This window comes from Ambystoma mexicanum, chromosome 13 (assembly GCF_040938575.1).
Source record: "Ambystoma mexicanum isolate Mex_15411 chromosome 13, UKY_AmexF1_1, whole genome shotgun sequence".
NCBI lineage: Eukaryota > Metazoa > Chordata > Amphibia > Caudata > Ambystomatidae > Ambystoma > Ambystoma mexicanum.
In genome coordinates, this window is record NC_090938.1 from 529,029,557 (window position 1) to 529,101,645 (window position 72,089).

Genomic DNA, 72,089 nt, shown 5'->3' on the forward strand with positions numbered 1-72,089 from the left:
TAGTTTCTTGGAGCAGGGTAACCTCTGGACAAGCCAGACCAATCAAGGTAGCTATGGCAGGCGGTCATGACTAGGTCTCAGGAGGGGTGAGGGTGACTGAAGGACCTCAATGAGCACACAGAGCAAGTACACATACAAATGACTCCCAGGCAGCTGTTATATCAAAAATATAGACACATTTATTACAAGACCTTTGTAACTCAGACCATAGCAAAGAATCACAGCAATACTAAGTAAACCAATACAAGACTATCAATACAATGAATATACAAGCCCAATGGGGTCCAACTGCACGAAATATGTCTACAACCTAGATGGGGAGAAAACAGGCAGTGCAGATAGTCTTTAGGCCCCTTCAACATCGACAACACACCTAAGAGGCAGTCCAAGCCCTAAGAAGAAAGGAGCGTTGTGCTCAATAGTACATACAATGTAAGCGTACGCGGTTGTTCCAATTGGGCAAAACGGGGTCTCTTCAGGGGTCTCTAGCAGCTCTGGAAGGTGGATGAGGCAATGAAGAATAAGTTCCCACTATTCAGGGAGGACCTCCACTTGAAAGCAGAGCCAGTTCCAGAGTGCGGGATGGAGTCGCTAGTTTGTACTAGCAGTGGAAAGGAGAGTGACTCTCAGTGGCCACTTGTGCATAAAAAGGGACCCTGGCGCATGGGGTCAATGGTTAGTGTTGAAAGTACTCACCAGTCCGAGGTGCACTCAGACCAAAACTTCGCCAGTTCAGTCCACTTCGCTTGCAGGTTCGGGACACTACAAAAAAAGGACGTGTTTCCGGCTTTCAGTTCCAAAGATACAGTGATGATTCCCAAACAGGACAGTGGCGATTTCTCCGCTCCTGGTGGATGAATCAACACAGTTTCACTGCAGCAGGCTTTACGGGCAAGAGGGTCAGAATGCAGCGCACCTGCAAAGGTCGTTGCTGTGGCAGGGCAACACGGTAACCGCGTATGCTCCTGTCCTGGCGCACTCGTCTCACTTCAGACCTGGGAACGCCAAGTGTACGAACTTCGGTGTGAGGGTGCCGTGGACACAGAGCTAGCAGGATACAAAGTTTTGAGGGCCTCCTCGAAACGGCAGTGGTGACAGTGCAAAGGGCCTGGGCAAGCTGGTCAGTCCATTGGTTGGCCCAGGGACACTTCTGAGAAAGCTTACTTGCAGGTTTTGATGAAGGTGACGAGAATAGTTGGTCCCACTATTCTAATGGGTCGAAGTGTCTTTGCAGACCTTCTAGGACGACCGGATGCATAGGGGTCCCACAGTGATGACAGCGGGCTCAGGGTGCCAAACCTTCCAGCGGGCATGGTATGGGTGTTTTTGGCCTCCTCTTATCCAAAGTTCCCTTTGCGCCAAAACATAGAGGACCCAATGGGAGATCTGCTCACAAACACACACTCCATGCGTGGACCAATCACGGACCACGGTGGTCCCAGTCATTCATGGCACTCCAGACTCTCTGGCACCCAGGATGTGTATTGGACTCAGACGTTCCAGCCCACATCCTGGAGGCACACACACAAGGCATGCAGAATCCCGCAAAAGCATTGTGTTTCACGGGAAAATGCATGACCAAATGAGGACTGACCCGGGTCGACTCGACCTGGGGAAGGTGAAGGGGCAAGATGGCCAAAGGACAGGAAAAGAACCTCGTGGCATGGCCATTTTGGAGCCAGGCCACCTATTTGTGCCAAACGCGGTTAACATGGCACGAAAGGGTTAAAAATAATGTGAAAAGATAGCTGCCACCAGCCCTGTCTATGACACATCTGCATATCTCACATAAAGTCCATCGGGAGTATCTGGGGCCTTTGGAAAATGACTACAGACCCAAGTACACTGTTTTTTAAGGTACATTGTGCACTTGTTACATGTTGCAGAAAAGTTGCAACAGTGGAGAAGGACTAAGGGAAACAAATGATCCCAGTACAGACTGTTTTAAGGGTATGTCAGTTTCCCCATTAAAAATGAGTGAAAGCCCAGAGGAGTGCAGCTGGAGGGTGTGCTTCACTGGCAAAGACAGTCTATGGTGTCTAAACAGCAGCAAAACCTTTGGGGGTGTACACATGGAGGGAAAATGACATACAATTATGAAATCTTTCCTAACACTCGCCCCTCCCAGACTAACAACAGGGGAAACTAATCCACCCCTGGATGAGTTTCTTGCTCAGGTCGGTTAAACATTCTGGACAACCCATCAGCATTGCTATGTTGGACACCTGGCCTATGCTCAACAGTGAAGTCAAAGCCTTGCAGACTTATGGACCACCTAAGCAACTTTGGATTCTCTCCCTTCATGTTCATTAGCCACTTTAAGGGCTTATGGTCAGTTTGCACAGTGAAGTGGGTCCCATAGAGGTAGGGCCTCAGCTTCCTTAGGGCCCACACAGCAGAGAAACACTCTTTCTCTACTGTGGACCATCTGAGTTTGCTTTGGTTGCCAAGTCTGGCAAGACACCTGCCCAGTATCTTAAAAGGTTCAGGGATTATAAGAGAGAGTATATGTCCTGGGTTGATTGTGTGAGTACTGCACATATGAGTATGATGGGATGGATTCTTGGTTACAAAGTGAAGTCTTTTGTTGAACTGTCACACCTTTGAACATTTTTCTGAGGCTTGTTCACCAGAGCAGTGTCAGTACATTGCTGACCAGAATATTTTGGATTCTATTTAAGTTGGCCAAGTTGGCGGATAAGTGGGTATTCCACAGGGTGTCCCCTTAGGATCCCAGTGGGAAGGGCAAGGACAAAGAGGATGAGACCCCTGAGAAGGTTGTGGAGTCCAAGAAGCAGCCACATCCAAATAAACCTAAACATTATCCCTCTAAGGTCCACATGTCTAGTGGGGATAAGTCTTATGGGGGTGGGAGTGAGAGTAGTGGTGCTCCTGCTGCAGAGCAGGCTCCAAGTGGATCGAGTTCAGTCTCCACATTCCTGGCACCTCTTGGGACTGGGGCCTTGGATCACAGAAAGGGTGACCCCAAGTGTAAAGGTAAAGCACTTAGTGTGCAGGCTGTCAGCCTGACATACCCTTACTTCATGCCTGAGGTGGAGGCCACTGTCATCCCCTCCTCACCAGTAATCACCTTTTGTGCCCCTGTAGAGATTTCATTGGTGCCCCCTGGGGCCTGGGACCAGTACTTAAAAATACTAGCTACTATCCCACAGAACACTAGAAGATTTTTGAGAAGTGTCCTCATAAATGGTCAGCCTTCCACTGGTTTGAGAGACACTATGGCTAGCATGACAGTGGTGGACAGGCCCCTGCTCAGGTCAGAAGACTATGCAAAGTGCTCCTCTGAGAACCACCAGGTCTGCTTGTGGGCCTCCCAAATTATCTCCTCTAGCCCTAGTCACCATCAAGATTGATGACAGGACAGCAATGCTTCCTGTCCTGGTTCAGGGTAATGTGACTGCCAACAGTTTGTTGGGGAATGACTTGGTCGAGATAGGGTTCACCTCGGATGGGTTACGCCTGACTGCTGCTGCAGTCACTAGATCACAGATACCAAGGGTCTGACTGATAGTCAGTTACCCAAGCCGAAGGGGAAACCCAAGGCTAAGAGGAAAAGTAAGAAGTCCACCTCTGTGAAGGGGGCTACTTCTCTTCCTGCTGTTTCTACAGCACCCACTGTGGCCTCAGCACCCCGAAGGACTAGGCTCGGTGGTGACCCATGACTCAACTCCAGAGGAAGAAGAGCCAGAGACCCCTTGTTAGGGAGACATACTCACCCTAGAGGCTCTCCCAGACCTCCAGTGCATGTTAGCTGAAGATGGGCTCTCCAGGTAGGATTTTTGTAAGGGTCAAAGAGAGAGGGTCTAATAAAATTGTCCCAAGCCCAGGCACAAGGAGAAGTGCCACGGACTTTAAGATTTATTGTGAGGGTGAGCTCCTTTACAGTGAGCCCATTCAGCCTGACCCTGGTGCAGTCAAGAGGTTGGTTGTACCCCAGGTATACAGGGCCTTCCTGTTACAGTTGGCACGTGAGGTGCCCTTAGCTGGTCATCTTGGCACCAATAAGACTAAGCAGAGACTCTCAGCCCACTTCTATTGGCCCAGAATGGGAGTAGAAGTGGAAGGTCACTGCAAGACCTATCCCACTTGTCAACTGTCTGGCAAGACTGGAGGCAGTGCAATTTCCCCACTGCAGCCTTTGCCAGTGGTTGGCACACCATTTGAGAGGGTGGGCATTGACATTGTTGGTCTCGTTGACCCTCCTACATTACGTGGACAAAGGTTCATCCTCGTATTGGTAGATCATGCCACCAGGTACGCTGAGGCTATACCCCTTTGCACCAGAACAGCCAAGGTGGTTGCCAGGGCTCTCCTGGGCATTGTAAGGAACTCATGGTGGCAACAGTAAAGACAGACACAAGTGATCACATTTCAAGGGTGTTTATTGAACTATAAATACAGGGTGGAAAAACACCTAGCCTAAACCTAAATCTAATATGGGAGCAAGCATCAACCATCAAATAAAAAATAAGGCAGTCCTAGTGGCGTTGTGTCAAAATAAAAGGGCCTATACTAAGAAAAACCTATTGCCAATTCCTTACAACTAATTATAGAAAGAGTGCGGGATAGGGTTTCAATACAGAAAAGAAGTGTTCCAAATAATAAGTTCAGATGTGATGCAAGGGGTCTCCCTTCCCCACGTTTGCAGCACAGGACAAGGTGAGACATTGTAGCACAGCACACGCTCGTGCTTTCTCAGCACGAGCTGGCAGTTCCATTCCAGCTATCAGGTTCTTCAATGGTAAAGTCTCTTTAGATTAAAAAGTCCCTTGCCTTCGAGGAATGATGTATCCAACAGACAAACACAAAAAAAGTTATTTTCCACAGTTCACATTGGGTGATGGCTTCACTCCTGGGTCCCCCTCTTCCGGGCTCCAACCCCTCACGTACCATATTCAACCAATCAATTGAACAGTTCCTTTCTCAATGAATTTTGGGTGATGACTTTTCACCCCTGGATCTCCCTCGATCGGGCTGAGACCCACTTGACAAGAGGGAAAATTCACTTCCCCCTGGTCTTCCAATACCTCTTACTTTCACAAGTCATAATGTCTTTTTACACAGTACTTCAGGCTTTGTCTTTGACTGTCGGCTTCCCTCGTCCGGGTTCACTTTCTACCAACTTCTACAAACACACTATTCATGCTCTCATTTCACCAAGCGGCATTCATTTCCCTTAGCTTCGCAATCATCTGTCGGTCAAAGACTTTAGACAGTACAGAGGATTTTACAAGACCCCTGTATGACCACTTTGACCTCTTTGTTATAGGTCTAGAAACCATCGCACGACCCCAGGATTGGAGTCTTTGTGTTGGCTAATCCAAACTAGGGATGAGTGGTCAGTAACGAGTGTGAACCTTCGTCCCAATAGGTAGTACCTAAAATGGATAATGGCCCACTTGATGGCCAGTTCCTCCAGTTCTGACACAGAGTTATTTTTCTCACGTGGGAACAGCTTTCGGCTGGTGAATAATATGGGACGTTCCAATCCATCGCAAACATGGGACAGGACGGCTCCTATCCCTGTAAGGGAGGCATCTGTCTGTAAGACAAACTCCTTAGAGAAGTCGACTACCTTTAGGATTGGGTTCTGACACAGCAGCTGCTTCAAGGTGTTATAACATATCTCATCCTCGTCATTCCACTGAAGTTTCTGGGGTTCGGCATTCTTACGTTTATCCATCAGCCGGGCTCTTTTGTCCGAAAGGTTGGGGATACACCTTCAGTAGTTTCCTATTAAGGAAGTGGAGGCAAGTGGTGTTTGCTGGTGTGCTCCCTGACATAGTGCACCTTTAATTCTCTATCCAGCATTCCATGCAAGCAGGAAGAGGAAGGAGATGAAGCCTGCCCTCTTCGCGAAGCGGAGCGAAATGGAGGCAAGTGGTGTTTTCTGGTGTTCGCGGGTGAACATGGAAATCCCTCGACCGGCAGCGCCCCCAATGGATCCACCGTCGGTAGAATGTGGCGCATAACAAAAGTCTGTCTGGAACCAGAACCCGGCAGCAGGTAAAACGGCATGTCCTCCCCCGCCCCCGATCAAGGTGTTAATCCAGCCCTTATGAATAACAGAGTTAAAAAGGGGGCCGGCCTACGATGCCTGAGTGAATCCACCAGTGATAATCTGAAAAACTCTGAGGAGCAGTCACTGCTGTTGTGTGAAAGGGGGGACCCAGCTAGCTTCCTCGCAGGTGGAAGTGAGAGCCTGGAAACCCATGAGCAGGACGGACCCGAACCCTGAAAAAACAAAAGACCAGGCAAACATGGAATTTCATCCCGGGGCAGTAGAGGGTGAAAGTGACTCTGCCCTGGTGTCATGCTACCCGGAAACACCCCCAACAGTGGCACTGGTTGAAACAAGAGTGAATCCCAACATGAGCCAAGGGAGTTTGGCCCCCAAAGAAGTGGGGGGGTTGAATGGCCCAGGATTGTGCTGATTGAAGGCACACAAGTGAAAGTAGTAATGCCAACTGGCAGGCAACAGTGTGAGCCGGAGTCCTCTAATCAGACTAATGATCAAGCTGCCCGCCTCAAAGGCAAAAACTAAAAAATTCAGATTTAGCGGCGCAGCTAGCAAAGGCCCTCATAAACCTAACACAAAAAATCACCCTGCAAAAACAAAAGAGTTTATCCACTATTAAGGACCAGCTGGCGGCACTAAATTATGAATGACCAAATGCAGACAAGAGCCTTGTAATATTCTGCACTCAGTCTCGGCAGAAACTTCGTCAAGATCAATGACCAGGGCGCCCATAAGGCTGGTGCCAATCCGTAATGAAACTAGCCCATTGGAATTGTCAGCAAACTCAAGCACAATGAGAGAAAAGAGAACAGCGATTGAAGATGATCACAGAGGCATGAATGAGGGAAATATACCAAATAACAGCAGAAATGATAGGTCAACACTATCGGAAGGGGATGATTCCATATTTGAAAACAGATCACTGGGCAGCAGTAGCTCTTCATCCTCCGTGAGGAGCCTTCAAAACTTGGCCAGCTTTGAAAGGGAGCACTGGAATAGGGAAGGGATTCCACCAAGAGAAGATTTGAGCCATATCCATCTCGCTGACCCCTTTTACTAAACTATATGAATCAATCAACAACTCACTACAAGACAAGGCCGCTTTAATTGCGAAGGCCCATGCAAAAATGACAGGCCTGGAAAGCTTTGTAAATAAAGTCGAAGAAAGATTGAATAAAGAAGTAGAAGTCTCAATTCAATGGCAGAACCGTCTATGTGATCTGGCAAGACAAGAATCCACAGACAAAGCTCTATTAATGGAAGCAATCTTGGAAGACTACAAATGGATGAGGAATCAATGGAAACAAGATCAGGCGATGAGCAGAGACAGAAATATACCGAAGTCACCAAAATCAACATCAACAACATCTCCTGAACCAAGCGCTGACATGGAAATAGAGGAGGAGCTGGGAATTGGAAGAACAAGGTCTCATGGGCCAACTAACGAAGAGGACATCGTCTTGATATTCCAGCCAGTTAAAACTCGAGAGTGTCCAGAGGGGAATGTCCTAAAGAGAAAAACCCCAAAAATATAAAAACAGGGCGAAAGAGAAAATCAAATAGTTCCTAGGCTTTTTTAAGAAATACAAGAGCACAGACACTCCCTGACATGAGTCAAACATCAAAACACCCCAGAAGAAAACTGGCGATGCTCCAGGAGGATCCATCAATGAAGATCTCTGAAACAGCACCCTCTTGCCCGAGAACATCAAGGGAAAAAGAGGAGACAGACACCCCTACAGAGACCTGCTTAAGTGACTTGACAGAAATAAAAGACAGGGAGGAAGAAGATGAGGACTGGAACAACCTAAGCAGATTCGATAGGATAGAGATTGAAAGACAAGTAAATCAAATAACTCTGAATCTGCCCATTGGACCGACTGGTAAATATACTGAGAAAGAAAAACAGAGCCTTCCTGCAAAAAAATACCAACTATTTAAAACACTGGAAGAAAAAAGATTATCCCTGGGAAAGGCGCAATGGGGCGAGCTGTAACGCTCACCTGATTCCCGTAGAGGCGCCGGTCTTGACTGGGCGTATACCGTATCTTCAAAGGTGATGTGTAACACACGGCTGGCTCTTTGGGCTGGACCTCTGTGCACTGTATGTTTGACTCGAAGGGTAAGATGTCTGCAGATAGAAAATATGGGATTAATGAACTGGGTTATTGAATGTCTCTCTCTTCTTCCCTTTCTCTTCTCCTGTAGAACCCCGAAGGTCAACGCTCTCACCTTAGGTAAGAGAACGCCGTGCTCTCCATCTGCCTCGGGGCAGGGTGCTGTAACCAGTTTCTTCACTGGATAAGGGGAGCAGGCCTCTTGACCTCAGAGGACTGCTGTCCGTCGTTTACTGCACGAACGGTAAGTTTCGAGTAATTCTAATGTCTTTAAAGTCTTTAGTAATGATGTCTCTTGTTTTGCAGGGTTCCGGCGATGGTGGATGACGAGCTGAAGTGAGTTGAAGATGGAGCCTGTGTGATGAATAGAAGCGCCTGGAAGCACGTAAGTTAGCGCTTGTTGCCTGCTTCACAATGCGCTCTAACTGTCTTTTTATTTTGCAGGTACAAGTTCGGAGTGGCTGCAGGGTGCCGGAATACCCACTGGGTTAGATGTGGAAAGGAGTAATGGCACGTGAGTATTAAAGTTCCCCAATGTCTTTAAACGCACCTTGTTTTGTCTTTCAGATGCGGGATGCAGCGCCGAAGGCCTCCGGAGCGTGCGAAGAGTTGGTAAGCTTTTGTCTTTCAGATGCCGGAATGCAGTGTGAAGACCTCCGGAGCGCACGAAGAGTAGGTAAGCCTTGGTCTTTCAGAATGCAGCGCGAGGCGTTGGTGACAGCCGATGGCCCAGGTAAGTGAAGAGCTGTCACTGAAGACCGTAATGCTAACCTGTTCTTTCTTGTCTTTATAGGTGTTGCTGAAGACTGGATTCAGGATGGTAAGCCTTTTTCCTTAGGCCCAGGATCAGATGCAGAAGACACGATGAGCGTTCTGCTGCAGAGGATGCAGAATAACGCAAAGCAAGATTCATCCATCGGGTGTGGTTTAAATAGCCTCCTGTAGTGCTTAGATGTCTCCTTCCACAGCCACGCCTAGGTAAGAAAAGAGTTCCTGCTTTCCAGAAGAGTTCCAGTGTTCTGAACCTAGGGAGTGGCTCCTGCCCCACCCAACAGGAAAAGTAGTTCCAAACAGAAGAGGATCAGAGGCTCAACTGGCAGGCAAGTAAGCAGCATGGTCTGCTGCAGGTAAGTCCACCCAAGCATTATGAGCCCGGCGCTTCCAGCGCTGGGACTGGGCATATTTATGAGCCTGGTGCCACTGGCGCCAGGACTGGGTCCAAAAGGTCCCAATTGGGACTGGTTGGCACTCGGAACCTGGGTTATGAATCTGCTTCCAAGGGAGTTGGGAAAACCCTGACCTTTTGGAAGCAGAGATCATGACAGTACCCCCCCTCAAGGCCCCTCCCAAACCGGGCTTCTCCGGGGGTTTTGGCTTGTCAGGAAATGTTCGGTGAAATCTTTTGATTAGGCGAGGAGCGTGGACATATTCAGCAGGTTCCCAGGATCTCTCTTGGGGGCCGTAGCCTTTCCAGTCAATTAGGTAAATAGTTTAGATTTGGAGATCTTGGAGTCCAGAATGCTTTTGACTTCAAACTCGAGTTCCCCATCAACTAGGATAGGTTTTGGAGATTTAGTTAGTCGGGTTTGAGGTTGCATGGGTTTTAATAGAGAGACGTGGAAGACCGGATGTATCTTCATGTGCGGGGGCAAGTCCAACTTGACCGCTACTGGGTTTACTATGGTAGTGATGGAATAGGGACCAAGGTATCTTGGGTTGAATGTGCGTGGCCCTTTTAGAGGTAGATATTTGGTGGATAACCAGACTTGATCCCCTACTCGATATTGAGGGGCTTCCTTCCGATGTTGATCTGCTCCTTTCTTGTATTGTTCTTTAGCCCTTTGAAGGTGAGAAACAGCTTCCTTAAAGGCTTGGGTGATTGTAGAATGCAGGTAGTCTACTGCTGGTGTTTCAAGATCTTGGAGGGGATCCAACTCCGAGGTTCGAGGGTGACTGCCGTACAAAAGAAAAAACGGGGTTTTCCCAGTTCCCGAATGGACAGAGTTATTGTAGGCATATTCGGCTATCCAAAGGATGTCTTTCCAAGTTTTTTCAGTTTGTTGCAGCATGCAGCGTAAATACTGTTCCAGAGTTTGATTGGTCCTCTCGGTTTGTCCGTCGGTCTGAGGGTGGTGACTGGTCGATAGTCTCACATCAATTTGAGCCGACCGACAGCAACTTCGCCAAAAATGAAAAATAAATTGACTACCTCGATCCGAAATTAGAACCGAAGGAAAACCGTGCAGTCGGACGATGTTTTCGAGAAATTCTCGGGCCAGAGTTGCTGCTGTTGGCAAGCCTTTGAGCGGAATGAAATGCGCCATCTTGGAGAATAAGTCCACGATTACTAGAATCGTATTGTATCTGGAGCATGGAGGTAGTTCGGTGATGAAGTCCATAGAAAGCATATGCCAAGGGCGAGGTGGGATGTCAATAGGGCGTAAGAGGCCTGCTGGTCTTTCCTTTTGACTCTTGTTTTGGGCGCATACTCCACAGGACATTATAAAGTCTCTGATATCTTTTTTCCAAGACGGCCACCAGAAGTAGCGCTTGATCTTTTCTGAGGTCTTGGCTATACCGGGATGTCCTTCCATTAAAGAATCGTGATAACAAGAGATTACTTCTTTCTGTAAATCTGTGCTGGGTAGGTATAATCGTTCTTGGAAATACAATAAGTTGTCCTTTACTGCAAAGTCCTTTCCTTGCAGATGCCAATTCTGTATGTCTGCTGGAGTTACAAGTTGCCTGGCTTTATCCTTAACTTCCTCTATGGATTGTGTGGCGATTACACCCAGAATTCTTTGTTCGGGAATGATTGGTACAGGTTTAGGGTTGATCAAGTGTTCTTCCACTCCCATCCGAGAAAGGGCATCAGCTTTACCATTTTTTGTACCAGGTCGATAGGTAATTATGAAGTCAAACTCGGCAAAGAATAATGCCCAACGGAGTTGTCTAGAGGATTGGGCTTTTGCGGTTTTCAAATATTGCAGGTTTCGGTGATCCGTAATCACAGTAACGGTGTGTCGGGCCCCCAGCAGATAATGCCGCCAAGCCTTAAAGGCAGACTTGATAGCCAGAAGTTCCTTGTCAGTAATAGTGTAATTGATTTCAGGAGGCGAGAATTTGCGGGACCAAAATGCCACGGGATGCAACTGATTGGTGACCGGGTCCTTTTGTGATAGAACTGCCCCCATGGCAAGGCTTGAAGCATCAGTTTCCACGATGTAGGGGAGTTCGGGGCGAGGGTGTTTTAAGATTGGTGCAGAGATAAATTTAGTCTTCAAATCCTGGAAAGCTTGTTCCGCCTCGGTAGACCATTCAAAACGTTTGTTTTTCTTTAACAAGGCAGTGATCGGCTGGACTATTCGAGAGAATTCAGGGATAAACCTGCGGTAAAAGTTAGCGAAGCCTAACATGCTTTGCACACCTTTTACGGAGGATGGTGATGGCCATTTGAGAACTGCATCGACCTTCTTTGAATCCATACGCACTCCGCCAGGTGATAATATGAATCCCAAGAATTCAACTTCAGTCACGTTGAAAACACATTTTTCCAACTTAGCGAAAAGTTTGTGTTGACGCAATCTTTCGAGGACCATTTTCACGTGTTTCCGATGTTCAGATTCCGATGAAGAATAAACGAGGATGTCGTCAATGTAAACAACAACACACACATCTATGAGCTCTCTGAGGACATCGTTCATAAAATATTGAAAGGCGGCCGGGGCATTGCAAAGTCCGAAGGGCATGACCTGATATTCAAAGAGCCCATACTTGGTGCGGAAGGCCGTCTTCCATTCATCGCCCTCTTTTACTCGTACCAAGTGGTAAGCTCCTCTAAGATCCAGCTTTGTATATATGCATGCTTTTCTGACTTGGTCCAGGAGTTCAGGGATCAAAGGTAACGGATATCTATTCTTAACAGTGATCTGGTTCAGGGAGCGATAATCTATACAAGTTCTAAGGTCTCCTTCCTTTTTTGGAACGAAGAACAAAGCTGAAGAAGCAGGGGACTTGGAAGGACGAATAAACCCATTTGCCAGGTATTGATCCAGGTATTGTCGAAGGTGAAGGTTCTCAGGCTCGGTGAGGGCATAAATTCTACTACAAGGAGGAGTAGATCCAGGTATCAGGTCTATCTGGCAGTCATAAGACCTATGAGGAGGTAGAGAGTTAGCCTGATCCTTCCGGAAAACATCTTGGTATTCTAGGTATTCGGGAGGTAACTGGGGAGTCTCTGAAGAAATTGCTGCCAGTGCAACACCAGGTGGAGGGTGACAAGTAGAGACACATTCTGGAAACTGGACCGTTCTTGCTCGCCAATCGATCAGAGGATTGTGTTTCTCTAACCAAGGTATTCCTAGAATAATCTGAAACTGAGGGGCCTTGATCACATCGAACACGATCTTCTCATGGTGTCCATCTTGACTTATTAGCGTCACTTCTTGAGTGGTATGCGTTACTGGCCCGGAGGCTATCTCCGTACCATCCACCGTAGTAATGACGTCCTTTACAGCCTTGTGACAAAGAGTTAGATTCATCCTCAAAACCATTTCATGATCCACATAATTGCCGATGGCACCGCTGTCGACGTAAGCTTCAATTGCATGTAATCGATCCGGATTATCAGGGCTAATGAGGACCATAGGTATCACGAAATGCGAGGTCACGGAACTGGTTTTCACGCTCGGCAAGAGGACCTCTATTCTTGTCGGGCGAGGTTGTTTCCCTGCTCAGAGTTTGTAACTTTGGTAACTGCAGCTCCTACTGCCTTCTTAGCAGGTTTCACCGGACAGTCTCGAAGAAAGTGCCCTGAGTTTCCGCAATAGAGGCATAATTGCAACTGTTTTCTCCTTTCCCGCTCCTTTTGTGTTAGAGGACCTTTCAGACCCCCTATTTGCATGGGTCCCCCGGAGTCTACTCCTTTGGAAGGAGTTGGCGGTTTGGAAAATACTCGAGCATCAAACTTGGAATGATCGGCCTTCCTGTTCTGCAGTCTGTGATCTATTTGAACGACTAAGTCTATATAGTCCGAACAATCTTGTGGGGGATTCACTACTTGGGCTAACACATCTTTGAGCTCTCCACGTAGACCTCTATAAAACAGCGTAATCCTTTTGTCCTCAGGCCATTGAGTTTCCACTATCAGTCTGTTGAAAGACGCAATATAAGCCAAAAGGTCTTGATTACCTTGTCGCAACGAAAGAAGCTCATTGTCCAAGGCCTGCCCCTGTGAATGTCTTGCGAACAGTTTTTCCATACTGAGCTGAAAAGCTTGAAAATCATGGAGGACCGGATCATCTTGATTTACTAGAGGGATCGACCAGTCTGCCGCATTGCCACTAAGGTACGAAAGCACGAAAGCTACTTTAGCTTGATCAGTTGGAAAGGCTGCTGGCCGGCATAAGAAATGCAACCGGCACTGATTGATAAATACTGCAAACCTCTTTGGGTCACCAGAAAATCATTCGGGCGGAGCCAGAGGTACATTCCCAGGTAGGTTGATCTGCACTGGATTCATAGAGGATGTAGAAGGAAGATTTCCCCCAGATGCGGGTAACGGGGTCTGTCCGGCTTGTGACTGTAGCAATTGTCTAGCGAGATCATCTGTTCGCTCCTTGGAAATAATCAGTTCCCTTCTTAGAGCGTTCGTTTCCTGACGGGCTGCATGCACTTCTGCCCTTAGTTCCCCAAGTAACTGGGCTAATTGGTCGGTATCCGAGGTTTCCATAGCGCCTGGACCGGAGTTTTGTGGTAGGCTTTGCGTTCTGTAACGCTCACCTGATTCCCGTAGAGGCGCCGGTCTTGACTGGGCGTATACCGTATCTTCAAAGGTGATGTGTAACACACGGCTGGCTCTTTGGGCTGGACCTCTGTGCACTGTATGTTTGACTCGAAGGGTAAGATGTCTGCAGATAGAAAATATGGGATTAATGAACTGGGTTATTGAATGTCTCTCTCTTCTTCCCTTTCTCTTCTCCTGTAGAACCCCGAAGGTTAACGCTCTCACCTTAGGTAAGAGAACGCCGTGCTCTCCATCTGCCTCGGGGCAGGGTGCTGTAACCAGTTTCTTCACTGGATAAGGGGAGCAGGCCTCTTGACCTCAGAGGACTGCTGTCCGTCGTTTACTGCACGAACGGTAAGTTTCGAGTAATTCTAATGTCTTTAAAGTCTTTAGTAATGATGTCTCTTGTTTTGCAGGGTTCCGGCGATGGTGGATGACGGGCTGAAGTGAGTTGAAGATGGAGCCCGTGTGATGAATAGAAGCGCCTGGAAGCACGTAAGTAAGCGCTTGTTGCCTGCTTCACGATGCGCTCTGTTTTTTTATTTTGCAGGTACAAGTTCGGAGCGGCTGCAGGGTGCCGGAATACCCACTGGGTTAGATGTGGAAAGGAGTAATGGCACGTGAGTATTAAAGTTCCCCAATGTCTTTAAACGCACCTTGTTTTGTCTTTCAGATGCGGGATGCAGCGCCGAAGGCCTCCGGAGTGTGCGAAGAGTTGGTAAGCTTTTGTCTTTCAGATGCCGGAATGCAGTGTGAAGACCTCCGGAGCGCACGAAGAGTAGGTAAGCCTTGGTCTTTCAGAATGCAGCGCGAGGCGTTGGTGACAGCCGATGGCCCAGGTAAGTGAAGAGCTGTCACTGAAGACCGTAATGCTAACCTGTTCTTTCTTGTCTTTATAGGTGTTGCTGAAGACTGGATTCAGGATGGTAAGCCTTTTTCCTTAGGCCCAGGATCAGATGCAGAAGACACGATGAGCGTTCTGCTGCAGAGGATGCAGAATAACGCAAAGCAAGATTCATCCATCGGGTGTGGTTTAAATAGCCTCCTGTAGTGCTTAGGTGTCTCCTTCCACAGCCACGCCTAGGTAAGAAAAGAGTTCCTGCTTTCCAGAAGAGTTCCAGTGTTCTGAACCTAGGGAGTAGCTCCTGCCCCACCCAACAGGAAAAGTAGTTCCAAACAGAAGAGGATCAGAGGCTCAACTGGCAGGCAAGTAAGCAGCATGGTCTGCTGCAGGTAAGTCCACCCAAGCATTATGAGCCCGGCGCTTCCAGCGCTGGGACTGGGCATATTTATGAGCCTGGTGCCACTGGCGCCAGGACTGGGTCCAAAAGGTCCCAATTGGGACTGGTTGGCACTCGGAACCTGGGTTATGAATCTGCTTCCAAGGGAGTTGGGAAAACCCTGAGCTTTTGGAAGCAGAGATCATGACACGAGCCCCACCAGAGAGTTGGAGAAAAAAGGAAAGAAAAGAACTTCACGTCTAGTACCCAAAGTATGCGTTTTAGAAATATGGACCAAACAAGAAGGGAACCCCAATTCAGAAATAAAGACTGCAAAGTATGCTTGGTGAGAATAATATTGGGACCGGATGCTCATATCCTTAATCGTAGAAATGTAATGAAGCTCTTGCAACACATCCAAGCATTGAGATACATATCAACAGAGAATATCAGGGTGGTGGAGTTTGTGAACAAAAAGAGAATGGATTGGGTTGTCCTCCATATCGACTCCCAACTAATCAAGGACGCTCTACTGGAATACAGTGACAAACTCCTACCCTTGGTCTTTGAACTAAACAATGATCAGGAGATCGGCAAATCAAGAAATAAGAAGATGGCAGTAAGAAGATTGATCGAGTCTCACTCTAAGAATAATCCAGTGAGTGTAAATGAGAAAGCTGATGAATACAAACCACCAAATGAAAAGCAGCTGCTATTCTCACAGAAAAACCTTCCACCTCTAAAATTCTCCATTGACAATCAAGTTCTAAATAAGAGGAGTTGGACAGTACATCAAACTCAACAACAACAAGACGACAAGCCCAAAAACTGGGACTGGCTGGCTGAGGCTCTGGGAAAGTCCAAGCAACAATAGATCTATGAGAATCAGGAAGATAAAAGACTCCTCATCGGCTCTTGGAATACAAGGGGATTCAAATCCCTATTTGCCAAAATATCTTGGATGCTGGGCCGCTATGATATTCTGTGTGTCCAGGAGACCTGGATGAGGACAAATCCCTCATGTGAAGGGTAGGAGTCCCACCTGAATCCAGCCGGTAAAGGCGCCTTGGGTCGACCCTTCTCAGGACTCTTAACGATGATCAAGGTGGACAAAGGGCTAATGGTAAACAGCATGGCCAACCCAAACCCATACGTTCAAATACTAAAATTGAGTAGGGCCCCCCCCCCACTGGAAACCAAACTCCTGCTAATAAACGTGTACTGGCGTGTCAACATGTGTCGACAGGAGGACTTCATTAAGTCAATAATGAGTTATGTGGATAAGACCCTGATCGAAATGGAAGACCCGCGTAATATGCGGTGACCTGAACATTCGATTATTGAACGAGGAAAGCTGGCCATTAAAAGAGTCACAACTTGAGGAAAGAGCACGAAGATGGGTTATCGAGACAACCACTCGAGAACTGTCAATGCTAAATGCACAAACTGAAGGCGACAGGCCAGGCACCTGTACATGGGGAAGAGGAGCTCACAGAACATGCTTGGACGACTGTTTTGTTTCAGGAAATATTGGTGGAGAAATTTGAAATAGTAAAACAATCCCTAAGTGATCATGATCTCTTAGCCATCACTTTAGGTGATATTGGCCATATACAGGGTAGGAAGAAAATGATTCCAGTAGGGGTAACTTGGGGAAAAAATAGACTAAGGATTAAAAAGGACGAGGTTGTGAGAATCTCCGCACAATATGAGCACTCCATAGTGGATAATCCATACAAGGTAGAATATGCCTGGATCCTGAAACAGTTCAGAGAAGTTACAAATAAAGGAGGTAAAACAAGTATGCTACCCAAACACGCCTACGACCATATTTTAGTGATGGCAAGAAGATCCCTCAGAGCAGACGTTAAAAGGCTACAGAGGGAGAGAGGGCCTCTGATGAAGGAAAAGATAAGGATACAAAAACAGAAAAACTGAAATCGGATACAGCCGTCCAAGGCAATATGGATGGCGAACATTTTTTGAAAGTCATCTGCACCAAAAACACAAGAAATCTGTGGGAACTCATTAATAATGGGGATATCTTTAGACCAGCGCACATGATGGGACAAATGTCTGGAGAAAGATGGGTAGATCATTACTCCACAATATTCGCCAGAAGAGAGGAAACAAATAAAATGGGAGGTTTGAGAGGGGCGATGAGATTGTCCTTTGAATTGGACGAGGAAGATGCAAGGCACATTAGCAAACTAAGCTCATCTATGGCAGCAGGCCCAGGTGGCGCTCAACCCACATCCTAAAGGGGAACATATTTATCGGGGGGGGGGGCTTAGTAGTAAATCTGTTTAATCAGATTATGCTGACCAAGCAGGTCCCATCCTCCTGGCAAGAAGCCAGGGTAGTCCCCATCTTCAAGAAGGGCAACCGAGGCGATCTGAAGAACTACTGCTAGATTGCCTTTCTGGATTCTTGGTGGAAACTATTTGCATCAGTTTTTTTGAGAGCCTTAAATGAATGGGCAATAAAAACAGGTAGATTAGATTCCAGACTGACAGGATTTATCAAGGGAATAGGGACCTCATTGAACTTGTTCATCCTCAATATTTTAAAGCAGAGAGCATTGGAGTCACAGATCTGTGTCTACATGGCCTTTATGGACTTGGAACAGGCATTCTATGGGCTAAATAGGCAACGCCTATGGTCCAAGCTCATTAAATGGAAATGCCCGGTAGACTTAATAGAGGCAATGAAGGCCCTATACACCAATACATTGATCCAAGTAAGATTATCCGCAGAGGGATGTCTGTCAAGAAAAATACACACCTATTGTGGGCCAAAGCATGGATGCACCATGGCGCTCTTAATTTTCAGTCTCTACATGTCAGACCTTAAGGAATCGCAGAAAGCGATCCAAGCATTTCCACGGAAGATAAACTCCATCAAAGTCCCTTGGATACTGTATGCTGACGACGTGGTCTTTGTGCAACAAAGCCCCATTGGTCTACAAAGAAGGATTGAGGCATTTAGCAACTACCAAAAAGAGAACGGTATGAGGATTAACGTGGGGAAATCTAAAGTCCTGTGCATGTCGTCGGCGCATAGGAAACAAAAGGAAACTTTTTTATGGAGGGTTGAAAATCCAAAATTGGAGGTAGTGGATTCTATGGCCTACCTGGGCATGGTGATAAACAAAAACATAGATGACAAAGGCCAGTACACACCACTGAGGAATACACTGAAAGAGCTCACAATGCAGGGTGTGACACTGCACAAAAGATATGGCAGCTACTCACTCCAGCCTCTTATTACATTCTACAAACAGAAGGTAGTACAGATTTTGACGTATGGTGCTGAATCTTTAATAAATCTATCATGGAAAGTATGGGGGATATTGGAGGTTTTTTTTGGCGGAAGATTCTGAAGCTGCCTAATTCACTGCCAATGGCCACCATAAGATACCAGCTGTGGCTCCAATCCCTGGCATCAATAGCGTTGTGGAAAACAATAGTACTATACAGGAAATGTATGACTGTGGATAGTTCAGACCCTTTCTCGATCCTAAAGGCACAAGAGATTGAGCAAGACAAGGGTCCGATATGGTGGAAGTTTAAAGTCGATGCGTTCCTGGTAAGTCAGAACAATGAAATGGATGTACTAGAATCCAACTCCACTAAAGTGAAAACAAAGATTCAAACACTGGATTGGATAGAAACTATTGAGTACAGGGGAAAGGATAAGCTGAGACCGATCCTGAGTAGCTAGCTGTAAGAGGATTCAATTCAACACTACAGCTAAGTCAACGCCTAGTCTAGAATACTGAATGAAAACCCTTATTGATATATCCTTATGTCCAGTTCATGCGTTCTGGATGACTACCCCTATATAACACCCCCTCTTGGAATCCCCCTGACCCCGCTGAGCCAAGAAGTAGTTCTGTTTTGCACGTTTAAAAGGTTTATTTGATCATTTAAACAATAGATATATATATCACACTTTATAATAAATTAATAATTGAATATCACACTTAATCTGAGCAGTAATCAATAATGGATAGTCCGGCACTAGCACACTTCTTTATAATCAATGATGAGTGGTTATAGGATGGATAAAATAGCAACAATACTTTGATGGTTTCAAATGGATGCAATGTGGAATGAAATGCAGTACAGAAAATAACTTGATAGGATTTCAGCAAAAGACAATGTAATCACTTTCTTGGACAATTCACCCCCCCATTTATGCAATGCAAGGAAATGGAAGGAAAGCACACAGTTCTCAGCAATGCAATCAAATGTAATTCAGTTCACCCCAGCAAGCTTAGACTGCAGAAGTTTGAAACACAGGCCCAAAATGCTTTTATATGTGCTGGCAATGAAGTGAAAAATATGCTAAAATGCTTTTAATTACCTCTAGAGGTTCAGGGTGAGTGGTATCAAGTTAATATTAGTCCAGGCTCACTCTAGCAATGATTCAGGGATGGTTCTTAAGAGGCAAACGAATTTTTAGCAAGGAAAGCAAGGAAGCTGCTGTTTTCCCACGTGGAGAAATTTGCAAATTGCGGCAAATTCGCGAGTGCGTTTTTCGCGATTGCGGCAGAAGTGTATGGAATAGGAATGCGGTTCTAGATCCGTTGAAAAGCCAAGATTCCCAGATTTCAGAGGAAAGTTACTGCAAGTCTCTAAGACAAACGGTCACAGAGATATGAGCGATATGGTAAAGGTCGTTTTTCAGCTAGTGACAGCTAGCAGCTAGAAATGACAGGTGACAGCTTTACAAAATGACAGGTGACAGTTAGGAGACAGTTCTGGTTAGATTAAAATAGATTGAATTATATTATTTTAACTAAGAGATTGGTTCTGCACAGTTCTGCTAGGTACTCACAATATATTTAGAAATAGAATGGGCCTCGCCACGGATCTGGTCAGGTTTTCTTCACTCGCCACGGACGGTCTCTGCGCACAGCGTCTGGGTCAGCTCTACTCTGCTGGTCTGGTCTGGGTCTCTGGTTCTGATCAGGTCTGTGGGTCCGGATACAGCGGTCTCCGGTTCAGCTGGTCTCTCTCTGGATCCAACACTGCTCTCTGGCAAATGGCAAGAGTTCTTGCAAAGAATTCAAACAGCTCGCCTGGCTGTGATAATGGCAATGATTTGAGGCCTGCTAAAGAGGGATTTAGCTTGTAGTTGACCTCTCTGCTACAAATTCTGAAGTAAAGTCTTGGTCTCTGAAGGTGGATAGATTGAAGTCTCTATGTTGGCTCTCTGGAGGTTGATGGAGGTAAAGTATGGATTTTCCCGGCAGAGCGTCCCGCAGCAGATGGAATAGAATCCCCCTATCTGTCCTGACTGTCTGCTTTTATGTGTTTTGAAAATGGGTGGAGAGGCTAGCTTCCTAGGCCCTACCCCTCTCCCCTTGTCATTGGCCACTTCCTCCTCTTCCCCTTGATTGGGGGAATGAAATGAAGTGTCATCATGATGAGGTCTGTTTATGATACAGAGAACCCACCCCTGTCAACTTACACACAATCTATATTTGATCAAAAAGACATATTTCATAGCTACACAGTGGTTTGAAATTACATGCACCCATCATGCATATCACATGAGATATACCCTGTTCAAATCTGCTCTTCCTGAGAGCTTGCATTGGGAAATGTCAACATATTTCACTTTTTGGTCAGGTTACCAATATCAGATTCTTACTCAAATTTACCCAAATGTGTGCAAGGCATGCAGGCATTAATTGATGAAGTATCAGACTTTTCACATGCAGACATTTTAAGTAATACCCTCTTAACTGCTAGTTTGCCCCCAGATCATGCCACCGGTTCTAAAAATCTCTTAAAATGTGGGCAGAAAAATCACAAGAATTATGGTATCATTTAAATAATTATGACAAGTCCGTACTATGAGTTATTCATCTTTTTCTAAAACCATATTCTGGCTACAGGGGTGTGGTTTCCCAAGTCACATGGTACAGAAACCAGTCTTTCCACTTTCTTCAAGCTCAGCCTCTGTCTCCAGTTTCTCCCCCTCCCAGTTTCTGCCAAGAGGAAGCCATTTTTATGACCCCTGCAATAAACCATCTGCCTGGGCCCTGGAAGGCCCATTGTTCAAGAGGAAGCCATTTATGGCCACTTCAATAAACCCTCTGCCTGGGTCCTATGTTTAGTCTCTAGCAGTCCCTTGGTAATTCAATCAGAGTAGTGTCATATCCCTTTTGGTGGGAACAGCAAAAGGCAGCTAGGCCTGGGAACACAGCAGTTGTGCAAGTCTCAACTCCTGTCGGGGGTAGCTGGTGGCCAGAATTCAGTTCCTTAAACCAGGCCCCAGCTAATGTCACTTTTAGTTACCTAGTTTTCTGCATTCAAATAAAACTAACAATTTTTACATATGCAGCTAGAATGCTGATTCTAAGTTTAAAACTATGACATTTAAACAATTGCAACCTATGTGACACTCAAAGTAGGTCACTCATTTCTTTTAAACATTTAGATTTTTAGTGCCTTTCAGTCCAAATTTTCTTAAACTGCTGAAATCCACAGCTCAGCCAGTCTTGTTATAAACCTTCAAGTCACTTCAGAATATAACTTTACATTGTATCCACCTCTCAGTAAGTCTTTCTTTGGCCTGCTTTGGGTTCCTCTATTCAGTTTTACACAAATGTCTGGTGTTGTTTTAAACCGCCGGCTTTCTGATAGTGGTGAGTACTGGTAATGCACCCATTTTTGGGATTTAAGAAAATGAATTCCCCACAATTCTAGGTTGCTTTTGGCAATCAGCATTGCCATTCCCAATGGTTTCAGACTACTGTGTGGGTAGTCCAATGGTGGTTTTAGGCAGTGCCCTTCTGTGCCCATAACATCGGCAAAAATGAGTGGCAGCCTATTCTTCATGCATTTCCTTGTGCATTTTCTGGGAAGCTCTGGCCATCATGATGTTTTCCAGGTCAGTACTGCACAGTTTTGAGGTAGGGCTCGGATGCATGGATAAAAACATCCCACAAGCCCCCCTCTTGCGATGGCCATTCTGTTTCCCTGATGGAACTCGCAAGATCTGGGATGTTTCCTCATCTTCTTCCAATAGATGGCACAGTTCAGCATCTTTTCCTCCATCTGGTACTGATCGTTCGGTTCTCCTCGCCGGTCCTGATGGGAATATTGGGCGGTACACTGGGCCCCTTGCGTCTCTGCTCCCGGTCTCCGGATCGTCCTCCTTGGCCAGTCTCGAGGTTTTCTTTCTCCTAGGACGACAAAGGAAGAGCGGCAATACCTATTCATAGACATTTTTCCCCCACCATTGATATAGTGGGGTGGCATATGAATTTTAGAACTCAACAGATATGCACATGCACATTTTTTTAAATTAAGAGACAGGAACGCACAAACTTGAGAAACACAGAATTTGAGAGGCTATATGTAGGATCTTTTAAGTTAGAACTGAATTAATCTGAGACAGTACCCTCTAGGATTCCAGAGGATTCCTCCAGTTGTTGCAGAGTGTGCCTGGGATGGCAACACTTCAACTGGTTAATGTGCACCCACTTGTCTTCCCCCTCTGCCAAACCGCCTTTGGGGATGCGGATCTTGTAGGCCACAGGGGAGATTTTGTCTTTAATCTCATAGGGTCCCTTCCACGTAGGCAAAAATTTTCACTGTTTGGCCTGGTTCCTTTGGAAATTGTATAGATAGACCCGGTCCCCCACCTGATATTCCTTCCTGGAAGTCTTCAGGTCATAGTGGGTCTTCATGCTATCAGCTGATCTTTCTAGATTCCGCTGAGCATAAGCAAAAGCATGTTGAAGGTGTTTCCTTAAATTCTCCACATACTCATGAGTTGTGGAGGCATTTATCAGTGTCTGCTCTTGGGTCCTGTAGAGCAGATGCTGAGGAAGCACCATCTTGCACCCAGTCATCAACTCGAATGGTGACATTTTGGTTGCAGATGAAGGGGTAGATCTGATGGCCATTAGGACCAGAGGTAATCGGATATCCCAACTTGGCCCAGAATCTGCCACAAACTTCTTTAATATGCTCACAATGGTTCGGTTATATCTCTCTACTGCCCCAGAAGAAGCTGGCCGGTAAGCAATATGCAACTTCCTTTTGACCCCCAGTATCTCCCACATCTTTGTCATTACTTCACTAGTGAAGTGGCTACCCCTGTCTGACTCAATCCTTTGAGGTAGACCGAAACGGGAAAAGATGTGGTTAATCATCAGGGCAGCTGCAGTTTCTGCCTTGCAATTTGGGGCTGGGAGACATTCCACCCACTTGGTAAACAAGCATGTCACAGTCAACATGTACTTATTCCCCCTAGCAGAGCGAATCACGGGGCCTACAAAGTCGATTTGCAAATCTGACCATGGCAGTGGCATCCCCCTCTTTTGGAGGGGTGCACGGTGCGTGAGGGATGATGGCTGAAATTGTGCACACACAAGACACCCCTTCAAGTATTGGTCAAGGTCCTGCCCCCCCATGTGTGGCCAGTATGCAACCTCTCTTAAGATTTCCAGTGTTGTGTGAAACCCCCTATGACCAGCGGTGGCCGCATCATGGGCGTGACTTAACATCAGGCTTCGGAATGAGGTAGGAACCACCCACTGATCGTGGCCAGCTTTGGATTTCCTTACCAGCAAACCGTCTTGGATCCGGAACATTTTTGGACATTTCATCAACACCCTTAGGTCCTCTTTCCCAATGTAATCGGTATCTGTCAGGGGAAAGCTCTCAGGGTCCTCAAGGTGTTGGTAAAACTTACCAATTATTGGATCCCCCTTCTGAGCTGTAATCAAATCAGCATCAGGGGTCTCCTTGCTCCATTGGGCAGTTGAAAGATCATTGTGAGCATTTGTCTGGGACCTAGTGATAGCAGTGACCTGGATTTCCCCCAACAGGGACTCAATCTCAATTAGATCCCCTTGGATGGCCCCGGTTTTGGCCAGCTGATCAGCTAAGTCATTTCCAGTTTTGTCTGGTCCCTCTATTTTGGAATGACCCTTGATCTTTTTCCAATAGATGGTCATCTCATTCGAGGTGACCAGATCATAATGTTTTGGATCAACTTCCCATGTTTCAAGGGTTTGTTGTTAGCACATAACATGCCTCTGGTTTTCCAATTAACCAGGTGCTCCACGAACCCGTTCCGTACATAATCCGAATCTGTGATTATGACCAGTTTGCGGAGTTGATGCTGGACAGCAGTGAGGATGGCCTGATGCACAGCCATCAATTCTGCCACCTGACTACTTCGGGGACCAATTTTGTATCCAGCGGAGGGTTCTGGGGACTCATTCACCCATGCATTCCCTACGCCGGCCACCAGTTCTTTCACCCCGTCGTTGTCAACATGGTAAGAGCATCCATCCACATATACAGTGGGCATTCCCTCACACTTGTCTTCTTCAAAGACTTTGTGGGGGGAATTAAGGTATGCCTCCATGTTGTCCTTTATTTTTAGACTTTCGTCCTCGAGACAGTTTTCTCTGGCACAATCATGCAAGTCAGCCAGACCTTGCGCAAGGGGACTCTTCTTGTTTTGGCCATATCTGACCTCCACAGGAAAGCCTTGCATTGACAGAATCCAGGAAGTAATTCGGGAATTACTCACATTTCCGGCCCGGATTCTATCACTTTGGAGATATTGCAGGGGCTGGTGTGGAGTCTCCACTATGATGTGTTCCCCCTGGATAAACGGGCGGTAATTCTTCAATGCCCACACCGTTGCCAGGAGTGCCTTCTCACAATCGTTGAATTTTTCCTCCACAGAGGATAAAGTTTTGCTCGCATAGGAGATTACTTTATTGACCTTGTCATGCTTTTGGTATAATACTGCCGTCAAGCACGTATTAGAGAACCCCGTCTCCAGGAAGAACTCCTTGTTTCTGACAGGGTAAGCTAGGCAGGGCGCTTGTGAGAGGCTTCTTTTGAGTTGTCTTACTGCCTCGGCTTGTTCTGGACCCCATTCCCACTTGACCCCCCCCCCTTCAGGAGATAAATCAGGGGTCTGGTGATCTCTGCGTAGCCCTCAATGAACTTTCTGCTGTAATTAGTCAGTCCAAGGAGGCTCCTTAGTTCCCGCAGAGTTGTGGGGTCTTTCAGTTTCTGAAGTGCTTCCACTTTCTTTTCCTGGGGACAGAGACCCTGAGGAGTAATCTCATGCCCCAAGAAATTAACATAGGTTCTACACCACTGTGCTTTCAGAAAGGAAAGTTTTGCTCCGGCGGCCCTCAACTGCGTCAGAACATAACGGATCTCCGCTATGTGTTCCTCCACAGATGAACTTTTGATGAGGACATCATCTACATAAGCCAGGTTACCCCTCGCACCCAGGTCGGGCATGGCCTTATGTAGGAAAATATTGAACTCTTTACCGGAGTTAAGGTATCCGAAGGGAGTCCGGGTCCATGTATACTGCTGGCCCCCAAAGGTAAAAGCCAGTTTGTATTGGTCCTCCCTGCTGACAGGCACAGTCCAGTATCCATTGGTCAGGTCTATTGCAGTGAATACCTGTGACCCCTGGATCTGGGCCAGCCCTTGGTCAATGTAGGGCAGAGGCCATCGGGAAGTATGGACCCGTTTGTTGAGCTCCCAGCACCGGATTATTGAAGGTGCTGTGGACTGGACGGATTATTCCCCGGGACTCAAGGTTCTTAATTATTTCAGTAAGGGATTCCATTGATGCGAGAGGCAAACGATATTGCTTCACAAACACTGGAGTCATTCCAGGGTCCGTGGGGATTGTTGTTGTGTGGATGTCGGTGCGACCACAGTCATATGAGTCTACCGCAAAGAGATCTTGGAAATCCAAGAAGACTTGTTTCAACTTTTGCTTCTGTTCCAGAGTCACACAGGCATCAGCTAGGTTGACTCTCTCTTCCACCATCTGCCTGAAGCCTGGAAAGACTTCTGGTTTGGCTATCTCAGCGGCCTCCTCCAGCTGGGTGGAGAAGTCCCTGGTCAGAGTGCTGATTTGGACTGGAGGCCTCAGGTGGGAAAGGCAGCCCTCATGGACCTGGAAAATCACCTCATCCCTCCTGAAGTCACAAGTCACATCTTCCTTACCATAGGGGCAGGAAGTGTACACCAGGAAGTTCCCCCCATGCCGGGTAAAAATCCTGTCTGGTGTTGTATTGTCCTCACTGTCACTGTCAACGCAGTCCTTGGGGATTGGCCCTAACAGTTCATTACCTAAATCAATGGAAAAATGTCGGTCATCAACCGCCATTCCAATAATGGTGCCTGCGGCTAGAGTAATACTCTTTAAGTCGCTGTTATCCACCTCTATTAGAATGGTGTCATGTTCTATGTTGACTAATGGAGTTGGGTTTACCCCCAACCCTTGCTGTTGGAGAGAAGCGTTTAGATGTATGTAAGCATCAGGGTTTTTCAAATGTTGTCCTCTTTTAGCTTTCACTTCCAGGGAGAATTGTCGGGTCCTTTTTGGGATGGTGACTTCCTCTTTGATCTGAATTTCAACTGCATAAGGTAGCAATTGAGCTCACCTAAATGCTTTTTCTGGATCATCAAAGCCCATGGGATTATCCGCTAATCGGGACCAAGCTTTGAAGTTTATTAGGTCCAAACTAATGGCAAAGCGATTGAGAATGTCACTGCCTAAGTAAAAAGCGGCAGTGACGTCTCGCACGACCCAACAATTGTGGACTATGCTCTTGTTGCCAATGGAGATTTTGAGCATACACCTGCTTGGCAGGAGATGTTTGGAATTAGGCGCTTCCAGGTCCATTTCCCATTTGTCTATCAGTTTGAATGTGGGAATGGCTGGATCTTTTGGGAGTTGGCGGAACATGGCTTCGCTGATGAAGCTCTTACCGTTGTTCACACACACTCGAGCGAGAACAGAGTCCTTCCCATCATTTAATTGGACAGGGATGAACAACTGCTCTCCAATTTGCTGAATATCAGCCAGGCTCTGAGCTGATTTCACATCTTTCTGGACTATAGGAGTGGGAGTTTCTGATTGTGGATTAGTATAGAATCTCAGAGAGTTTCCTTCCAGCGTGGAGTACCACTTTTGACTGGAAGGAAGGTTGATTTTCAGAAATAGAGAGGACCCTCCATCACCAGTCTGTTGTCCTACTGCTATTACTGTCACGTCTGGAATTTGGCTATTCTGGAAGTGAAATTCTACTTGGTCAGATTTTTGTTCAACCATGTGGCAGGTGCCGTTTAAACTAACATGGTTGACACTCTGTTTTAATTTTATTGGTTGGCTAGTCTGGGTCATGAGGACCTTGTTTACGCAATCTATTAAGGGTGACAACCTCCTCAGGAGGTCATTCCCCAGTAAACAAGGGGTGCCCTCTGGAGTCACTACTATGACCGGGTGTTTCACCTTGTGTCGCCCGATCTTAATGTCCAAGTCTGCAGTCCCCTCAACGGGAATTTCCTTCCCGTCAAAGTTCTGCAGTTGTCCAGGAAGAGAGGTGAGAGGAATTCGGTAATTCTCTCCCCTTCCTGCATTCAGTTCGTCAAAGGCCCTTCTGGACAGAAGGGTAGCTTGAGATCCAGTGTCCACCAGTGCCAAAATTGTACCCTGCCCCTGTACTTGTACCGGGGCATAGTATCTTCCCTCCTTCTCCTCAAGGGGGCACAGATAATGCACATTTTTAGACAACTGGTGGGCTAACTTTCTGGTTTTGGACATCGCTAGTGAAGAGATTTGGGCAGAATTCTGTGGAGAGCCTTGGGAATCTGAAAGAAAAAGTTGCCAACTGGAGATCAGAGCCATTGTGGGTTCCCCTGGTTCCGGTTCTGTGACGCCCCGCCCTTTTTGGAGGCAGTCATCAGGATGGGTTTGAACCAGGGGATTTTCTTGCGGTTGGTTCTGGGATGAGATGGTGGGCGGCGGTAGCTCAGTCTCCACATCTCCCCAGTCTGGATTTGCATCCCTAGGGACCCATTTTTCTTTGGGAGGAGTTCCCCCCTCTCTGAAGGAGAAGATCCTTTTCCCAGGATCCTCTGAGGATCCCTCTCCCTCAAATTGGAAGATCTGTACCTCCTCCTCAAACTGTGTCTGTTTGGGTCTTTTGTTTCTCCTACCCCCCCTCTGCTCCTTAGGAGGCAGACTTTCAGGGGCAGGAGATTTTGTTTCCGGTTCCTGGGTTTCCAGGGGCTGTTTACAAGTGAGGAAGGAAGCTTTCTCCAAGGCTTTACATCCCCCTTCCCCTTGTGCCTCCTCCCTGGGAACCGGTGAGTTATCGGGGTGCTGCCCCCGTCATTGTTCTGGAGCACCAGGTCTAGAGTTGGGTGCGTTCTGTGCCGGCATGCCGATCTGAGGGTTCTGCTGAGCCCTCAGTATGTGACCCAGATCCCGCGCCAAATTTTGAACCTGGCGCTCTAACTGGGAAACCCGCTCAGGCTGATACGGGGCCCTGTTTTCTCCCCTGGGCTGATCCTGGGAAGGGTAGCTATCCCTTCTTTGGTAGTACCCCTGGTTGGGAAGATTTGGATACCCCTCCGCCTTTGGCCTCCCCTCTCCCGGATTCGGTTGTCTGGGCTCAGGGAATTGGGGAAAGAAGGGTGGAGGATTTTGGGGCTGGAAGTTGGGTGGATACCTGGGGAAGAAGTTCTGCCCAGGGTTTGGTGAGTTTCTGCCCTCCTGTGAGAAGTTGGGAGGGAAGTTCTCTGGGTTAGGTGCTTGGCTGGATCCCCCCCTTGGGCTGGAGGAGTCCACACATAACCCAGGAAGGGTCTGTTTCCCTTGTAACGGGGGCTTACATAATCAGGAGAGCGAGGGACCCCATTTGTGGGGCTGCCTCCCTGGCTCCCTGTCTGTGACTGGCCCGAGGACCTTCTGGGCCTAGCATTATTAGGTGCAGGTAGGTTTTTAGGCCCCCCCATCTCCAACTCTAAAACGGGGCTGACCTTTACCTCTGCCACCTTGGCAGCAGCAGGGGTGTTGTTGGCTTTGGGGTTTTTGGGCGCATTATTTTTATTTTCCATTGGCTTCTGCACCTCATAGATCCGGGTCGCCTGTTCAATGACCCAGTCTAAAGATCTTTTCTCGTGAAAAACCCTCACGAAATGGGTCATTATGTATTTGGGCAAGGCATGGAAAAATGTATTAATAAATTCTCTGCTATCCGTGCGCACCCTTCTTGTGGTCTGTGCAAAAGCACGCTTTAACTCCTGCACAAACTCTTGTGGGGCCTGATCCTCCCCACATTGTAAATTGTAGGCTGCCTTGCGAGCCTCTTGAGGATTTCTATGAGTAGAAAAATGTTTCAAGATGGCCGCCTTATAGGTGGACCATCTTAAATGATTTTTGTCCTCCAGCCCAGCAAAGAAACTGGAGTATTCCGGGGAGAAGGTCCACTTTACATATTGAATACAGCTTTGGCTGTCCTTCAAATGAAAAGTCTCCATCATTTGCTCATAGAGCTCCAAGTGTTCCCAAACAGAGTACTTGGCGTTCTTATGATAAGGCGTGATGACACTCCTGATTGCCTTAATCTGTTTCAATGGGTCCTTAATCAAGGCCCTTTTTGCCTTATTGGCCTTTTTGGTTCGGGTAACCCTTGTCCATTCGTCCTCTGACTCAGAGGCACTGCTCCCAGAGGTTCCTGTCTGATCTTCCAGGTTTTCCCGGATTCTGCGAGCCTGGGAATGGCTGGCAGAATGTGGGGACCTGGTCTCCTGTGTCCTGTACCGCTCAGAGGAGTCTTCAGATCCCTCCTTGCTGCCAGGATTTGATGGGTACCCCCCCACTGACCTAACTGGGCAGAGGTTTTCAGGATGCCCTTAATGGGCCTACTCTACTGGGGTTCCCCATTAAATTGCACTGTGCTTGGGTGCCCATACCCGGATGCCCGCCCCTCCATTCCTGGGTGGTACTGGCCTATGAGCCCCATGCTTCTGGCTGGATAGTAATCTGCCATCCCTGTGGCCCGGTGCTCATGTGCGCCAGGGAACATGGGGGTGGCAGAGTCCAGGGACTGAGAGAGATAAAGGCCTCTGGTACTAGGGCTCCTGAGGTTATGCTCATGAGTCTCCCTCTCCCAGCGAACCTGGTCTCTATCCGCACCTGCTCCCTGTTGCAATGCAAGAGCCTGCGCTTTCAGTTCCTCAGTTAAGGCCTTACTCGACTCTATCAGTCTCTCCTGCATCGCTACCTGTTGTTGGAGTCTATCATTGTGCTGGCAGAGAGCCTCATTCTCTCTCTGTGCCTCCTGATTGGTCCTGGAGCACTGGGCCAGTCTTTGCTGCAGGAGGGTTACCTCCTGAGCTGTGTCCCTATTGGCCTGCTCCTTTCTTGCCAGAGCATCCTCCACCCTCCTGGTGTGTTCTAACAAGTTCTGGTGTTCCTTTTGGAGGTCACCCAGCCCCTGGAGGGCCAAGTGATTTTCTTCTGTTTTTCTTTTTAAATGGCAGACTTCCTGGCCTAAGGCGTCTCTTTCCTGGCTAAGAGCCTGCATTTGTGCCGCCAGGTCGTCCCTCTGCCTTTGAAAGGCACCAGCTTTCTGGCGTTCTTCATCAAACTCTGCCTGGGTATCCAGGTCTTTCAAAATCAGCTTGTTGCTCTCTGCCTTCACTCTATCTAGATGACTTTGCAGGGTGGCTACCTGCTCCGTGCATGCCCTGTTAAAGTCTAATTGTTGCTCCAGCTTTTTCTGGCTCTGCAGTAAGGAGTCCAAACTGTCTTGGTGCTCCTTCTGCAGGGCCAGAAATCTAGTATCCTGGTCAGCCTTTTCCTGTTGCAGTATATCCATGTCCTCTTTTATTTTAATGATATACTGCCTACTATCATTTTCTGACTCCTGGCTCCTCTGCAGCCTCTGCTCAGAAGAGTCCAGATCAGATTGGGCCTTCTGTAATGCCAGCAGTTGCTTACTCGCCAGATCTTGGCCTTCAGCACATTTGTCCTGCATGGCTCCCATATGTAAATATAAATATGCCGCTACCCTGGCAATCTTGTTGTGCTCATCCTTGGCCTTAGAGGACATATATAGTTCACTCAGGGCCACATGCAAGGGACCCTGGTCTCTCCATTTATCTGACCCTGTTTCCGTGATCTGGGGTGCGATTGCTTGCAACCAGACTGTCTGGTCCTGATGAGTCCACTCACCTCTCACAAATAACTTATGTAAGAAGTGCTCTCTGGCTATTTTCATGTCTACTAAGGTCGTCATTCTAGAGATTTGAGTTCCTTCCTGACTTACAGAAGTTTGTATTTTATTTTTGCAAAACAGACCTTTTCCTTAGAGCGTTCCTTTGAGGAGTGCTTTACAGCATAACACAGCGTGGTGATCCGACCGGATATGTGTATCTGGTCAGCTGGCACGCTGTATTAATCTGCACAAATGGTAGATCTAACCCAAACGTCCCGCTCGAGCCCCCAATTTGTAAGAGGATTCAATTCAACACTACAGCTAAGTCAACGCCTTGTCTAGAATACTGAATGAAAACCCTTATTGATATATCCTTATGTCCAGTTCATGCGTTCTGGATGACTACCCCTATATAACACCCCTCTCTTGGAATCCCCCTGACCCCGCTGAGCCAAGAAGTAGTTCTGTTTTGCAAGTTTAAAAGGTTTATTTGATAATTTAAACAATAGATATATATATCACACTTTATAATAAATTAATAATTGAATATCACACTTAATCTGAGCAGTAATCAATAATGGATAGTCCGGCACTAGCACACTTCTTTATAATCAATGATGAGTGGTTATAGGATGGATAAGATAGCAACAATACTTTGATGGTTTCAAATGGATGCAATGTGGAATGAAATGCAGTACAGAAAATAACTTGATAGGATTTCAGCAAAAGACAATGTAATCACTTTCTTGGACAATTCACCCCCCCCCTTTTATGCAATGCAAGGAAATGGAAGGAAAGCACACAGTTCTCAGAAATGCAATCAAATGTAATTCAGTTCACCCCAGCAAGCTTAGACTACAGAAGTTTGAAACACAGGCCCAAAATGCTTTTATATGTGCTGGCAATGAAGTGAAAAATATGCTAAAATGCTTTTAATTCCCTCTAGAGGTTCAGGGTGAGTGGTATCAAGTTAATATTAGTCCAGGGTCACTCTAGCAATGATTCAGGGATGGTTCTTAAGAGGCAAACGAATTTTTAGCAAGGAAAGCAAGGAAGCTGCTGTTTTCCCATGTGGAGAAATTTGCAAATCGCGGCAAATTCGCGAGTGCGTTTTTCGCGATTGCGGCAAAAGTGTATGTAAAGGTCGTTTTTCAGATTTGAAATTTTAAAGTTCAAAGTGACAAGTGACAGCTAGCAGCTAGAAATGACAGGTGACAGCTTTACAAAATGACAGGTGACAGTTAGGAGACAGTTCTGGTTAGATTAAAATAGATTGAATTATATTATTTTAACTAAGAGATTGGTTCTGCACAGTTCTGCTAGGTACTCACAATATATTTAGAAATAGAATGGGCCTCGCCACGGATCTGGTCAGGTTTTCTTCACTCGCCACGGATGGTCTCTGCGCACAGCGTCTGGGTCAGCTCTACTCTGCTGGTCTGGTCTGGGTCTCTGGTTCTGATCAGGTCTGTGGGTCCGGATACAGCGGTCTCCGGTTCAGCTGGTCTCTCTCTGGATCCAACACTGCTCTCTGGCAAATGGCAAGAGTTCTTGCAAAGAATTCAAACAGCTCGCCTGGCTGTGATAATGGCAATGATTTGAGGCCTGCTAAAGAGGGATTTAGCTTGTAGTTGACCTCTCTGCTACAAATTCTGAAGTAAAGTCTTGGTCTCTGAAGGTGGATAGATTGAAGTCTCTATGTTGGCTCTCTGGAGGTTGATGGAGGTAAAGTATGGATTTTCCCGGCAGAGCGTCCCGCAGCAGATGGAATAGAATCCCCCTATCTGTCCTGACTGTCTGCTTTTATGTGTTTTGAAAATGGGTGGAGAGGCTAGCTTCCTAGGCCCTACCCCTCTCCACTTGTCATTGGCCACTTCCTCCTCTTCCCCTTGATTGGGGGAATGAAATGAAGTGTCATCATGATGAGGTCTGTTTATGATACAGAGAACCCACCCCTGTCAACTTACACACAATCTATATTTGATCAAAAAGACATATTTCATAGCTACACAGTGGTTTGAAATTACATGCACCCATCATGCATATCACATGAGATATACCCTGTTCAAATCTGGGAAATGGCAACATATTTCACTTTTTGGTCAGGTTACCAATATCAGATTCTTACTCAAATTTACCCAAATGTGTGCAAGGCATGCAGGCATTAATTGATGAAGTATCAGACTTTTCACATGCAGACATTTTAAGTAATACCCTCTTAACTGCTAGTTTGCCCCCAGATCATGCCACCGGTTCTAAAAATCTCTTAAAATGTGGGCAGAAAAATCACAAGAATTATGGTATCATTTAAATAATTATGACAAGTCCGTACTATGAGTTATTCATCTTTTTCTAAAGCCATATTCTGGCTACAGGGGTGTGGTTTCCCAAGTCACATGGTACATAAACCAGTCTTTCCACTTTCTTCAAGCTCAGCCTCTGTCTCCAGTTTCTCCCCCTCCCAGTTTCTGCCAAGAGGAAGCCATTTTTATGACCCCTGCAATAAACCATCTGCCTGGGCCCTGGAAGGCCCATTGTTCAAGAGGAAGCCATTTATGGCCACTTCAATAAACCCTCTGCCTGGGTCCTATGTTTAGTCTCTAGCAGTCCCTTGGTAATTCAATCAGAGAAGTGTCATATCCCTTTTGGTGGGAACAGCAAAAGGCAGCTAGGCCTGGGAACACAGCAGTTGTGCAAGTCTCAACTCCTGTCGGGGGTAGCTGGTGGGCAGAATTCAGTTCCTTAAGCCAGGCCCCAGCTAATGTCACTTTTAGTTACCTAGTTTTCTGCATTCAAATAAAACTAACAATTTTTACATATGCAGCTAGAATGCTGATTCTAAGTTTAAAACTATGACATTTAAACAATTGCAACCTATGTGACACTCAAAGTAGGTCACTCATTTCTTTTAAACATTTAGTTTTTTAGTGTCTTTCAGTCCAACTTTTCTTAAACAGCTGAAATCCACAGCTCAGCCAGTCTTGTTATAAACCTTCAAGTCACTTCAGAATATAACTTTACATTGTATCCACCTCTCAGTAAGTCTTTCTTTGGCCTGCTTTGGGTTCATCTATTCAGTTTTACACAAATGTCTGGTGTTGTTTTAAACCGCCGGCTTTCTGATAGTGGTGAGTACTGGTAATGCACCCATTTTTGGGATTTAAGAAAATGAATTCCCCACAATTCTAGGTTGCTTTTGGCAATCAGCATTGCCATTCCCAATGGTTTCAGACTACTGTGTGGGTAGTCCAATGGTGGTTTTAGGCAGTGCCCTTCTGTGCCCATAACATCGGCAAAAATTAGTGGCAGCCTATTCTTCATGCATTTCCCTGTGCATTTTCTGGGAAGCTCTGGCCATCATGATGTTTTCCAGGTCAGTACTGCACAGTTTTGAGGTAGGGCTCGGATGCATGGATAAAAACATCCCACATAGCGCAAAGGCCTAAATCAAGCACTAGACTTTTTCCAAAGATTTCCATCACCACACTACAGAGATCTTCTGCTGAGATGCTGATTGAACATCTTGGAAACTAGAGATGTTCAACTGGCTAGAAAACAAATAGGTGTGGTAAATTCGCACTGTAGATATTGTGATGACACTGGGAATGTGGAAACACTTTTCCACTTAGTGACCTCATGTAAGGTGCTAACAGAAGCTAGATCAAGATTTCTAGAGGGTCACGCAAAGCAAATATGTACACTGACGGCTGAAGAATGGCGCGAGTGGGTTTTACTCGGGGAAAGGATCAGTCTGGTATTACCTGTGATGAAATTTGTGGAACACGTTTTGAAAGGAAAAGAGTAATGGAGAGGGGAAATGAGAAGCTGGAGCCCGTGCTAAGATAGCATTAATGAATTAACAGATGAGACCGATATGAGATGAGGAGGGGCTTCATTAGGATACCCAATCTTTTTAGATGGAAAGATTTTAGGTGGAAAGTGTAATTTTGTACTTTTTTAGATTAATTTTATTGTGATACATGGATACTCACGCCATGAGAAGATGTTAAATTTGAGATAAATGAATAAAGATGTAAAAGGTTTTATTTGCGAGAAACCAATAAACATTTAAAAAAGAAAAAAAAGTAGGCTACATACCTGAGAAAAGCTCTAAGATCCCTTTTTGTCTTGGGAGTTGGTGTATTTAAGACAGCTTTTACCTTCTCATGTTGTGGTTGTACATTCCCGTTCCCTACGAAAAAAGCCCAGATATTTTATGACTGATTGGGCCAATCTGAGGACTTTCATGATGGTATAAAGATGGAAGAGATGATCCTCCCAAGTCTTACTATAAAGGACGATATGGTCAATATAAGCCCCACAGAAATCAGAATAGGGTTGTAGGATTTGATCCATAAGGCGTTGGAAAGTGGCGGGCACACCGTGTAGAACGAAAGGTAGAAATCTAAATTGGAATAATCCTAGCAGCATTGAAAATGTGGCCTTTTCCTTATCTGGTCCATATATGGGAACTTGCCAGTACCACTTGGTTAAATCTAGGGTAGATAGAAAGGTGGCTGCTCCGAGTTTATCTATTAGTTCGTCAATGCGTGGCATCAGGTAGGCATCGAAGTCCGATATGGCATTAACTTGATGGAAGTCGATACATAATCTCCAAGAACGGTCAGGTTTAGTGACCAGTACGATAGGAGAGGAGCATGTACTTGAGGATGGCTCAATAATGTTGCCTTTCAACATTTTGTTGACTTCCTCGATCACTATCTGCTTATGAGCTTCTGGGAGTCGATATGGTTTTAAGTGTACCACTTTACCTGTAGGTGTTCTAATGATGCAGTATGTACCTTTTACTTGTCCTGGTTTTTCCGAGAATACATTGGGAAATGAAATTAATGCATCCTTTAAGTCTTGTTGGTGTTGTGTAGATAACTCGGAGGGAATTCAATTAAAGTTATATATGTCTTTGGGAACCAGACAGGCTAGGTACTTTGGCATGGGTGGCTGACAGATTCTCTTTCCACTCTTTGAAGAGATTTATGTGATATAATTGGATTTTCTGTTTTCTATCCGGTTGGGCTACTCTATAAGTACAGGTTTTCCCATTCTTTCTACTACTTCATAAGGTCTGTGCCACATGGAAACCATCTTGCTTTCTGAGGTTGGTAAGAGGACCAGTACTTACTGTCCTATGGAGAAAGATCTTAAATTCACTTTCTTGTCATAGAGGGCCTTTTGTTGGCTCTGGGCTTTTTCCATGCGAGTACAAACTAAGTCTTGGACCAACTTCATATGTTCTCACATTTCGGGTGGCGGTTTGCGAGATGGGAATAGGGGCATCCTCTCGTTCTTCCTAGGCTTCACGGATCATGTCCAGGACATCTCTTAGCTCTCTCCCATAGAGCAATTTAAAGGGAGAGACACCTGTAGAAGCTTGGCAGGTTTTCCTCACTGCAATGCAAATTGTGGCCATGGGATCATTCGGTCCCATTCTTTCCCATCCTTTTCTACCAGTTTTCTGAGAATTAGTTTTAAGGTTTTATTGAATCTTTCTACTAAGCCATCGTTTTGGGGATGGTACACAGAAGTTCGCAAAGTGGTAATGTGGAGTAGCTCTTTGACTTCGCCATAAGCTTATTCTTAAAATTTGAGCCCTGGTCCATTAGTATTTCCTTGGGAAAACCTACCCTGGAAAAATATGGTAGAAGATGTTTAAGGATCTGCTGGGTGGTATTATTTCGCATTGGGAACGCCTCGGGATATCGGGTTGCATAATCCATGATCACAAGGACATATTTATTGCCTAGTCTGAAGGTTTCAAGCGGTCCAATTATGTCCATACCATTTCTCAAAAAGGGGATTTCTATAATCGGCAACGGGTTCAGAGGAGCAGGTGATGGGATGTGCGTACTCGTCTTTTGACATATTTTGTATGTCTGTATAAAAGTTTTTACATTGGCGTGGACACCTGGCCAGTAAAACTTTTCACCAATATGCGCCTGGGATTTAGACGGTTCTAATTGCCCCGATTTCTAGTATCAACTTTAGGTGGCTTTTTGGGTATTACCAATTGCGTTTTTACCATACCTTCTGGGGAGGTTTCTTATCTGTAAAACAATCCTTGCTTTAGAAAGAAAAAGGGACTCCCCTTCTCTAAGACTTCTTCTTCCGGAATTTCTTGTAAAAATGCTTCACTGAGAACTGGATCATTTTTCATGGGCGAAGGCTAGGTCAGGATAGGTGGTCCATTCCTCTCCCTTCCTTTCTTCAATGTTAATTGATTCATCAGCTTCCCCAAAGCCTAAATTACCTCTTTCTGTTTTATCTGGTACACATAGGCCCCCTGTACACCATTGATAATGTTGTTCATTTTTGTTCATTTAGCTGCTGAGAAGCGCCCCAGTGCTGTGTTGATCTCCCTGCCTCCCCTTCTGTGTTCTTTTCCCCGCCTCATATCCCGCCCCCTCCCCTGATTGGATACTTACACCTGCAGCCCGAACTGGGCCCTAGTCCCTTGTTGAGCCACCTCCAGCTTGGTACTTTGGTTCACGGCAACACTGAGGTGAGGCCCCTTACACCCCATTGATCATTTTGTTAATTTTTGTTCATTTAGCTGTTTAGAAATGCCCTGGCGCTGTGTTAATCTCCCTGCGTCCCCTTCTTTGTTCTTTCCGCGCCTTGTGTCGCGCTCCCTCCCCCAGTTTGGTAATTAAAACTGCAACTCGATTGGGGACCTAGTCCCTTGTTGAGCCATGTCCAGCGCGCCGCTTTGGTCCCTGGCAACATTGAGGTGAAGCCCCCTGCACCCCATTGTTAATGTTGTTAATTTTTGTTAATTTAGCTGCTTGGAAGCACCCCAGTGCTTTGTTGATCTCCCTGTCTCCCCTCCGTGTTCTTTCCCTGCTTTGTGCCCTCCCCAACTGTATAATTAAACCTGCAACTTGAACGGGGACCTAGCCCCTCGTTGAGCCACCTCCTTTGGTCCTTGGTAACACTGAGGTGAGGCCCCCTGCACCCCATTGATAATTTTGTTCATTTTTGTTCATTTAGCTGCTTAGAAGCGCCCCAGTGGTGTGTTGGTCTCTCTGCCTCCCCTCCCATGTTATTTTCCCCGCCTTGTGTCCTATCCCCTCCCCCGATTGGCTAATTACACCTGCAACCCGAACGGGAACCTAGTCCCTCGTTGAGCCACCTCCAGCGCGCCACTTTGGTCCCTTGCAACGCTCAGGTGAGGCCTCCTGCATCCCATTGATAATTGTTTTTATTTTTGTTCATTTAGCTGCTTAGAAGCGCCCCAGTGCTGTGTTGATCTCCCTGCCTCCCCTTCCGTGTTCTTTCCCTGCCTCGTGTCCCACCCTCTACCCTGATTGCCTCATAGAATCCCATTAATAGCATAGCACTAGTGCAACCATCTGTCCATAGCAGCCCAGCAGCTAAGGGCCCAAGGCAAAGGGCGGCTCCTACAGCGACAGCTCCATACTGTGTTTGTAGGGTTCCATGTGATATAATCGCGGAAAGAATTGCTGTGATAACATAATATCATGGCAAAAATTCTGCCGTTTTTGCGCCGTAGTCAATGTAAAACATGCGGGGAACAACCCCGCAACCCCCGGACCCATTATACCATTTAAGGAGAGCGGGGGACACCCCTGCAAAACCCCCGCTCCCCTTAAATGGTATAATGGGGCACACTTTTACCGGGTCAAACGGTGGCATTTTTGCCGCGATTTTTTTTTTTTTACTGCAACATTTTTGCCGCAATTATATTACCTGATACCGTTTGTAGGTGTCAGCAGGGGAAGCAGACACACACTAAAATAAACCAAGCCTAAACTACCAACTAACCCTCAATCGCTCGGTGACACATATAACCAAACAGACCCACTGTGCCTCATCACCTAGCTCATTCTCCACATTGAGCTCAAGGGAAAGGTCCAGCAGTGCTCCCACCTAAGTTCCAGGGTGCAGTGTCAAACTCCTACCATTCCCTCTAACAACAGTTGCAACAGCTGCAACTGCATTCAACAAGGTAGTTGTAAAGGCATAATTCCACCCGTGAACAAGCAGTAGCAACCGGCTGCAGTACCCAGGCACGTCAAATGTGGAACAGACTGCCGTCAACCAACACCAATGGATAAGGGAGGAGCAATTCTCCCACAATCACACTGGTACCAATAACCACTTTAGCATTCACCCCACCATACACCAGTACCACCGGAAAGAAGTACACCAACCACTCACACTCATCACCGGCACTAGGAAATCCACTGTGAAGACAAACTATTTAAAAACCAATCGTATCGTGAAACCTAGGCCTCTCTCCTACTATACAGGATTCTGTAATCTAGGTGCTGTACTACTGTCTGCCATTCTGTGAAACCTAGGCATTTTCTCCTGTTATATAGGTGTCTCAAATCTTGGTGTTCTAATTCACTGCCTGCCATTCTGTGAAACCTAGGCCTTTCTCCCATTATCTAGGTGTCCCAAATCTGGGTGTTCTAATTTACTGCCTGCCATTCTGTGAAACCTAGCCCTTTTCTCCCGTTATATGGGTGTCTCAAATCTAGTTGTTTTAATTACTGCCTGTCAATCTATGAAACCTAGGCCTTACCCCCGGCAACTAGGTGTCTCAAATCTAGGTGTATTTGATTACTGCCTGCCATTCTGTGAAACCTAGGCCTTTCTCCAGTTGTCTAGGTGTCTCAAATCTAGGTGTTTTAATTACTGCCTTTCAATCTGTGAAACCTAGGCCTTCCTACCGGCAACGAGGTGTCTCAAATCTAGGTGTATTTAATTACTGCCTGCCATTCTGTAAAACCTAGGCCTTTCTCCCGTTATCTAGGTGTCCCAAATCTTGGTGTTCTAAGTTACTGCCTGCCATTCTGTGAAACCTAGGCCTTTCTCCCGTTAACTTGGTGTCTCAAATCTAGGTGTATTTAATTACTGCCTGCCATTCTGTGACACCTAGGCCTTTCTCCAGTTGACTAGGTGTCTCAAATCTAGGTGTTTTAATTAATGCTTGGCATTCTGTGAAACCTACATCCCTCGCCCAATAGATAGATCCCACATTTTAATCGTATTATCTCACTGTAAACCACTGTGTGAAACCTAGGCTTCCACATCATCTAGGTATCTCAAACTTCAGGGTATTCTATCAGTACCTGCCATCATTGAATCCTAGGCCCCTCCAGTTACCCAAGAACACCCAGCAACCACTACAAGCTAGTAACTACAACCAGAATCACTACCCAAGTTAACTGGGAATCCATAGTCCCCCCAAAACCAACCCTGCCACCCTTCCAATGCTTAGTACTCCCATGGACAGTCCACCCATAGAAAGAGGAACACCCGAACCCAACCGACTAAGCGGACAGACACCCTCAGAGAGCATTGAGCCATCGGAACATAAGAGGATAAAACTCAATATTATCCAAGCACAAGGCATGACAGGTGGGCAACTGCCCCTGTAAACTCAATACCCAGACCAACTCCTACTACTGAGGACACAAAATGCCCCGGCGCAGAATTGGATGCCGACAGTGACCTGGAACATGGACCAACCACAACGGATACACACACTTACCCACCTCCAGTAGAAGCTGTCTTGAACACAGAATGCGCACCAGCAAATGATACAACCAACAGAACAAACATCGTAAGACAAATATCCCTGTAACTTACACCGTACCTCGCAACAACCGCAGAACCTTGACCCTTCAACAACACTGACATTTTCAGACAGGCAAAGAATCTCCCCGAACACCGCAAAAAAAGACAAAAGGATGCAAGAAGAGAAAGGGACAATGCCTACCGCCTTACTCCATATATCACAAGAACAGAAGGCACAACTGAAAACCACATCAAAACACGAAAGATAATGAAGCTGTAGAATTCATCAACCCAACTATCAATCTAACAGATTGATTCAATGACAAAGCAGCCTCCGTGGTACCTCAACCAACTGGCATCAACAACACAGAAGCACTCCAACTGAACATCCACAAATCAATACAGGGAACAACAAATAAACCGAACCACACCAAAAAGAATCCACTGCAATCTAATCAATACTAGGTCAATGTCCAAACATGCCACCAAAATCTACAATCTCCTATGTGACGGAGGTATCGACATCTTATTCGTAAATGAAACATGGCTACACGACAACTACAAAATCACTCTCAACAACTGCCTGCCTGAAAACTTCAAGTGCGTCCAAGCAAACAGGAAAAACAAAAGAGGTGGCGGACTGGCAAAAGTCCACAAGGAACACCTGGAAATTAAACTGGAACACCCACTAAACATCAAAAACAGTGACTCTCTAATCCTTCGCCTATCAACAAACCCCAGAACAAACCTGAAATTCATACTGGTATACAGACCACCAATTTACGATGCAACCTCTTAGACGCCTTCACGGAAGCAATCACCAGCCTAGCCATCGAGCAGGATCACGTGATTATCCTCAGTGACCTGAACATTTGGTTCGATGAAGAAACCACAACCACACAAAAATCACTAGCCAACCAACTACAAACAATGAAATTACATCAACTATTCAAAGGAGCAGCCCACGCGGCGGGACATACACTATACACTATCTTCAACAACACAAATCTCATTACCACTGCACCACCAATTCAGATCCTCTGAAGCGACCACCTCATCATCATCCCCTACGTGATCACGCTGGCCACACCAATAATCAAGCAACAGGGCTGCAACTTAACTGAACTACTTGAAATCAGCAAACCACAAGCAACAACTATGGACGAAGTTGACCTGGACAAAAAAATAGAATTACTTCACAACTGGATCACGACAACAATAGACGAGATTGCCAAAGAAAAACCTTTTACCCCATCACGCAAAAGAGCAACGCCAAAATGGTTTACCCTGCTACTTAGCGCCATGAAAAGGAAAAACTGAAAACTTGAACTAGAATGGTGCATCAAAAGAAATTCAATTCCAACAACATATCCGCTCATACAAAAAGGAAATACAAAAAGCAAAAAGGAAATACTTAGACAACAGAATCATCAAAGCACCAAACACCCAAAAAGAACTCTTTAAAATTATAAACAAATTTTTTTAAAAAACCTGGCTGCAACAACACTCCAACACCATCGAATGAAACTATGCAATGACCTTGCAGACTATTTGAAAAACAAAACATCACAATCCAACAGACCATACCATGCGACCGCAATATGCAACCCACCAACCCCCCACCCATATGAGGAACGCCCCAAACAAACTCTGAAGCTTCCCCCAAATATCAACGGAGACATTCGTCAAACTTGTAAACAAAAGCAACAAAACAGGTTCCCCCAGGGATCACTGCTCCCCAGACATATACAAATCAATCCTCTCACAAGGAATACCCTGGATTACTACATAAACCTCTTCAACCACTCACTCCCAACAGGGAAAGTGCCACAATCCTTCAAATCAGCATACATGAAGCCAATCCTCAAGCACACAGCAGGAAACGTGGAGGACCTCTCCAATTACAGACCTATCTCCTACATCCCGTACCCAGCAAAACTACTCGAAACATACATCTATAGAATAACCCAAGAATTCATAGAAGAACACCACCTATTGGACCAGGAAAAAGTAGGTTTTAGACAAATGAGAGGAACGGAAACAGCACTTCTCTCAATCTGTGATGATCTAAAGGCAAACACAGATTAGACAATAGTACCGGTCGGATACTTGTAGATCTCTCTGTGGCATTCGACACAGGTAACCACAGCATCCTCATCAGGAGATTGGAAGAAATTGGAATCACTGACCATGCCTTACTATGGATTAAATCCTTCTTAGCAAACAGAACAGAAACCATATGGATCAAACATTTCAAATCCAATCCAAGAGAATCCTCATGCGGAGTACCACAAGGATCATCCTCTTCCCCGTTATTATTCAACATTTACCTGGCTCAACTAATCAAGATCATTAAAAGACACAGCCTCACTTGTTATAACTACACTGATGACACACAAATAGTCTACAAAATACAAGACACACAAGAAGAAAACACAGCATTAGAGAGCTGCCTTCATGAAATCGACAGCTGGATGAACTCGTACTACCTCAAACTCAACCCAGGCAAAACAGAAAAAATGATCATCTCTAAAACACAGAAACAATCACTACATCTGCTGGCCAACAGAACTTGGTACAACCCCAACCCCATAGACGACTGTAAAAAACCTGGGTGTCCAGATAGACAACAAACTAACTCTCGAGCCCCAAGTAAACGCTCTAATCAGGAAAGGATTATTTCTCCTGCAAGCAGTAAAAAGGATCCTACCATTCCTCTCATTCACCAACAAAACACTCACCGTCATTGTTCTCAGCATGTCCAGAGTAGACTACACCTACACCTACAGCCTATATATATAGGCATGCCAGAACAACTTCTAAAAAAAACTCCAATGCATACAAAACGCAGCGGCAAGACTGCTCCTCAAACTGCCATGAAGAGAACACATCACACCAGCTCTGAAAACGCTACACTGGCTACCACTAAAACACAGAATAAAGTTCAAATCAATGTGCATAACGCACAGAGCAGTCCATGGCCAAGGCGCAGAGTTCCTAAGAGAGAAAATAAACATCTACCACCCAACAAGACCACTCAGATCTAGCAGCGACATCCATTTGGAACCAAAACCATACAACAAAAGAACATTCGGAGGATCCTCTTTCTCTCACCTTGACCCAAAAACCTGGAACGAGCTGCCAAAAAACATACGTAACACAAGAGATAACCTTCTATTCAGAAAACTACTAAAATCTTGGCTCTTCACCCCATAACAAGAAGGAATCCCTGTGGGGGCACATACAGAGCTGAAACAATACTCAGAGAGGGAACCGATCCTCCCTATCTCCCTAAGCTAGTTTCCATAAACTGAGGGAGGGGAAGAACAATTTACGGCATATCGCTCTACCAATTGAAAGATAGATAAATTAGAATCATACTAAAGAACAATTACAGAAAGAGATCAGGAGGGAAGGGTAAGGATGATATGTCAACAACACCTTAGGCGACAAAGCAAACATAGGCAGCAATAGATCACCAACAGAGAAACAGATAGGAAGGGAGCGGATGACTGTACAATATACAGCACCAATACCAGAGTGGGGGACAATGCATGCCTCAACCTTGTACACAAAGGTCAGAAATATCAGAGATGGAAACTTGCCATCCCATCACACCTAACAATTAGACGGAGAGACAAAAAAATGCCAACTCCATAGGACAATCAGATATGTAGAACAAGAAATACAAAGACTAAGAGACAAAAAACCACTAACACAAATGCTCAAATATCTAACACAACCACCTCTTCGCACAGCAAACCGCACGCACTTCACCACACCACAACTACAAACAACACATAACTCGCACCAACAGCACATGAGGACTCAGATCAATCTGATATTCACACCCAAGCTCAGCGCACAGTGAAAATCAAACTGAAGCTGCCAACAGGGCACCACCTTTCTCACTTTCCTACTCCCTCTTCACTCTAACCCTTACACTTCCTTCTTGTTTGCAGATCTGCCAGAGCACCTGGGGACCAATTCCGTTGGTGACAGTGTGTGGTACAAATACCTTTAACATTAACTTTATTTAAACTGAGGAAATAGAGCGCTTTCCAAAATCCCCTGGGCAATTTGGTCTCCCTGACGTACCTCAAAAGGGATCTCGCCATATTTTTATAAGAGATCCTTCACATTTCCCCTAAAGTCGGGATCAATAACGCCTGCTAAGATGTCTACCCCTTACTTCCACACTAGGCCAGATTTTGGCGGCAATCGAATGTAACACCCCAGAGGTGGAATCAAAACCAAGTCTGTAGGAATCATTCTGCTTTTCCCAGGGGGAATGGTAGCTTCCCTAGTGCTACAGATATCAAACCCTATAGATTCCTTGGTGGTGATGGAAGGGTTAGAGGCTCTTTGACTATGTTTTTGAAATTGTAGGGTTACTAAATTAGTTTCAATTGAGTCACATCCCACACTTGCCACCATATGTAAGGAACTCATGGTGGCATCAGTAAAGACAGACACAAGTGATCACAGTTCAAAGGAGTTTATTAAACAATTAGTGCAGGGTGGAAAAACACCTAAGCTAAACCTAAATCTGTGATGCGAACAAACGTCGACCAGGCGGGCTCTTCCGGGCAACGAACCCTCACGTACTGTATTCAACCAATCAATTGAACAGTTCCTTTCTCAAAGAACTGTGGGGGATGACTTTTCACCCCTGGATCTCCCTCGACTGGACTCGGACCCACTTGACAAGAGGGACAATTCACTTCCCCTTGTCGTCTTCCAATACCTCTTACTTTCACAAGTCTTATTGTCTTTTTAAAAAGTACTTCAAGCTTTGTCTGTGATTGTTGGCTTCCCTCTTCCGGGTTCACTTTCACCAACGTCTCCAAACACACTGTTCATGCGCTCATTTCACCAAGCGGGATTCATTTCCCTTAGCTTTGCAATCATCTGTCGGTCAAAGACTTTCAACGTTACAGAGGATTTTACAAGACCCCTGTATGGCCACTTTGACCTCTTTTTGCCTCTTCCCAAGAGCTTCTAGTTACAGTTAGTTTCTACCATCGGGTAATCACCCAGGGTTTCCTGCTTGAACACCATGTAGTGCCGGCCTCCTCTGTTTCTGGTTTTCCCCCTTCTTTCCTCAATCGTATCTTTAATTCTTTCAAAGTTCTAATTAGCCGCTGGCTACTTTTCATTCAACACAGTTCGATTTCTTATCGATTCTCCCCTCGACTCACCGGCTGTGATGAACCACTTGCCTTTCTTTATCCTTGGAGTAAAGGTCGGTACCACCGAGACCAGTGACCTTCCCCGGCTTGGTTAGCAGCAGAGGAGGGTCTCACGTACCATAGACATCTGCTCAATACACGTTGGCTATTGTTTGTGGTCTTATGATTCCTTCTGTGGAGGATTCACAGGCCTTGGTCGGAAAGGGCAAGACCGCTTCTCTACTTGTCACCCTATCAGTCATGTCAGGTAAAAGGCTCTGGTGTTAGTTCATTGTCTTTCGTGTGTGGGACAATGTGGGTGCAGTGATTTGGTATATCCTACATGGTAGGATGGGGAAAATGTGTTGAAAGAAGGCAAATACTGTGTCTCACCCATTGGTGTCCCACTCCCACTCCCCAAGGACCTCCCATCCAGGTGATCCTCGCTCAGTGGTCCACCCCCAGGAAGTGGATCCAATAGCGATGGCCATGTCCTGGCCACCTGGATGACAGATCCCCGGGGACTAGCTAGGGAGACACTGTCGGGTTTCTCACAGCATCTTTACCAGAGCTGGATTTCCTAAAGAGGTGATCTCTGACGGAGGAACCAACTTCATGTCTAGTTACATGCAAGCTATTTGGAAGGAATGTGGTATAACCTATACGTTCTCTATCTCCTACCATCCTCAGACCAATGGTCTGGTTGAGAGATTTAATAAAACTAAGGTGCTTTGGAAGAGCCTATAAAGAGGAAATGGGATATCCTTCTTCCATGCCTCCTGTTTGCTTACAGAGAAGTGCCTCAAGAGGGTGTTGGTTTCAGCCCCTTTGAGCTCCTCTTTGGACATCCAGTGAGGGGGGCCCCTTGCCTCAGTACGAGAAGGTTTGGAAGCCACCCCTCCAGGTCCTGCAAAGCAAGTGGGGGACTATGTGTTAGGCCTCAGGAAGAGGATGGCACAGATGATGGGACAAGCATCAGCAAATTTTAAGGCTAGCCAGGAATTGAACAAATGCTGGCATGACCCTAAATCCTCACAAGTGGATTGGACTCCTGGTCAGGAGATCCTTGTGGTGGAGCCAGCCAAGCCTCGAGCTTTGGCAGATAAGTGGACTGGACCCTTCAGGATAATCTCCAAGATGGGTAATGTGAGAAACCTGAAGGTGTCTCACCCTCTAGTCCCCGGTGATCTGTCATCCAGTTGGTCAGGGCACAGCCATCACTTTTGGATCAAGATCCTGGGGGTGGACCAGTGCAGCAGGGTCACCTGGATGAGGGGTCCTCGGGGAGTGGCAGTGGGACACTGGATGGCAAGGTGCGGTATCACCTTCCCTGTAACACCTCTACCCCATCCTACCAAATAGGATACTTAGGAACTCAACCTCTCCCTTTCCTACCACAAACACTTTCTCATTGACAGCTCACTGTGAGAGAAAACGGACTAACACCCAAGCCGTATACCTGACATGTCCCAATACAATAGTCAGGCAGGGTTAGGCAATCCCTGATCATTACACACACCTGACTTCTATCACACTTCCCCACATGGATAAAAGGCATAGTATGAAAGCACACAATGAGCAAGGCAAAGTACACAAGGAAGCAGCGGTTCCAAGATGGCAGATTGATACAAGGCAAAAGATGGAAAAACCAAAGAGGATTGCAAGGAGGGAAGTGTCCTTGACCTTTTCAACAAAAGGCTGTTACTTTCAGGAACCTTTGAGAATAGGAAACATAAGACCATGAAACAAAGCTGAAGACGCTGCATTGTATGTCGGAGGTACCCGGGGCTCTCCTGCGTCGATAGTCAAGGCGGGGTGAATCATGCGCCGCTGTGGTACTGTCCTTGCCTTCTACAAAAAAGTGGTGCCAGTGAAGTCAGCACAGCCGGTGAGTTGGGGAGACTGATACCAGACCGGGCTGTGTTTAAGCCAAGGTTGCAAGCAGCAACATTGTATAATGAAAAGGGAACAGAACAGTGTATGAAGCATATGTGGTAAGCGACGCGAGCACAATCAATCAGCAGATGAGCGATTAAACTTTGAAGCCAAGATCGATACCGTAAACAGAGAGGTCCGGCACCACATGGGTGCTCATTCGAAAGTCTCTGTTAGATATCCAGCTGAAAGGTTGCAAATGTGAAGAGTGATAAAGAATTGTGAAATTGAAGTGGTCCTGCAACTGGTCAAGCAAAACCCTGTGCACAGTCGAAAGTCTTTCATAGTTGATGAAAGCATATGGAACGTTGGTCCGAGCCTGGCAGGGTGAGATCAGCCTACATAGCTTTTGGTTTAAGCAAGTTTGTGTAAAGTTATGAACATTGTGTTAAAAAGAATCTGAGCACGACTGAGGGGGATCTGAGATCTGAGCCTGGCTGAGGGGGATCCGAGATCTGAGCCCGACTGAGGGCGATCCGGTGTATTCTGTGAGTCACCAGAGAAAGAATACCCTATGAGGAATTAGATGCATAAATAATGTAAGAACATTGTGGTGAAAGGATCCAAGTCCGGCTGAGGGGATCCCATATGAAAAGCGAATCGCCTAAGAACTTGAGTACTTGTGATAATCTGAAAAAGGAAAATAACTTATCATTTGTTTGTCGCATCAGGCCCTCTGAATGAAGAGACTTTGAAAGGGAAAGGAGACTTGGACACAGAAGGTTCTGATGCTTAGGTCTTGAACTGTATTATGCTAGAGAAGCCAGAGACTGTGCTAAGCTTGAGTGTACCGCCTTGTCCCATGCTGAAAACATGGGCAAGGGAGGCCAATGGACTTAACATCCTGAGATATCATTTTGTAAACACTTCTTTCTTTTTTGTAACATTATTTCCACACTATTTGTATTTAGAGGTAGGGATTGGCAATAGGTTTATTAGTATAGGCCCCTTTTACATTGACAAGACACTACAGGGACTGCATTATTATTATTTGATGGTCGTAGCTTGCTCCCATCCGTAGATTTAGGATTAGATAGGCGTTTTACAAGCCCTTTTTGAAGTTCAATAAACACCCTTGAACTGTGGTCACTTGTGTCTGTCTTACTGTTGATACCATGCCTTCCTTACAGTGAGGTCAACTATCTGATTGACATGGGGCTTCCTGGGGAAGCCCCTCAGGTATTCCATTTCAACAGGCTCAAGCCTTTCCACAGGAGAGGAGAAGTCTCATGCCTCTTGCTAGCTTCAGAGCAAGACGAGGATGAGAATGAGCAGCAGTAGGCAATTTAAGGGTAGGGAACCTAGGTGGGCCACAGTTGAAAATGAGGGTGTTACAATAATGTGGGCACTTAGGCGTTTTAGACCTTACCATACGGGGTCTGCCTTTAAGGTCCAAACTGACCATAAGCCCTTAATATGACTTATGCAGATGAAGGGTGAAAACCCCAAACTGCTCAGGTGGTCCATTTACCTGCAAGGGCTAGACTTCACCATTTAGCATAGGCCAGGGAAGAGTCATGATAATGCAGATGGCCTTTCCAGAAGGTATGTTGATTGTCTGGATGAGGGTAATAATCTCCCAGTTGCCCTAAACTCAGTCAGGGGTAGGCACATGTGATGCTGGAAATGCCTTATCTGTGTGTTTTCTCTGTCCCTTCCTCCTGAATGGCTGTTGGATGGAAGCACCATATATGTCTCTGTTGTTCCCTTTCCCCCTGACTGGCTGTTGAGTGGAAATACCATATATGGCCATGGGGCTGCCTCCTGTCAGACTGACTGGAGACTTCCCAGGTGGAGTGCATTGTGGGTACACCCTGGGGGTGGGACCTGTGTGAATGGAGTCTGACGTGAACTTGCATTCTCTGTTGAGGGTGTCTGTTTTCTCTGTGTGTGACATAATGAATGAGACAGCCCTGCCTGAAACTGACACGAATGCAATGTAATGTGCTGAAAGGCTGGGTACTTGCCCCAATCCACATTCCTTTGTTATGGGTGTCCAGGTGGACTGAATGGCCTGAATGCCTGTGAGCCTCATAGGCTACATGCCAGTATGAATGCCCCACTGTGTGATTGGCTGACTGAGCCTGACTGTCACAACCAGCAGATGGCCACTATGGAGCAGATGGAAGCATGGGTGTCGCTTGTTCTATCACGTTAATATTGCAGACAGTGAGCGGCGCTCTAGTCTTCCTTCAAGATGGCTGTAGGATAATGCAATATGTAAGCAAACCGAAGCAAGAGCAACTTGCTTTGCAACCCATTTTTCTTATTGTAGTTAAGTCGGGTAAGACGCTGTTTGAGTATCCCTCCTTTAGCTCCTCCTCTTTCGCTTGTTGCCTTTTCCTCCCTTGTTACCTGCTTGTGAAATTCTTACCCTGGAACCTGTCTTTCCCGCGATGGCTGCCTTTCCTGCTTACAGTCGTTCGCGTCTGCCTTGCTTGTTTTCTCTCCCATTCATTGCCTCCTCCGTGCTCTGCTGTTTGCACAGACATTGTTCGTGAAATTGCTCCCCATTTGGAATCAAGATCTTCTGAATACTGGAACCACTTGTCTTCCATATACTACAGCATCCAAAGATAACTGTTCCATTCAACCATCTCCAGAGGGTTATTCCGCCTCTTTGGGCTTTTCCCTCAACAGAGACGGTTCCCTTCCTGGCCATCACTTTTTCCTGTCCAGATAATCTAGGGGGGAAAAGTGGCGGCGGGCAGGGACTGCCCTTATCTCTACAAAGGCAAACTTAGAGAAAGACTTGTAAAAACCAAGATAGTCGAAGACCCTCCCTGGAGGATTCACATCAGGAGTATGCCGGTGGGAGTTCTCAGTCGAATTCCGATACTATAGGGCAGACTGGCTCAGCCAGAGTGAATGAGGGACATATGTGGATATCTGGGGACCTCTCACTTACCAATTTGTTCAGTAGCTGAAGTCGAAGCTTAGCAAGAAAAAGCTGTTCCTTGAAGCCCAGCTGGAAGAGAAGCCTGCTGCTGCCTTTCTTCAACAATCCAAAAGCTGTTATATTTCCGAAGGACAGGTCTTGCAAAGGTGACCTCTCCCTGAACTACGAGGGACCATCGTGCAAAACTGCTACTCTTCATCGAAGTCCTGTGTGCTTGCCGTCCGGAGAAGAGGTCGTCGAAGTCCAGAAGAGGAGTGTCGACATCTCGAGCCAGAGAAGTCCATTGGTGTCACCCAGGTTCCGGAGGTGTGTTTCGTGACCACTGGAAGCCGTTGCTGTCTACCGGCTAGAAGAGGGGGTACTCTGGCATAGTGCTGCTGGACACCCAGAGCTGTGAAAGTTCCAAACCGCCTAAGAACAGTGTAGTGCGTCTATTTGGCTATAAGGGAAGAACACAAACACTTACGTCTCCGCTGCTCCTTCTCGCAATAACAAATAATTGGACTCAGACTAGCAGAAGAGATACACACACACCATATAAGGTTTTAAAAAATGGATCATTATAGGCTGTTCATTAATATCAAATAACTAATAATAAACAAATAGAACAGTAATACATACAAACATGTATACACAGATAGATAGATTAGAATATAAATGTCATCACCGTGATCCATCCAGCAGAAGAAAACTTAATGTTGGCCACCAAACAACACTGCTTAGTCCCTCAGCAGGTAGGCAAAGAGATTGCTATGGTCAATGGAGTCTGAAGCGGAGCGTCCTCCCTATCAGCGAGACTGCAACACCCAGGGTTCAACATGCAACAACCACCTTCTGTGATGCCCTCTCCTTTATTGGGCATCCCCCACCCCTCCCAAATTGCGCTCTGCTCTTAGCCGAAAGGCAGATCACAAGTCGAAGAGACAAAGGGTGGAAAAATCCAGTTGAAAGTGGAAAAACCCAGCACTTCTCTACTTGCATGCATTCCCAGACCCCTTATCGTGCAGCTGCAGTGCACTCCAACTCCCCTTCTGTATTAATCCTTCACTGGACAATACAATAACTATTCTCTGTAGTCAGTCCACTTGCAAAATATCTATGTGACCATGCTCTGTTTTCCCTGTTACTTGTTCATTCTGTGAGGCCCGCGGAAGCACAGACTTTATAACTGCAATGGTAGATGAGTGTTCAAAATGGCGGCGCATGGACGCCATTTTATTGTGGCTTGCATTTTACACACTAGCATTACAAACATTTGAAAGGACATCCTTGCAGTCACCACTGACCTTTTTTTACCGCCGGAGAGATCCCAGAGTTGTTGGGTGCTGTGGAAGGTCCGCCAGTGGGTTTCTCGCCACCAGAAGTTATCGAAGATGTACCGAGGGTCCAGACTTGGTGAGGGTTCGAGGTCAACTCCAGTGGTCGAGTCCAGGCCACCAGAAGCCGTCCAGAGGTCCATGCTGTGGCTGCAGCACAGAAGAACCAAAAGTCAGAAAACCGCAATAGTCCAAAACCCAACACCAAAAGTGACCTATGCAGCCGTTGCCACCAGAATTCATCGAAGAGTACCAGGGGTCTTATCTTCATCCACGAAGCCTTTAAGGAGACCACGGCAAGTATCTTCTTCACAGGACTTCTACAGTCAGAGAAATCGTCAACCAAAGGAGTGCACTGTGAAGAGCCAAACTGCTGCCATTACAAAATACTTTTGTTCCTTGTTATTCTTGGACTCAGCATCCCAGTGGCTCCTTCTTCCAAAGGGGGGTCCATCCTCAGAGGAAATCATCAAGTAAAGTCGAGAAACTCTGTCACTTCGCCTGCCATGGCACCAAAGTTACTGTGATGAGGAAGAGCATCTTTTAGCCTCAGGAGTCATCCAGGGGTCCCAGATTCATCTTGGATCCTGTTCTCCTGCGGCCTCTCAGGTACTTTGGGGTGGTAGAACCTTTTTAAAAAAGCACAACGTTATTGAACAATATTGGACTGGGATGTAAAAGACAACATATGTTACTTCCTAACCTTTCTATTACAGGTTGCCCAGGTTGGGGGGATCCTCACTCAGAATTACTTGTCTAGTCTAAAGAAAGCATTCTACCACTGTTCATAGCTAACCTGCCTTTCTTTCCTATTATATGCTGGTTACACCTTATTTAAGAATTCACCTGCCATTTCCAAATGTCTGCAGCTAGTGCAGTTATCAGTTAATTGAATTCTTGTGTGGTACCACATAGAGTGTATATAGTTAACATTCTTTGAATAAGTCTTATTATTTATATGTATACATATTGCTGAACATTATTTTATATAAAGGAGCTGTATTATCACCTAACATAGTGTGTAGACATTCCATTGTGGGGGCTTTGGGGAAACACTGTATTTAAGAGCCTGCCTGCATCCCCTCCTGAAACCTTAAGCCTGGCTGCTTGTCCATAGCTACCAAATTGAGAGCCTTGCTGGCGTTGTTCTGTGCCTTTACCCTACCATATAGGGGGCAGAAGTGCAGATACCCCATCCAGTCTTTACAGTTGGCTTGTTGATGCGTGTTCAACAATGTTAGTTTCAGCAGTCACCTTGCTATTCTCTTCTTTTAAAATTGGGCTCAGCGCCCTTGCTGTAGCAAGCTTTCCAAACATATTTTTCTCGTGAAAATCTTCTGTATGCATTTCTTTTATTACTTCACCGTAGTGGAATGCCCTTACCAGCAATTTGGTAACCTGTTTAATTACCCTGGGCTTACCGGGGATCTGTCAGTGTCCTTTACATTCTCTTGTTGTTCTGTAGGCTCTGCGTGCCTCCCGTCAACCACAGAGCTTCTCCTGTGCCCTGCTTCAGTGGACACGCCCCCCGCTGTCTCGTTCCCTCGGGCGGTGGGATTTCAGCTGCCCGTTCCCTCTCTTCGCTCTCTGGGTTCACTGCCACACATTTTCATGGAGTTCCTGCCCATAGCGATCTAAACGGTGTGAGAGCCGGTCGCAACATCCCCGAGCCTCTGCAGCTCTCGTTCACCCTCCTCTTGGCGTTCTGTTTCTTTGTGTTCCTCTTCTCTGCTCTCTGTGTCAGCTGCGAAGCATTTCAACTTCCCAGGCCAATTGAGCAATCTCCAGACACTAGGCTTCTGAGTTGGCTTCCCGGTCTTAGTCATCTGCATTACTCTGTTCCTCTTCTTCATGTCAGTCATTATTATTTCATGCCTTCTAGGAGGAGGCTGTTATTTGGACTCCCTGTAAATGGTTACTCCTTGACTCTTCCTCGTCTCAGTAGAGGAATTGTCATTCCTAGTGTGATATTGTGAAATATCTACAGTGGATCTAATATGTGGGTGAGTGGGAATGTCACAACATGCCATTCGGGAATGGGGAATCGATGGGACATCCCTAAAAGGGAATGGAGGGTATGTGATTTCCTCCAACGATGTCATACCCCCCACCATGTGGTCCTCCCTCATATAGCTGCCCCCCAGAGTCAGGATCAGGAAGCGACTGACATCCCCTGTCCACATGGGGAAAGGCTATCCCAGGGAAAGAAGTGATGACATCATCAGATTCATCACAGTACCAGTACTTGTTTATCTTTAATTATGAGACTATATTTTATAGAAAAAGAAGAATCTTGGGAAATCATACGATTCTTTGAGATATAAGCTGGTGTTTCATCTCACAGTTTCTGTGAGAGAGTGTTGACATGGTATACAAAGAGATTTAGTCCGAACATAGGTTCCCTAGGAATTGTAGTCAAGGAAATGTGTTATTTTCTGGATAAGGCGCTCAATGACATTGGCAGTTCCAAGAACATAAGTAAAAAATACAAATCGGTATAAGGCAAACAAAATAAGCCCATCGGACCTGTCTGCTATTATAGCATAATGTGATTATCATAAAGGAAGATTAGTCTAAAAGAATTACATTTATATGCCAGGAAGATACACAGTATGCGGTTAAATGGTCCTGAAAAAGTAGACCTAAGCTATAGGCAATATACAATATCAAAATGTTATTAAGAAGTTCATCATAAGACATTTTAAAGATGTAATAAAACACAATATCAACACATAACTAACAGAAATATACGTAAGCAAAACAATACAATTCAAAACTCAAAACACAGAACATAAATAATGTCAGAGGTGACCCTACTTATCAATGGCAGCTATATATACTTCTTTCAAGCACTACATGCACATGGTTGTGTGCTGGTGGCCGGCAAAATGCCAGCCATTCCTCAGGGGCTGTACAAATGATTTTGTGTGTAGATAATTAACTAAAAACAAGCCATTATTTCTTTGTGTCCTCAAAATCTTTCTGGAAATTTCTTAGACAAAAATAGAGAAACAAATCCTAGTTTCTTAGTCATTCTTTAACCCTCTTCTCATATAGATATATACAATGTTAAATATCTCTATTCAAGGTTTACCTGGATTTGATTTCTTTGGTCACCATCAGCTACTAGTGCTATTCAAAAGTCACCATCATTACTTGCTGTGATGTGATGCTTTACCAAGCTGCTTCTCTGAAACAATAAAAACACAGAATCCAAATAACCTTCATTGATAGATCTTGGCCTTATATGAATATTGCCTTAATGGGCAGTTCTTTAGACAGACGGAGGGTATGGCAATGGGAGCAGCAATGGCACCACATCTTGCCAAGTAATATGTGAATATGTTTGAGGAAACAGTCGTTTATGCAGATTCAAATCCTTTTAGTAAACATTTAGTACAATGGCTTTGGTATATAGATGATATCTTTGATTTATTGGAGGGGGATTCAAGCAGAAGCCAATGAGTTCATATACTGGCTGAATACCCAAAACAGATATTTTAAATGTACTGAAACTATGAGTACAGTAGAAGTGAACCATTACGACATCACTACATATTTTATTTCTTTTTTCCTTTATTGTGTATTTTGGTTATACAACCTTTACACATGAACATATTAGATCATGACACTATAAAAACACATTTCATTAAAAGATAGGCATAGTTTCCTTCAATTACAATTAAGAATCATTATAAAACATTGACATACATTGACATACACAAACATTACAAGAGATTGTCAAAGATAAAATGTCAGATTAAAAAGCCCAACTGTTTGAGTGAAATATCCTTATTCAGGTTCCATATGTGGAATGCTGCCGCTGTGATTACCAATGATTCGGCACAGTATATGGAGCTCCAGAATTGGTCTGAGCCATAGTCCTGAAATTCCGCCTAGCCTTTGTTGTAGCAGGGAACCAGAATATTACATTTGGTGAGCACATGTCTGGCCGTTTCTATATCCCTTTTACAGTGTCTACATAGGTGATCATCCCTTGGGACACCAGTTCAAGCACAGTGTTGACAAATACAGGTAGTAGCTCAAGTTTCAAATATATGATGAATCGTATTAATGGAAGAGAGCAGCATTTAGTTAGATAGTTTCAGGGTTTATCAAGAAAACCACCATGTTGGGCGTCTATCTCATATACCTAGATTTAGCTGAGAATTTAGTTAATGACTGGATTTGATCCCATTCTATGGTCTTTTTGAAATGGCCAGTCAGATAAAACTCGAGGGCCTCAGGGAGTTGGCACACCCCAATTTCTCAGAGATGGTTTCTAACCATCCAGTCAAGGTCTGCGAACCAGGTGCTTCAGGAGCGCCTTGACTGATGGACCGCAACAGACCTCAATAATGGGTTACTGACCTCCTCCGTAAATGTAATGTTAGCCCAGAGTCTGCACACAACATTATTCCAGCAGGACATTATAGATGGCAGGCCCAACTCTAATCTGATTGCCTCAACTGGAATGGCACAGATTAAACCCAAAAGAGAGTGTCATATTTTAGCCTCCAAGGATGTCGGCCATTTAATAGGACCTTCAGGATAGACCTCCAGGGCATAAAGAATGGTAGGTACAATAGACATCCTATAGGGTCGGACCTTTGCCTCAATGGAGCTTCCCCCAATCTTGTCAATAATCTTCCTAAGCACCATTACTTCTTCCAATTTCTGGGTACAATGCTATTGGATAAATGTATTGTATTGTATTGTATTTTGGTCATTTATATAGTGCTCTTTCCCCACTTGTGTGGCTTCAATGCACTTTTTCTAATAGCACCGTGGCTACCTCCAAACTCGTAATGAGGCCCATTGTGTCGGAATACGATTGTTTGTTACGTTACATAACTAAGTATTTGTACTCACTTGTTCGTTCAACTCGAGAGGCTCCCAACCACCAATTAAAGATGGTATTTTTTGGGGCATTCTTGCCAAAGATAAGAATTTTGGTTTTATCGGCATTAATCACCAGGCCATTTATGTTTGCATATTGTTGCAACATCGTTTGAGAGCGTTGAAGTCCTATCAGGGTTCTAGCCAGGATCCCTGTGTCTTCTGGTATGTAAGACAATGCAGAGTTCTATTGCCATTATATATGCCACTATATTTCATGCATAAGGGGGATTGCTAGTGACACCATATACCAAGAGTATTGGTTAGTGGGTGCAAGTGGTACTGCGTTGTGAGTTCATGAAATAGTGTCAAATGCGTCTAGGATAGAAAGTGTAAGGAGTGAATGTGAAGTGAGTGTGTTAGTGAAAGAAGGGTGTTTGAGTAGAATGTGGGGTGGAGTGGTAGTATTGGTGTGGAGGAGGGGATAGTAGTGAGGAGGAAGGTGTAGAAGTGTGGATGAAGGAGCAGTACAATTGAGGAAGGAGTAGTGGTATGGAGGAGGGACTAGTAGTATCAGGGAGGAAGCAGTAACTTCAAAGGATGGAGGCCAGGCTTAGAAGGAGTGCATGACACCAGAGGGACAGTGAAAGAAGAATCAGGGAGTAGAATGGGTGAAGGAGGATGGAGTTGGAAGGAGAAGAGTAGTGAGTGGGGATCCCCAGGAGGTGAGAGGGAGAGGAGTGCCAGGGTGTTAGATAGGAGACCGAATTGGGCAGTGTCTGCAAGGCACAGTTTAATATCCCTGCGTGAGGTTACAAATGGACTGGAGTCAGGTAGATGGATGCAATATTCGTTAATGGCTGAGAAATTACAGAAATGATATCCCCCAATCAGGTTCCTTTACTGTCTTGAGTTGTCAGTAGACCTTCTGTTTTTCTGGGGTTGGTGAGGCACACGTCTCCCTCTCTCATTACTCTGCATAAGCCCATCAGTCATCTAGTTTCTGCTCTTTCTGGTTTCCCTCCAAGAATGTAAAAAGAAAAACAACTTCCTTGAGAGTCTCCACTTGCTTATATGGTATTAGCATGCTTGATTGAAAAACATTTTGACCTTTTCGATTTCACTGAATTTTGGGGATCGTTCATGCCATGGAAGCGGTTCTGGAGGAATGCAGATTCCGAACAGACATGACAGTAAGGATGTGACCGTACTTTTACCTTGTTCATCGTGATTGCAGGCGGATGCCTAGACGTATTGAGCCTCCCATTCACGGCTCGTTAGGGAATCCCGAGGCCAGCATGAAGTCGGGGACACCCCCGAACCGCGGAGGGCGTCAGCAGCCAGTGTCTGGCACTTCTGCAGGACTGGGTAGGGGAGCCCCTGTCATCCGCAGCACTTCTATAGTACTAGGAGGGGGGCCGCCGGGGTCCACATAGGCATCTCGTCACATCCTGTTAGACCACTAACCTCTGGATAGAGTAAGGACAGTCTAGAAAATGCATGAGAGTTTAGATAGAGAAGGCGTTCGGTCTTTAGGTCTTCACTTCTTGTGCTATTAAGAACGTAGACAGTAAGGTGGAATCGACAGTATAAACTAACCTGGAGACTAGGGATGCCTGTGTTAGGGACGATTGGTGTGTTTTAGACGAGAGAGAAAGAGAAGGACCCCGTAGGGCCCTGAAAACACAAATACAAAACCTTGAACTTTCTCTGAGTCTTGGAGTATTTCATAAACCACTTGTGACATTCATTTGCTGGCCCTATCCCAGAATTTAAAGCAACATTTCTCCTATAAAACTTTGCTTCTAATGCCCCAATTATTCATCATTTAGGTTATCGATCACAACATGAAACTGGAACTGTGTGCAGCTATAAGATACATATGTTTGAGAGTATGTGCAAGTGTGGTTTGAACGGCTTTTGTTGCTTAATTATTCCAGATTTTGCTTGTAGGTGTACAATTGTTTGAAATGGGTGCGCTAGTTGTATTATAATAGTTTTGTAGGAGTTGAGATTGAATACATTTTGTGGTATTTGTTCAGGTTTCATCTTATTTGCCATGGAGTGCATAAGAAATGTGTTGGTGTATAATCTGGTACAAGAGTACACAAAGATTGGAATATATACATCACAAGTTTTGCCTTCTCCAATGAATGAATATGCAACGAGGCCAAGGTACAGTTTGTTGCACGAGTCATGAAACTTTTCATCTGCATCGATATATTTCAGCTGTTTTCTGTAGAATGTACTTCTACACCATTTACAAACATATAGTGGGTATTGCCCAATCTCTCAATTTTACTTTGCAATTTGTTTTATGTACTTTAGATTTATATATGTGGCTGGTGTTTGTTCTTTTGCACATGACCATCTTAAGGGATTTCGGGGTCTGCTGCACAGACACCTTTGGGGCCCCCCTCGAACTAAAAAGTGTCATTGGAGGGTAAGATTAGCAGTTCATGATCATGGGAGTTCTGTTCTTGCATAGGTACCGCACAATTTCTAACAATAGCAGCAACGAGGAAGTCATACAGACTGTAGTATGAATGCAGGACACGTATCAGTAGCTGTAAAATGGACGCCGAATTTGGATTATCAGACCCACAGACTACAAAACAGCTCAAACAGAAATACAAGAGACAGGTGAGAAACAACTAGAAAGGTACACATACTATAGCATGGATAGCACATACAGATTAGAAACAACCACGATGCTGCACACATCAGGACAAAGGTTAGAAGAGAACCGTGGGTTTCAATTGGTATTGTTTAGTGAGCAAAGAAACAAATGGTTTTGTGGTGTGTGATAGGTCAATGATGACTGTTAAACTGTGAGTGTCCTTTTTTTAAGATTATACAGAAACCTAAAACTATCCTCGGGGCTGGCAATGTTGAAATATTTAGGGACTAGCAAACGTGACAGATTAAGTGAGTTGCCCAAGATCACACTCTTTAAGAGGTGAACCTGGGATTTGAGCCCACGGTGCAAATTCTGCACTTGGCCAAGCTGTTCTCCAGTACTTGTCATAAAGCAAAGTGCACATATTTGTGAATATTTGACTTTCATGAACTAAAATAAATAATACCCTGTTTTGTAGCCCTAACTTGTAAAGTATAGAAATAAAATAATAACCCAGTATTTAAAAACAAACTGCATAGAAGCATGGGTATTGTGGAGAATCCTGCAGATCCCCCACTAAAACCTTGCCTAAAGTCTCCTCCCAGGGGGCCAGGAGAGGACAGATGCTCCCCGATCCCAATCCTGGGGCTGGTGTACTGCGGCAGGATCACCTGGCTGGAGACAAGACCCAGGGAGGTGGGGGGATTTCACTGAGACACAGTACTTTTCATGGGGGAAGAATTTGTTGATCCCAAACGTAGAGGAAGAATTGGCCTATTGCCATTTTAAAATATCTCAGCCTCCTACTAAGGTTATAAAGGTAAAATCTAGAGAGGTCCTTCCATCTAGTCTTGAAGTTATGCTGTGATTGTGTGGATGGAATCACAAAATAACGAATCAAATTACAACAAATCCAAAATAACTAATTCCAAAATAATGAATTTGGGGGAAAATTAAAAATGGGGTTGGGAGTGGGAAAAGTGGTTTTCGGGGTGGGGGAAAGTATTAGGAACAAAAAAGGGGTGCAGGGCTTTGGGTGGAACCCCCCCTTAAAACACGAAAAAGGAATTTGTTATTTTGGAATGAGTTATTTTGGTATTAGTTGTAATTGGATTCGTTATTTTGTGATTCGATGTAATCCCATGTAACTGTGTTGAACCTAAAGAACCTATCTTTTATACCACTAAAATTCCATATCCTCCACAATGTCAAAGGTATGCCAACAGGAGCAGCGAACCTGTGACTTTCTCTGCCCCACCTGTCTCTAAAAAGGTTAAATATATTTACTCCATTATAATAACTTCAAAGGAGAAACATCTTGTTCACTTACTCCTTTTAAAGATGTAGAGAAATGTAACATTTCTACAAAGGACTGCATGTCCCAGAATCCCTCGGGTACTGTGAAGTAGAAGAGGGCTAAAGAGACATGCATGAACTCAGGTCAGGTAGGCAAAGCTAGTAGCTTTTGACAGGGTCAGGCAATTAGTTATAAGGGCCTGTACCTGAAACCAAATAGCCCACATGAGGGGCATAAAAGGCTGCTGCAGGGAGGAGCAGTAAAAAGAAGCTGGAGGGGGAGCGGGAAGGTTGGCAGTAGCAGAAGTAGGAGGAGCAGAGCTCGCAGTTCACAAGGAAGTGTGACCACAGAAGGGACGCCGGAGAAGAGGAGCGACATATTGCACCTGCAGCCTCTGAGTTGGGCCTGTGCTCACAAGCCATGTTTGGCTGTGGCAGCATTGCAAGAGACTGGAGGTAACAGGCAGTCTTTCCAGGTGTGCTTATTTGCTGTGAATGCAGAGCTGAAGTTGTGCATCCACCTAAGGCCCATGTGCAGAAGCAAGCTGAGGGGAACTGGAGAGGGGAAGTCTCTCCTTTGATGAGGCCTGATCAGAGACACCCGTGAAAAGTGAAGCTCTGTACTGCAAAACAACTAAAATACCTTGCTAGTAATGTTAGCGAGCTTCCTTATCACCCGCGTGCATATTTGAGTGAGATAAAGTTGTTCACAGAAGCGGCAAGTCATATTAACACGGGAAATGTAACACGCAATGAAAATATCAAAGCTGAAACACCTGTGTGTTATAAAAGCCTTTTCTTTTCCCATTGTTAAATATAACTTGATGCCGAGCGGTCGCGTGGCTCTTGTTAACACAGAGAACGCTGCTGGTAAAGATACTGATTCTTAATTGTCTCTCCCGAAGTGTTACAAGTACCGTTTTCATATCTTGAGTAGTTGCACGTGAAACATTGTTTCCAGAGTACCTCGGAGGCTAGAAGCTGACCCAAAGGTGGGAACGTGTAACTTTGAAGTGGCAGTTGAAAAGTAGAACAAAATCATGTGTGTCATTTTTATTGAAAAACTGATCCCTTGTAACATCCCGAAGAATGCAGCAGAAGTTATAAAAGCAGTAGAACCTGAGCAGAAAACAAGTACGGCCCAAGCCAATAGACCAACCCTTATCATATCATATACAGCTCATTTAAGAACTGGATAATATTGTTTAAGAGTTGTTGTAGCTGTGTTACCTCAGAGACTTCCAACATAAGAGGTGACAAAGGGTATACAAGGTTGGAAAGAGTGGTACTATAACCTTGGGATAACCACTGAAGAAACAGTGGCACTGAAGTTGGGGAAGGGGACTGTATACTTGTTCAAAATAACTGTAGTTGGTAACTTTTCCTTTGGTAACTACAAGGCTGAAGGAAAGGCAAAGAGGCTGCCATTTCTTGTGACACAAGAGAGAAGAGTGTTTTGCCAACCTGTAGAGGTCAAAGAAATCTTGTTGAAGATGCCGAAATATTTGAAAGTTGTAGCAGTATAATTGTGGTTGCTAGCTACAAGGCGGAAGGAAAGGCAAAGGGGCTGGGCTCTCTTACCACACGAGAGAAGAGTTCTGTGCCAACCTTGCAACCTATAGAGGTTGAAGAAGTCTTATTGAAGTTGCCTAACCTAATAAACTGCAGTAGTAGCAGAGTAGCAGAACTCTGGCCGCAACCCTACAGGGCTGTATCTGCAAGCCTATAGTCCACCTACTTGCATTGGGGCTTTATCTGCAACCCAATATAAACAAAATAATCGGGATGGGGAGATCCAAAACATCGACACAGAAGTGCTAAGTGTGTGGGTTTATTATGTATTCACACAGGACGTGGTAGATAGCTTCACAATTTAATTTACATTACTTCCGATAAGCACGAAAGTTTAGATGAAGAAGACGGACAGGGTTGGTTTATGCAGTAGTGACACAGGTGGGTGTAGGCCTCTGAAGTATAGAGGTCAGCACTACACTGGGATACATGTTGCCTCATATATCGAGGGGGTATAGGAACCCACAGTTACACAAAACAAAAAGTGCACACAACAATCTTTGAATTTTAACGGGTGCAAGTAGTAATACAGTTGTGATAGGAAGTTCGACACAGGGAGTGACACAGGGTGTGTTTCGGCCAAAGAAAGTGGCTTGGTTGTAGCCGTCTTTGTGCTGGCCTTCGTCAGGAAAAGGGGCACCAGTGGTGGTGCTGTCCGTGCTGTCTGCCGTTCAGGGAAACAGGTGGGTGCTGTCGGGGAAGCCGCGAAAAGTGCGGAACGTCCGGTGCTGGGATTAGCACTTGGTGAAAGGCTTTAGTTTCCTAGGAGCTGGCGTAGTTCAGAGTCTCACGAAGCCGGAGTGGGGCGTAATTGGACCCAAGTTGTTGTCTGGGTGGTACGCTGCCGTGCTGGACGTGGACTGCTGGGAGCCGGAAGCCACGTCCAGCACGGCAGCGTACCACCCAGACAACAACTTGGGTCCAATTACGCCCCACTCCGGCTTCGTGAGACTCTGAACTACGCCAGCTCCTAGGAAACTAAAGCCTTTCACCAAGTGCTAATCCCAGCACCGGACGTTCCGCACTTTTCGCGGCTTCCCCGACAGCACCCACCTGTTTCCCTGAACGGCAGACAGCACGGACAGCACCACCACTGGTGCCCCTTTTCCTGACGAAGGCCAGCACAAAGATGGCTACAACCAAGCCACTTTCTTTGGCCGAAACACACCCTGTGTCACTCCCTGTGTCGAACTTCCTATCACAACTGTATTACTACTTGCACCCATTAAAATTCAAAGATTGTTGTGTGCACTTTTTGTTTTGTGTAACTGTGGGTTCCTATACCCCCTCGATATATGAGGCAACATGTATCCCAGTGTAGTGCTGACCTCTATACTTCAGAGGCCTACACCCACCTGTGTCACTACTGCATAAACCAACCCTGTCCGTCTTCTTCATCTAAACTTTCGTGCTTATCGGAAGTAATGTAAATTAAATTGTGAAGCTATCTACCACGTCCTGTGTGAATACATAATAAACCCACACACTTAGCACTTCTGTGTCGATGTTTTGGATCTCCCCATCCCGATTATTTTGTTTATATTGCGCATACCCACCTGGGTAAATCGGGACCTAGCCAGGTGCCCTAAGATTGAAATTTATCTGCAACCCTACAGTCCCCCCTACTTGCACTTATATAACACACGTTGTCTGCACTTAACCCCTGCACTGTCACCTGTTGGCCACACTATTTATTTCTATGTCTTGATCCTATGTCTCGCACTTCTCCTCCTCCCTTCCCCTGGCACTTTTCCCCTTCCCTCTCCCCTGCAGTTGTACAATCTCAATGTCACTTAGCCCAGTAAGATCATTGTCTTGTCCTCTCTTGTTCCCCTCCCTTGCCTCATCGTGCCTTGAAACACTTGTGTATGGGTGCGCTATAAATAAAATATCATATATTATAAATACAATTGTCAGAACTGTAGTAGTTGAATGTAGGAGAAGCCAAAAGTCAACTGTGGGGCAAGGGAGCCTGCTTTCAAAGTTTCATCAAAGGAGATGCTGGAGAGAGAGTAATTCCTAAGCAGAAGCATCCGGGCAAAACTGTACATAGCAGATGCCGCAGAAGTTGCAAATAGAAGTGTTGTAATGTTATTGCAAACAATCGCCCTGTGTCTAGGCGAATTTCATCATGCTACATTTTTGTTCCCCTGTTGCTTAATTAAAGATCAACTGTCGTGTTTGCCCAGCAGTAGTGGTATACCTAAATTGTTCAATCTTTACTTTCAAGCGCCAAAGAGAAAAGAATTATCAGAGAAAAATATTTTTTGTTTATAATTTTATTTTTTATTTTATTCTCAGAACCTGTGTTCCGTGTCCCAATATACGTGCAAATTCCTTTTGTGATTCTAATTTTTTTGGCACAGATATACGTGCAAATTCCTTTTATGAATCAATTTATTTAGCACAGTTCTTTGTTAGCATTTTCGCAAACTCTGTATCTAGTGTCTTAGGTTTGTATCTAGTTGTTGCTTGACATTTTTTAATTCACTTATATTTGCAAGGTCAGTATCCAGTATCCATTTTATTTATTCATGTTCCATTTGTGAATCCAAATTTAATTTAATTTAGAAGAGGGAATATTTGGTACTGCTCTTTGTGTCTAATCTGTTCAGACCATTTCAGAAGACCTCTTTCCTTTTTGCTTTTGAGGCCTCTTTGCTTTTCCTTGCAAAGTCAGTATCCAGTGTCTAATTTGTGATCAAATTTCTTATGTGAATTTCAAATTAATTTTCATTTGAATAAGGGGATGTTTGGTATTTCCCTTTATGTGAATTCTGTTCAGAAATTACAAAAAAAACTCTTTCCTTTTAAAACCTCTACACGTGTTTCACCACAGAGTGGACCTTCAGGAGGTGAAGGTGGTTATAACAAGAGTCCGCTTTTTTCGTTTCTTGATTTACATTTTACATCTCAAATTATGGAGTTACAGGTAATTTTTAATGAAGTCCCCAGTCTAAATACCATACTGGTTGTACTGGTTGGTTGAATGAGTCTTCCAATGTCTTTTGTTCAGGATGCAGTACAGGAAAGTAAAGATTGAACAATTTAAATAGAAGAGTTGTTAAGCATAAGTGGTACTTTTGTCTTCAACTTTGCTCATCTTTCCCTGGAGAGAGGCTATCCAGGAATGCCACTGGTACTGCTGTTTACTTTGTGGAACTTGGAAAGGAGGATCTTTTTGTCAAGCGATGAAGAACTGCAACCAGTAAATTTCTATTTGTGTGAACTTTTTTTCTTTGGAACATTTCAAGACTTTTCTTACCCTTGGAAGAATTGACTTTGGGACATTTTTGGGGACTGCCCAGTAAAGTAGAAGTCAATGCATTTACCTGCCTTTCTTGTAAATATCTGTAATGTATTGTAAATACGCTCCTGTATATAATTATCTCTGCCTATGTATCTTTTATTTAACGTTGTAATGCACCCAGATACCTGAGGGTTTGGTGCGCTATATAACAAACAAATCCAAGACAATGGTTGTTTGGAAACCTTTTTTTTAAAATGTTTTTTCATGTTTATTTAAATGTTTATGTTGTTCAGTGAGAGGGTTGGTATTGTGAATGCTAGGAGGTTTTCTCTTGGATCCTAGACTAGATAGGGAATCCCCTGGTAGAGTAGGTTTAGTTAGGGTTTATTTTGGTTTACAATAAAATGTTAACCTTGAGAACACTAAACAAAGTCTACTCTCGCATCGTGGACCCCTCAAAGTATCCAGGGATAAAGTCACCTGGGAAATGGTCCCCATGGATGACATTTCTCCAAATGTGCACTCCCAATTAAATCAAGCACTTTACCCAAATATTCTAGAACTGGGGTATATAATAGTAAATAATACCCAACCTAGAATATGTGAGGGAAGGCTTTTGGGCTGCAGTAAAAAAGGTCACCTTCATGCCGATTTTTCCCCAGGCGACATTTGCACACAGAACTGAAGCATGCTATGCTAAAGGTGTATGATTTTAGATTCATTTTCTCCATTATCAAGGGAAGGATACAAGTACCACCAGAATACTATTTGATGCAAACCTAAGAAATGTAATCTGGAATGTTCCACTGCATTGTATTATAAAGCTATAAACCCACCCAGAGCATATACTTGGGGATTGCTATCATGATGTGCTGAAGAATATTTAAAATTGTCCAAAAAATCAAACTGTTTTTGTGACAAATAAGCAGACCTCAAAATAAGCTTGCCACAGACCTGTCATACTGGGTTGGCTCTTTTCTGTCCAATTCATCTTCCAATCAAATGGCCTACATAAAAGGAAAGAGCAGAAAAGGACCTAAACAATGTCACCGGAATGTGAGAGGCAAAACATGTTCACAGAAGACAGCACAGAACTATACAGTGATATAAGATGATTTGTCAAGGATTACTGTATTGCTTGGGGAGTAAGGACCGGAATACAAGCCTCAAGTCCACACCAGTCTCTCGATGATACAAGTAGCTGGATTCCATGGTCTCAAAGGTTGTTCCTTGCTCTCGTCGGCAAGACTCCTGTCATTTGAATTCGGGTAACGGAGAAGCAAAGCTTTATCCCCCACCCCTCTCTCCCCCACTGTCTTTAGTGTCTTGGGTTTGAGATCCCCCTGCCCTCTGTTCTCCTCTTATGACCTCTGTCATATTTGGTGCGTCAACACTGCCCTTTACTTGCTCCCGCCTTCTGTGCCTACCTAGGACCAGCACGTCCATTGGCACGTTCCAAGAGGGGCGATCTTGCTTCCCCTTTCCCATGTCCTCTTGTTGTAATATCTCTGTCAACTCCCACAGGTTTTACTTCCCAACTCTGTCCATCTGTGTCTGTTTATTCCCCTCTGGGTGTTTACCTCTCGACCTTGGAGCTTCCTTTACCTCCTCCTCCTCCTTCTCATAACAATCAACATCCCCCTTTGAATCTCTGTTTACCTCCCCCTTCCTCTCCAGATGTTCCCCTCCCAATCTCAAATCATTCTTCACCTCCTCTTCTCCCCTGAAGTTCCTCTCCAACAATGTATATCTGTCTCCTTTCCCCTTGTTCCATCCATACTTCTTCCATCTCACCTTTAGCCGTTCCCTCCAATCTCCAATCTCCAACCGTCTACAATCTCCACTCTCCAGCTCTTCCCCAACGACCCACACTGCCAGAGTGAGCTGCTTGGCTTATTTAGTGGGATTTCCCTACCTTTTGGGTGGGACTCTGGGCAAGGGTCTGCACCTCGGTGAGCCTGGACTGGGCTGAGATGTTGGCCAGTGATTACATCAGTCCTGAAAATATCGTTTTGAACCAACATGATATTGCTGGCGTGAAATTCCATTGAGCGGGGTAGAGGAAAGGGTACGGTGGAGGCTTGAGGGGTGGAGGTGGGTCGGGGGATGTCCCCTCCATTGTATGTATAGAGCAAGAAAAGCAAAAATGTAGAAATAAGAAATTGGATGTAATACAGATTTGTGTGCATTTTCATCACGTGCATTTTAAAGGCCTCTAGAGGGCAGTGTAGGACGACATTTAAGGGATGATATTTATTTGCTTGTAACAAGGGACAATATTTCTTTCAGCAATACATTTTGAACGATATTTCCAGGAAACAGTGATTTAGGACCGATTAAATCACATACAACCAGCTGAGACTGATAGGCTATTGTGGCCTAGGCCAGGTGGGCTGGAAGGGCGTCGGATCCTCCCTACTTCTTTCTGCACTCAGCTGAGCTGGAATGCCCTCTTACCTGGCGTATGAATTTAACGTCTGAAGAATCTTTGGTAAGGCTGTAAACATAGACACAAAGTCCTAGGTTCCTTAAGCGCACATCCCAAATTAAGCAAGTAAGGAACTGTTGGATTATTGATGCCAAATATATTGACATACGTAACTTTAATTCATTGTAACGTTAATTCATCACAACTTTAATTCATTATTGTTATCTTTTAGATACTTTAAATTGTTTATTCACCTTCATTTATTCTATTATTCATAAAATGCTATTTATTACTCATGTTATAAATTCATGAATGTACCTTTAGGTGCCAAGGACGAGGTATTTCGTCCTTGGGATTACCTCCCCAGTGCCAAGGACGAGATAGCTCGTCCTTGGCACTTAAGGGGTTAATGAAGGAGAAAATGTTAGAAGGCTTTGCATGGTGAAATACTGAAATCACCAAAAAAGGCCTTGGGACTGGGGGGGAGGAGAGGGGGCGGAGGGACCCATGGCAGTTAAAAGGTTTATGATTAATAAAAATAATAAACACACAAAACATATATTGACACACAGGTTTTCGTGCATTTTTCAATTTTTATGTAAGTAACATTTGAAAGTTGAACTAGGATACTGAATAGTAATACAAAATGAATGACACGTTAAGGTTTTGCTTGAGCTTACTCCACTATAGAGCAATACCCTCTGAACAGGCCACAGGCTTGCAAAGGAATATAAATGCAAGGACATAACTGAGGCCACCTTTGACAAGGAAATACAGGCCATTATAGACATCATTACAGCTAAGATTACTTTTAAATCCTCAGGAAAACCGAAAATGAGAGTGGAAGATGGGATCTAGTCTAAGCTTCAATTTATTGCAACCGAGAAAATCACTACTCCAAAGCGTGTCCTCGGTGGATTGGTGTGGTTATATCAGTATCTCTCTCCTGCCCGTTTAGAGGTCCCATTGGAGTATGTTTCAGCGGCCTCCACAGTCAAGCTCGATAGGACTGGGAGGTGTAGGTAAGAAGTGATAACACAATATGCGGCAAACTGCTGTCGCAGGGACCGACTTGCGTAGCCTGTAAAGTATAAGGAAGGGTTGAGTGACACCTACCCTGGACAATAACACAATGGCCTGGTATTGAAGTAGGGACTCTAGGAAGTACACCTAGTGAGGGTTTATTCTGAGGTTGGCACACTGCAGGATAGAGGGGTCTGCCACCAGACAAATCAATCTGATTGTGTCCAGAGAACATAAGGCAGTGTGTGCAGGGTATTGGAAGGGCTCTGGGGATTTCTCCATAGACCTTCACGTAGCTCTTCACACACTGGTGGACGTTCCTGTCCCCAAGAACCCTCTCATCGCAAAAGGCTATGGGCCTCATTACACGGTAAGCGGTAACCATGGCGCTATTAGCGCCATGGTTGCTGCCGGTATTTTACCGTGTCCGACCTTGATGGATGGCGGAATTACCGCCCTACTCCAAGGTGAGCTTGGGCGGTAATTCCCCATTCACCAAGGCACTTCCCCATTCCCATTTTTGCCCCCCATAGGGCATAATGGGAATGGGGAAGGAGCTAATTACGGTACCGCAAATTGCGGTACCGTAATTAGCACCGAGGTCCCTTTGCAGCACCCTACTTTAACGGCTGGTAAAACCAGCCGTTAAGGTCGGGTCCCGCAAAGGGAACTCGTAGTAAGGCGGTAAGGGTTTACCGGTACCGGTGCCCTTACCGGTACCAGTAAACCCTTACCGCCTAACGTGTAATGAGGCCCTATGTCTTTATTATGACACTTTTCTGCGAGGAGGGAAGGCTGTTTGTACGTCGGGTCGCTGCTTTGCTGAGGAATAGCTCTGCCCATTCCTTAGACAAAATACAGCGGGATCTGCGAAGCAGGCCGTGAAGTGGAGCCTGAAGTGAAGAGTGTGCAGTCGGCAGGCTGAGGGCGAAGGGCTGAAGCGTGGAAAGTTTCTTCGCCCGGCAGTTGGTAAGATTGATAAAACACGCTAATCTGCTGAACGTTTGCTGTAATTTGGTGGCTGCCTTGGCTTCACGTATTTGGAATACAGTACATTGGAATCATCGCCGGTGAATAGGGAAACGTCAAATTTAAATTTGTCTTTTTAACGGTGCCTCCATGTATGGGCATTTTGACTAAAATTGTTCGATACAATCTTACTACAGGATAAAAGGCAATTGCGTACCTCAACTCACCGGCTAGTCATCAGCATCTGTGTCAGGGAGAATATGGATGCGCTCATTAGAGTGCGGCAACTGTGGACTTTGGTAGTCTGTGAGCCGCCTCCGGTATGAGTCTAATGCTGTTGAAACTACCCAATGGGCTTGGTAAGAGCACGTACACTTGTGACTCTGAGGATTCGCTTGATCTGGTGCAGTGACTGCAGACTCTTGAAGTCTTTGCGCTGCCTCTATTTTTGAGTGGAATTTCCTCATTAAGAACACTTTGTCAGTGTTTTGATTCTGACGGGTTCTGCCTGTAGCTTGGAGTAAAAGTAATAATTGGAGCTAATTGTTGGCTGGAAAGAACTGGTGTAGTGAATATTCTTGCTCAAGATGAAACTAAGAAACAAACAGAAACTGAATGCTAAAACAAAGGGGCAGGTAGAGGCGGACTTGAATATGGCCTCTACCCTGACAAAAATGACAGATTTTTTTGTGGGGCTGCCTGTTGCAATGGTGCTGATAGAAATGCATACTGAAGTAGTTGTAGCAGTGATGCTTGTTGATGAGGCGACCTGCACAACGGCCGAGTTGGATAACAATAATTCCCTCCTAAACCTCTGCTACAGCTTGGAGGGGGAAATCATCAACCTGGAAAAAGCCGCAGCTGAGAAACCCATAAAATCTGTAACTAATGATCAAAGAAATATAAGGAACCTTACGGGCATTTGTAATGGGAATCATAGCTCTGTTTCCACACGATTATCATGTTCACCCGGCTCACTGGTCTAAATGATGTAACACCTAACTTTGTTAAAGACACAGATGTTAATATCTCAAGGAATGAACGGGAGACATAGGAATGCCTGATAGGTGAAAAACCTAAAGAACAAGAGGCCCATTTTGAAGCAACCAGTTTCGCATTAAAAATGTCTACTTAGGCTATCACATAACATTGCATGTCAGGTTCAAATGAATGCTGCTCTTCTGGCTGCTTTGGGAAAGGGAAATCCTAATAGACAGTCTTTTGGCTGTATTAGTCCATGAACGCTGGATCCAAATGTGAAGTTACATTCTGCCAAAGACAATCGACCTATTTTACCAGATAATCTGGAATCAATTTAAGTCGAAATATTATTAGGTAGTGATAATGATGTTGTCGGTGAAGATGTACAATTAACCAACAGAGAAAGGAGGAGGAAAAAAAGCTGGTCCACAGTGTGAGGAATATGCCTAAGGTTTTAGTGGACAGTGGTGAAAATGATGGTGCAGTGAAATCCCAGAATATGAAACGCTCTTCTAAGCGTGCTAGGAAGAAAGCAGCTAGAAGAGCCAAAAGAGCTGCCTCTAAATCAGGAAACCTCACTAACTGGCTAATAAGAGTGACGACAGGAAAAACTAAAGTAGCTAAGGAAATGCCAGTAAATGAGGAAGACATTTTGGAAAGCTCTTTTGATAGCTCTAAATCGTCTCTTATTGGTAGCGCAATATCCATTGAAACATCGGTGTGTGAATCTAACTATGAGCCTAAAGATGTGCAAATCGAAGAGATAATTGTCAATAATAATACCAAATATAAAAAGGTTGATGCTGGTGGAAGCAAAAACGGCGTTCTTCCGCTTAAATCATTTAACATCAGGGGTATAACTAAAGGAAGGAGGAAAGTCATTAACTAAAGTTGTTTCTTGGAAATTCTCAACCAGTTACTGCCATTAAGGTTAATTAAAAGTGAGGACCTCAAATTTGTAGAACAATGTGATGGTATGATAACAAAGGTGCATTGCTATGCAGAAGAGGTTGTCGGTCTAATTTGAGATCATTCAG